The sequence below is a fragment of the Benincasa hispida genome, chromosome 10 (assembly GCF_027475165.1).
Source record: "Benincasa hispida cultivar pf3 chromosome 10, pf3_genome.v1.1, whole genome shotgun sequence".
Classification (NCBI taxonomy): domain Eukaryota; kingdom Viridiplantae; phylum Streptophyta; class Magnoliopsida; order Cucurbitales; family Cucurbitaceae; genus Benincasa; species Benincasa hispida.
The window spans coordinates 50,405,323-50,477,411 of NC_143487.1; the positions used below are offsets into that span (position 1 = coordinate 50,405,323).

Consider the following 72,089-nt stretch of genomic DNA (forward strand, 5'->3'; position numbering starts at 1 on the left):
TGTAATGCTGTTGACTGTATACAAATATTAATTGGGTGGCAGAAGAACATTGGAAGAAAAATAAAAAGCGATTGGAAGAGAGAAGGAAAAATAAAGGTTGACTGACAAATTTGGTATATTTTTAACAAAGTTAGAATCTATAGCAAGATTCAACATCCATATTAAAGATAAATCGATATCTCTAGTATCTTTATAAATATTTCAAAAAATAAAATATATATATCATCAATTAATTTCAATAAGAAGATATATACTACTAGCAAAATATTTATAACGACTTTGTTTGGAAGTAAAAAAAATAAAAATAAAAAAAAGAATAGTTGTTGGTTGAAATTCTCTTTTAGTCTCGAAACTTTTATAGAAGTAACAATTTAGTTACTAAATTTTGATTTGTAACGATTTAGCCTATGTATTTTTAATTTTGTAGTAATTTAGTCCCTAGATTTTACTATGTATAACAATTTAGTCCATGTATTTTAAGAATTGTAACGATTTAGTCTTTAGTATATGAATTAGAATTGAGATTTAATGAGATTTTTTTGCATAAATAAATCAATAAATAATTAGAGATCCAATATTATTATAAAATATAACATATATATCTTAAAATAATAAAAATACGCATCTATTTTAAAAAAAAAAAGTTGTGTTAGGTACTAAATTCTCAAAAATTTGAAAATACAAAAACTAAATTATTACATACTAAAGTTCAGAGACTAAATTGTTATAAAATTGAAAGTATAAGAACTAAATCATTACAGACCAAAGTTCATAAACTAAATTGTTACCTTTCTGAAAGTTTAGAGACCAAATGTATTTTTTAACCTATAAATTTATAATTTTTCAATTTATATAAGTATTCATCGATATCGATATTTTATCGATATATATTATGTAAAATTGAAATCTCAATTTCGAAATCTTCATCAATATTTTAATTCTTCGTTAGAATTTAATCTCAATGATTTAAAAGCTATAAATTTGTCACTATGATTTTATAAAAACCTATCCTAAATAGTCCCTACAGTAAGGGCATTTTATGAAATATTTATGATCGTTTATCAAACTATAAAAACTATATTTGTAATGACTTAACCATTTGAGTACTCTGACGAGGGTCGCTACTCATGACTACACATTTTCATTCATACAACCAATAAAGTATAAATTTAGTGAAACAGAGCTGACTATTTCAAACCAAACTTTTAAATTAATAAATAAATCAAATAAACAAAACATTTAATCGGGGTCCCCTAAAAGTATAAATTTAAAACTGGAAAACATTGAAGAACTTGGAAGTTTAACATAAAGAATTTCAAATACCAAGATTCATTTCAAACATGAAAAACATAAGCGAAAGCTTCTGTCTGGTCGCAATTGCACGATTACGGATTTTTTTTTTCATTCGCAAGTCTATCCTTACCCTCACCTGAAAAACATATCATAAGAAAGGGAGAGTGTGAAATACTCAGTAAGTGACCCACTATTGGGCCCTCTAGGTAACATGTTAAACATTTTATCTAGGCAACAGTGCACACCCATATCATATCAGTCGTAATGAACCCGAAGGTCACATATCAGTCATAAACGTGATCCTAAGGGAACAGACATCAGTCATAGGTGTATACCCAAAGGTACACATGTCATTTGTAGATGTGTCCCGAGGGAGCACACATCAGTCATAGGTGTATACTTGAAGGTACACATATCAGGCGTAGATATATCTCAAGGGAGCACACGTCAGTCATAGGTGTATACCTGAAGGTACAAAAATAATTCGTAGGTGTGTTCCAAGGGAGCACATGTCGGTCATAGATGTATACCCAAAGGTACACAAATCAGTCGTAAATGTGTCCAGGGGGAGTACATGTCAGTCATAGGTGTATACTCGAATGTCTCCAAACAACGATCCAACCGTTCAAAATGAGACCCTATATGTCCCAAATAGACTGACCAAATTTCAGCACAATCCAACGGTTCAAACTCTAGCAATCGATAATTTTGTGGAAGTTATCGCTGAAAAACTAAACTGTTGTCTTTCTCTCCGATTTTCTGCCTCTTTTCATTCTTCTTAAATTTCAAATATCCCCAACTCTTTCATTTTTTTCAAAATTTTAAAGATAATCAAATCTTTTATCACAATATCTCCAAAATCTCCAAAGATTCTATAAAATTAATAAATCAATTAACTTCTCAAATTATCTGAATTTAGACTTTAAAGACCAAAATTAAAGGGCATAAAATCCATTAATTTGATACAAATCAAATCCTTCTAAATATTTAAATTAACTTAAAACCATATAAACCTCAATTGTTTTAACTTGGCTCCAAAGTCCAAAAACTAAAGGAAATTAAAACCCAACAATTTAAGATGATGAACCTAATTTATTCGGAACTCGGATGTTACAATATTTATGAAATTTTATCCAATCATTAAGGATAAAATTCTAATTCTTAAAATCACGGAGACTAAGTGTTAACTTTTTCTTATCCATAGGGACTAAATTATAATTTATATTAAAAAAGGAAAAAAAAAAGTTTGGATTTGGGTTTTGTTTGATGTTTGATGATTTTATCCGACAATAAGCTCACCTTAGCCTTTGTCGTGTCGATTAGATTTCTAAATATAAACCATTCATCAAAAACTAAATCTTATATATGATTTTGTTGTGAACTTGGAGAGCACAATGGGAACACGGATATCAGTAAAATATAATATTAGAATAAATATGATATAATAAAATAATAAAATAAATTAAACATAATATATAAATAAACAAAATAAAATAAATTAGCAAAATATATAATAAGAAATTTATCTAAATTCTCCACTTTCTCCAATTTTCATGGAATTTGCCCAATGTGTGTGTCTTCCAAAACCCACCAAATGTCACTATTTGTAAGCAATTTGGCAAGTAAAAGGTGGATTACATGGACACTAATAATGTGTAATGTTGAGACACATGGACAACACTTTAGGAAATAGGGGCATGACACTTAGTCAATGGACACTAAGCATAAGCATCTAATGGGCATCTATTATCATAATATTTATAATATTCCCCTTCGCTGACATTGTATATATGAAATATGTCTCGTTAAAACCTTACTAGGAAAAAACCCAATGGAAAAAAATTCTAGTGAAGGAAAAAAATTACATATTTCATATAATTTATACTCCTAAACGTATATTTACTCTCCCTCATAGAAACGTCACTTGAGCACTCTAAGTCGCTACATTCCAATATTGCTCATCAGTTTTTCAAAGATTTCGGTAGGTAATGTCTTTGTAAATAAGTCTGTCAGGTTATCTTTCAAACAAATTTGTTGTATAGTGATATCGTCATTTTCTTTAAGATCATGAATGTAGAAAAGCTTTGATGAAATATGATTTGTTCTATCTTCTTTAATATATCCTCCTTTGATTTGGGATATGCATGTTGTGTTGTCTTCGTATAATATTGTTGGAAGATTTTTATTAGTAGACAAGTCACATATTTCACGAATGCGCTAAGTCATTGATCTTAGCCACACACATTCTCGACTAGCCTTGTGAATTACAAGAATGTCAGCATGATTTAAGGAAGTAGCCGTTATGGTCTGTTTCACTAACTGCCACAATATAGCAGTTCCTCCACATGTGAATAGATAACTTGTTTGAGATGTAGCTTTGTATGGATTAGATATATTCAGAATCTGCATAACCAACTAGATCAAAATTTGATTTATTTGAATAAAACAAACTCATATCAATTGTTCCTCGGAGATAACGAAGTATATGCTTAACTTCGTTCCAATGTTTTTTTTTTGTTGGAAAAGAATTATATCTTGCTAATAAATTTACTGAAAATGCAATATCTAGTCTTCTACTATTAGTAAGATACATAAGTGTGCCAATTTCCCTAACATATGGTATTTCAAGACCAAAAAGTTCTTCATTATCATCTCGAGGTCAAAATATATCTTTCTTCACATCTAGTGAACGAACTTCCATTGGAATGCTCAATGGATGTACTTTATCCATATAAAATCTTTTCAAAATTTTTCCTTTATAAGTTGACTGATGAACAAATATCCCATCTGCTAAATGCTCTTTGTAAGCCAAGATAAAATTTTGTTTTTCTAAAATCTTTCATCTCAAATTCTTTCTTAAGATACTCTACTACCTTTGAAAGCTCCCGAGAATTTGATTTATATGTTTCAGGTACCCAAAATCCTTCTGGAATTCTCATATAAATATCATTATCAAGAGACCATATAAATACGTTGTGACTACATCCATAAGATGCATGTCCAGATTTTCATACACAGTCAGACCAATTAAATATCTTAATGTAAGTGCATCTACCATCGGAGAATACTTCTCCTCATAATCAATACCAAGTATTTGAGAAAAAATCTTGTGCAACTAGTCTTGCTTTATATCTTGTGGCCTCATTATTTTCATTTCTTTTCCTCAGAGATACTTATTTGTATCCCACAGGTTTGACACCTTCTAGTGTTTGAACTATTGGTCAAAAAATCGGACGTTTTGAAAGAGAGTTTAATTCTGCCTTAATTGCTTCCTCCACTAAAGCCAATCATTTCTATGTCGACATTCTTCAACAGGTTTTGGTTCAGAATCCTCATTTTCAAATATAATATCAAGAGCAACATTATATGCAAAAATGTTGTTAATAACTACATGAGTTCGGTACCTTATCATGACATAGTTTATTGAAATCTCATTATTATCTTTAGGTATTTCACCTTCCTCACTAGTCATGTCAAAAATTTCTTCATGGGTATTTACATCCTCAACTAAGTCTTCTTGACTATTTATTATTTTTCTTTTTAAAGGATTTTTTATCTTTGGAACCCACTTGTCTACCACGGTTCTGGTGTTGGGGTTGATGCCATAAATCTCGTGGGTTCTGTAGTTTGTAATTGAATTGTACAAACAGTTTATTTATTTGATAAAATCTGATGTATTTTATTCAACATTTAAGAGAATTAACACACAAAACCAACAAACAAGCATCCAAGGTTATCTTCTATGGCTTAAACATGTATGTAGAGACATACAGGTAGATTGTGTTTAAGTGATAACATGAACGGTCTATAGTAGATGGATAAAATTGGGTACCTTATCCTGGTGACACTATAAATACAGCTTGCTTTGTAGATGTTACAATTGTTATAAAGTTCTACAAATGATTTGATCCTGATCTTTTATATAGAGACATGTGAGCGGGAGTGTTCTATACAAAAGGATTTGTATTAGACCGGACCACTGAATAGTCTCATTATATAACACCGTTAATAGTAAAGACTTACATTTCACTTGGATGATCATAGGTGACATGACTTGAATCCTGATTAAGTTGTGAATTCTTGCCTATGAAGATGACCCTTTGATTTCCATGGATAAGAGTGGCCAGTTTACTGACTCAATATGCCTACCATTTTGGGGATTCGTCTAATTGAGGTGCTGGGAACACAGCTACACAAAACGAAATTCACTTCTTCCCTAATGTCGGGGTAAGTAGATAAACTGCTCTCTTAAGAGCTGATTCTAAGGCTTGAACAATGTGGCGTTACACTCTTTCTTGGCCCAATAGGGGTTTGGTCATAGTTAAACTATGACTTATTGTTCATTTAGAGGGATTAGTGGTACTTAAGGAGTTAGATGTAACTACATGGGCAAAATGGTAATTTTAACCCAACTGTACTTATGAGTATTTTGTTAAAGGTCGTTGAACTGTTAACTGGTTATATCCAATGGACACAAAAATATATCTACAGTGCAAAGAGTGCACATGTCGGTCTTTAGTGGAGTAACCGATAGTTAATGGAAGTTGGATAATTTAACTAAAGAAGTTTAATTAATTATCCAAATACTATTGAAGCTTTAATCTACAGGTTCATATGGTCCCCTCTGTAGCTCAACCGGAATTATTGAGAATTAAATTAGTTTTAGATTAATTTGAATTGTTCAAATTAATTGAGGAAATTAGTTATATATGATATAATTAATCTAAATTAATTATATGTGATATAATTAACATAATGTATTTGATACATTATAATTTAAAGTTTATTGAGAGGATATAAATATTTGAATATGATTCAAATATTAATAATATGAATTGGATTCATATAATTGTATTTATATAAATTTGATTATATTAAATGCTATAAATTATTGAAAAAATTCCAAACCATAGGTTATATAATATTTGATAAAATATAAACTATAGATTATATGTTATATTCGATATAACATATAGTATAATGTATAATAGATGATAAGTTGGTTATCATATATTATATATTAAATTAAATCTTTTTTTTTTAATTAAATGAGGGAGTTATGAAACCCTATTTTCTCTCATTAACAATCGTGGAGTGGGAAGTTTTGGGAGGCAATTCGTCTTCTTCCCTGTAAAATGCATAGAATCTATAAGTTTTCTTTCTCCAACGTACAATTTCCCAAGAACTTCTTCCTCTCAAATTCTTTTTCCCTCTCCCAAAAGTTTATCAGAGAAGCCCACAACTCTCTCTGTAGTTCTTAACCCCTAAGAAGAATACATAAGGTTCTTTTGTGGTGCCATTTTTAGGTGTTGTTGTTTTTGTTCGTGACCCAAGGAGATATGAAGTGTTCATGGATGGATCGAGAAGGAACTTCTTGAAGAATAGGTTCTTTAAGAGGTTAGTAATCTAAACCCCAAATTCCTTCTTTTCATTTTTTTTAGCATGCTATAAAATTTGGTTTTAGAATGCATACTTAGGATTCTGTATTTTTACGATTCTGTGAAATTGAAAATTGGGACCGATTTTCGCTTCCACATCAGACCTCACAGTCCTTCAATTGGTATCAGAGTGGAGTTTTAGTTACCAATTTTTAAATTTTCAGAATTAAAATACAAATTGATGGTGGGTTTTGTACATTTTATGTATTTATGTTGATGAATGTATGTGGAATGGGTGTTGTTGCAATTTTGGATGTTTTCGGGATTGAACTATAGGTTTTATTGCTTTTATTTACAAATTGGTTTGTAAGTGTTGGGTTGTATGTCCTAAAACTCACAGTTTTTAATGTTAAACGTATTTTATTATCAATAAAGATATTGTTTATGTGTATTCAATAAAACTGTTATTGAATATGTGAATTGAACTTGAAAGTCTAAATCCAATAAATTAAAGATCTATGGCTATTATATGAATACATGAACTTTATGTGGAGACATAAGAGTGGGTCAAGTTCAGTAAATAGCCAAAATGGTTTATAGTATACAAATAAGGCTGGGTACCTTATTTTAGTAACACTATCGAATGCGGCTCACTCTATAGTTGTTACAATTTGTTGTATAGTGCTACAAACAAAGTGATCCTGATTCGTTCATGTATTGACATGAGGAGTGGGGTCATGCTATGCAATGAGTTCGCATAAGATCGAACCAAGAATTAAGTCACTCTTACTTTATAATATTGTTTACTATTTAAGACTGACTATTTCGAAGCGATGACCTAGGTAACTTGACCTTAATCCTGAGCTAACTATAAACTCCTGTTTATTCGGGATTATCCTTAGATTTGCATGGGTGAGGGTTGGCTCAACAGCGCCGGCTCAATAAGCCTCTCATTTCAAGAGTAAGACCGGGTAGATAACTGGGGATATAGGGTGCAAGACGGAATTCACTCCTACCCACTTTTAGGGATAGTAGAAAGGTTGTTCCCTTTAGTGTTGACTTCAGGTCTTGAACAAGGGGCCTCAACCTCTCATTGGCTCGAGAGAGACTCGGTTTAGTGATTGGATCACAAACCAATTATTCATTAGAGGATCAACGGGACTTAAGGAGCTAGATGTAATCTCGTAGGTAAAACAACTTTTGACCCAGCCGTGAACAACCTGTGAAAGGTTAACTTACTAATCATGGTTATATCGAGTGAAAATAATATATCTACAGTGAGAGGAGTGCAACTACTGGGCTTTAGTGGAGTGACCCAGTAGTTAACGAATGGTGGTTAATTAGGTTAAAGAGTTTACCTGGTTAATCGCGAATCGTTCGAGCCCATGATTTGTAGGTCCATAAGGTCCTCATACTAGCTCATACCCGACTAAACCTTAAAACAGTGTGACAAACGAATTTGAAGTGTTCAAATTCGATTTTTGGAGCAAAGCATTAAATATATACGATATATTTGATCTAATGTTTAACTGTGAATTAAACATAAAAAGAGAAAAAATAAGAGATATTTAAATAAGATTTAAATATCAACATTATGGATAGAGATTCAGACAAATTGGGATTAATGCTGGATTTTATACTAAATTAAATTGATTAATTAATTATTTAATATTAATTTAATTTTAAGATTGATTATTAGGATTAATTTTTGAAATTAAATGGATTTGGTCAAAATTGCATTAAAAGTCAATTTGTTGACTAGGTCAAAAATGCAATGGAAGTCAAATTGTTGACTTTTGATTTTTGACAGTCAAAAAGACAAATTGTTAACTTTGGACTTTAAGAGTCAAAGTTTGACCAAGTTAGTGGAAAGATCCAATATTTGTGAGTGGGAATTGTCAACTTTTGCATAGCTAAGTGTTGCCTTCATTTGAAGACACTTGTCCCACTAAATCCCACATTTTGAGTTAGTGGAATTTTGAGTGTCAAATGCTCATCAAACTCAAAGTTGCATGTTTGCATGTGGTAGTCTTTAAAAGGAGTGTTTAATGCTTTTAAAGACTTCTTAGCCATAGTGGGTTTAGATGAGATTATGTGATGATCTCATCCCTTTTTCTCTCAAAACTTTAGCTTTTTCCTCTTCAAATTAGTCACTCATTGAATTCCACAATCCCATTCTAAGGTCGGAAAATAGTTGGGAAGACTCTCGTGGTGGTCTACGAACTGTTCGTGAGGAGATTGGAGCTGATTTGGAGAAGATTCAAAGACTACAAAAGTTGTATTTTTTTTCCTCTTTTACTTTTTTGATTGCATGCATGCTTATCTTTATAATTAATCTAATTAAAGTACTTTAGATCTGTTTTTCTTCCATTGCGCATGTGTTCGTTCCATCAGTAAAGGCCCATTGTTTTGGGCATTTAATTACAGTAGAGTCTGTAATTTATGTTGTCGGTGTCGTTCGTGCTAATTTCGATGATTTTCTCGAGAAAATGAGGCCAAAATTGGAGAAGAATCGAAGGAAATCGCCACTGTACAATAGACAACTGTGCAGCAGCGTTGCAACTTTATGCTCTAGCATTGCAATGCTGCGAAGAGACAAACATAAGAAATTTTTCGTAGTGTCGCAACGCTAAGGCACAGCGTTGCGACGCTCCGAGATGGAAGTTTCACGCAGTTCAGTTGCTGGTTTGGCCAGTTCGCGTGTAGTTCGAGCATTTCGCGCAGTTCAAAGGGTTAGTCACCTATTTTGCTCCAGTTCAACTATTATTTTAATGTAATAGTTAATTTTCTAATTAACTAAGATAATATAAAAGTTATATTAATTTAATTAATTGCTTAGAGTCCAATCTCGATTCAATTATTGCTCTTTAAATTACGCATTTGATGTATGATTTCTTTTATTATTTTATATGTCATAATGTATGTCATATAGTAAAATCCCACCATAGATTATGTATTTTTCATGCATCATGTATATTATAAATATTATAATATAGTTGCATGATTTAATTTTATAGCATGTTCATGCATCATATAATATAAATGTTATAATATATGTTTGCATGCATTAATAACATATCGTGCATCGTTTATATTATAAGGTTATAATATATAGTTATGGATGTATGAATGTATGGATGTATGTATGTTATTAATATTTTCATTACTTTAGTATATAATCGTTATGTATTATTAAGTAATGAAAATTAAAATTGAGATTGCATGAAACATGACACTACTTTAGGTAATTTTATAAATGTTATAATTTTACTAAGTACGTCATTATATGCAATGTATGGTTTTAATTTATTTCATTTGATATTATAATTGTTATAATTAAATGAAATTAAAAATTAAAATCAATAATAAAGAATTTCATGTAAACTTAGGTTAAAATCATTTTTTAAATAGTTTAAAATATGACACATAATCTTAAGTTCACAATATTTCTAATATGATTAGAAATTAGTTTAATCTTTTTAATCAGTTTAATAGGATTAAATTGGTTTTAATAAAAGATTAAAATTGTAGCAAATGTATCTATAAGGGACCTTGTCTAAGGCTAATTCTATCTAGCCTGGGGTATTTAAGTTTACAGAAACGAAACATCCCTACCTGGGAACTGATCTGGAAGGTGAATTAAATAGATTTGCTACAAGTATGTAATTGTTGATTAAAGTTTATTAAAAAGTTTAATGAACATTAATCAAAATTGTTTGACTATCCAAAGTAAGTTTACTATTGGGAAAACTTAAACAATCACTTAGTAAAAATAAGTAGTCGTACTTTTTCTAACTTAATTAACCCTAGATAAAATACTTAGTGGGAGGAAAATGGGGTATATGATACGTCATTGTTCCTATCACGTTTCTCTTTTATAGTTCATACCGTGAGACCTATACTCGGCCTCGAGGCACCTTTGCTTGTGTCCCCCACAGGTTGGTATTTGTATAGGTCAATACCAAGATAAATGGAGAGAGTGTTTATAGTAAGTGGGAGCGGGACATGTGTCAACACATCCCATGGTCTCTCTCCTTAGTTTTTAGTAAATTTCCATGTTCAGCCTTGAGGCACCTTTGCTTATGTCCCTCTATGGATAACATTTGTATGACTCTTTACTCAAACTCCATAAATGGATACGGTTGCTTTAGTTTTTGCCCCAATCGGTTTTTCCCAACGGTTGACTCATTGAGGCAGAACTCTAGAATTTAAAATGAGGGGTTACCCTTACAAGAAAATGTTAAGCTAGTTAACAATTTCTAGATTGAACAATGGTGACTAATATTTACAAGAACAAAGAGTTGTTCTATATATTGGTTGAGATTGTCTCATTTTTAGTGAAAAGGTATTTGATCACCATAGGTGGCTTTTACCCTGCCTCACTAAGACATCATTGTAAAATAGATGTCACATAAAGTGTATTAAATTATTTTGCTAAATTTGATTGGTTTTGCATGGATTACTAATCTAAATAAATTGTATGTTTCAGCAATATTATCAATATGACTTCTGCAACTCTTAATATGCTCATTTCCAACAAATTAACTGCCGATAATTACATCACATGGAAAAACACAATCAATACTGATCATCAATGACTTACAATTTGTCCTTGTGGAGGAATGTCCTTCAGTCCCAGCTCAAAATGTCACTCGAAACATTCAGAAGGCATATAAGTGCTGAGTACAGGCAAATGAAAAGACCCGAACTTATATCTTGACAAGATTTTTTGAAGTCTTAGCCAAGAAGCATGAACCCATACTCACTGCCCATAAGATCATAAAGTCCTTATAGGGAATGTTTGGATAACCGTGTGCTCAACTCAAGCATGACACTCTTAAATCCACCTTCAATGCCCGTATACAAAAAGGGACCTCTGTTCGAAAACACATTCTGAACATGATGGTCCACTTTAATGTGGCTGAAATGAACAGGTATGTCATTGATGAGACCAATCAGGTTAGCTTCATTCTGGAAACTTTACCTTAAAGTTTCCTATACTTCCGTAGCAATGCTGTTATGAACAGAATTGACTACAATTTGACCACCTTGCTCAACGAGCTACAGACTTTCCAATCCTTGATGAAAGTCAATGAATAGAAAGGTGAGGCAAATGTTGTCTAATCCTCCAAAAATTTCTTAAAAGTTCGATCTCTATAACTAAGTTTGTGTCTTCTTCTTCCAACACCAAAAAGTGGAAGAAGAATAAAGGTGGAAAGGGGAAAGCTAACCCACCAACTGCTGTCCAAAAGAGTAAGAAGGCCAAGGTTAAAAAGGAAATATGTTTCCATTGCAACAAAGAGGAACATTAGAGAGGGAATTGTCCCAAGAACTTGGCGGAAAAGAAGAAGGCCAAGCAAGGTAAATGTGATTTACTTGTATTGGAGACTTGTTTAGTAGAGAATGATTATTTGAATTGGATAATAGATTTAGGTGCCACTAACCACATTTGTTCTTCATATCAGAGAATTGATTCCTAGTGACAGCTGGCACCTGGTGAGATGACGATGCGTGTAGAAACTGGGCACGTTGTCTTTGCAAGGGCAATGGGAGGACTCCGGCTTACTTTACAGAAAAATCATATTTTGTTGGAAAATGTATATATAGTTCCTAACTTGAAAATGAACTTAATTTCTATAAAGTGTTTAATTGAACAACTCTATTGTGTATATTTTTCTTTGAATAAAGCATTTATTTTTAAGAATGGTATAGAACTTTGTTGCTAAGCTGAAAGATAATCTTTATCTTTTAAGACCGTTAGCAACTAAAGCTCTCATAAATATTGAACTATTTAAAACTACGGTAACTCAGAATAAAAGATATAAAATTTTTCCTAAAGAAAATGCCCATCTTTGGCACCTAAGATTAAGACACATAAATCTCAATAGGATTGATAGACTGGTTAAGAATGGACTTCTAAGCGAGTTAGAAGAAAATTCTTTAACAGTATGTGAGTCACGTCTTGAAAGAAAAATGACTAAAAGATCTTTTACTTGAAAATATTACAGGGCTAAAGAACCCTTTGAACTTGTATATTCAGATCTCTGTGGTTCGATGAATGTTAAAGCAAGATGAGGGTTTGAATATTTCATTACTTTTACTGATGATTATTCACGATATGGGTATGGTTATTTAATGCAACATAAATCTAAAGCCCTTGAAAAGTTGAAGGAGTACAGGGATGATGTTGAAAATGCATTAAATAAAAAAATTAAAACATTTCAATCTGATCGAGGTGAAGAGTATATGGATCTGAAATTCCAAGATTATTTGATAGAACATGGAATTGTATCCCAACTATCAGCACCTAGTGCAACTCAGTAGAATGGTGTATCAGAAAGGATAAATCGAATCCTGTTGGACATGGTTCGACCTATGATGAGTTATGCTTCCTTACCTGACTCGTTTTGGGGATATGCACTGTAGACTGCAGCTTATAGTTTGAACTGCATTCCATCCAAAAGTGTTACTGCAACACCTTTGGAATTATGGAATAGTCGTAAAAGTAGTCTACGCTATTTCAGGATCTGAGGTTGCCTAACGCATGTGCTTGAAGAAAATCCTAAGAAATGGGAATCTTGTTTAAAAATTGTGTCTATTTGTGGGATACCCCAAAGGAATAATAGGTGGTTACTTCTATGATCCTAAAGATAATAAAGTGTTTGTGTCTACTTTTTAGAAGAGGACCACATAAAGGAGCATAAGCCTCGCAATAAGATAATGTTAAATGAATTTTCCAGTAAAACTACTGAACCTTCAACAAGAGTTGTTGAAGAGTCCAATACCTCAACAAGAGTTGTTGAAGTTGGCTCACTAGTAGGTCACATCCATCTGAAACGTTGAGGAAGCCTCGATGTAGTGAAAGGGTTGCGAACCCGTCTATTCATTACATGGGTTTAATAGAAATCCTAGTTATCGTAGCTAACAATGATGTTGACGATCCTATGTCTTACAAGAAGGAAATGCAAGATATTGACAAAGATGAGTGGATCAAGGCTATAGATCTCGAAATGGAGTCTATGTATTTCGATTCAATTTGGGATCTTGTAGATCAACCTGATGGGGTCAAATCTATAGGTTGAAAATGGATCTACAAGAGAAAACGGGTTGTTGATGGGAAGATGCAAACCTTCAAAGCTAGACTTATGGTAAAGGGTTATACTTAAGCTGTGGGAGTCGAGTATGGGGAGACTTTCTCACCTGTTGCCATGTTGAAATCTATCTATATACTCCTGCCCATTACCTTATATTATAACTATGAGATTTGACAAATGGACGTTAAGACTGCTTTTCTAAATGGCAATCTTGAGAAGACCATTTATATGGAACAACCTGGGGGATTCATAACCTAAGGTCAAGAGCAAAAGATTTATAGGCTTAATTGATCCATTTATAGATTAAAACAAGCTTCTCGATCTTGGAATAAGATTTGATACTATGATAAAATCTTATGGCTTTAATCAGAATGTTGATAAGCCTTGTGTTTACAAGAGAATCATCAACACTTCAGTAGCTTTTCTTGTCTTGTATGTAGACGATATCCTACTCATTGGGAATGATGTAGGTCTACTAACTGAAATTAAAAATTGGTTAGCGATCCAATTTCAAAGGAAAGACTTAGGAGTGGCATAGTTTGTTTTGGGTATTCAGATATTTAGAGATCGAACGAACAAAACGTTGGCCCTGTCTCAGGTGTTGTACATTAACAAGATGTTTGTCAAGTTTTCGATGCAGAACCTCAAGAGAGGATTGCTCCCCTCAAGCATGGAGTTATTTTATCTAAGGAATAGTGTCCTAAGACACCTTAAGAGGTTGAAGAAATGAGAAGAATTTCTTATGAATTGGTTGTTAGTAGCCTGATGTATGCAATATTATGTACTAGACCTGACATCTTCTATTTGGTGGGGATAGTCAATAGATATCAGTCTAATCTAGGATATGATCACTGGAACATTGTTAAGAACATCCTGAAGTATCTTCGAAGAACGAGGGACTACATGCTCGTGTATGGTTATAAGGATTTGATCCTTACAAGATACACGGACTCTGGTTTTCAGACTGATAAGGATTCTAGGAAATTCACTTCAGGATCAGTGTTCACTCTTAATAGAGGGGTAATAGTCTGAAGGAGCACCAAGCAGGGGTGCATTGCTGATCCACTATGGAGACTAAATATGTAGCAGCTTGTGAAGCTGCTAAGGAAGCTGTGTAGCTCACAAAGTTCTTGACTGATCTAGAAGTGATTTATTTATTTAATAAGATCTGAGGTATTTTATTTGACATTTAGTAGTATTAACCCACAAAACCAATAAACTAACATCCAATGTTATCTTTTATAGCTTAAACATGTATGTAGAGACATACAAGTAGATCATGTTTAAGTGATAATCTAAATGGTCTGTAGTAGATAGCTCACATAGGCAAGAGACTTACATATCACCGGGATGACCATAGGTGACATGACTTGAATCCTAAGTGAGTTATGAACTCCTATATGAAAGCGATCCTTTGATTTGTATGGGTGAGAGTGGCTTGATCGCCGACTCAATAAGCCTACCATTTTGAGGATTCGTCTGATTGGGGAATTGGGAACACAGCTACACAAGATGAAATTTACTTCTTCCCTAATGTTGAGGTAAGTAGATAGATTGCTCCCTTAAGGGATGATTCCAGGACTTGAACAATGTGGCGCCACACCCTCTCTTTGCCCTATAAGGATTTGGTTATAGTTGGACTATGACTTATTATTCATTAGAGAGATCAATGGTACTTAAGAAGTTAGATATAACTATGGGACAAAATAGTAATTTTGGCTCAACTATACTTACAAGCAATTTGTGGAGGGTCATCGCACTGTTGACTGGTTATATCCAAGAGACAAAAAAATATATCTATAGTGCGAAGAGTGCAGTTTTCGGTCTTTAGTAGAGTAACTGAAAATTAATGGATGTTGATTAATTTAATTAAAGGAGTTTAATTAATTATACAAGTGCCATTGGAGCTTCAATCTACATGTCCATAAGGTCCCCTTTATAGTTCAATAGGGATTATTGAGAATTAATTTTGGATTAATTTGAATTGTTCAAATTAATTGACGAAATTAATTAATATAGTATGTCATTTAAATTAATTACATGTTATATAATTAATATAATGTATTTGATACATTATAATATAATGTTTATTTTGAGAGGAATTAAATATTTGAATATGATTCAAATACTAACTATATGGATTAGATTCATATAATTAAATTTAATATAAATTTGATTTATATTAAATACCATGATTGATTGAGTGAATTCAAACTATAGGTTATATTATATTTGATACAATATAAAAACTGTAGGTTATTTGTTATATTTGATATAACATATAGTTTAATATATAGTATATGATAAGTTGGTTATCATATATATATAATTTAAATGGAGTTATAACTCCCTCCCCTATTTTTCTCTTTGATCAGACGTGTGGAGTGAGGGGAACTTACAGATCTTCTTCTTTGTTTATGACGTAGAGACTGCTCCCTGGCTTTTTCCAAGAACAACACAGTAATTCATCTCTCAGAAAACTCCTTCCTCTCAATTCTTCTCTCCATCTTCCCAAAATATATAGAGCTCACACCTCCTGTAATTCTCACCTTTAAGGAGAATACAGAGGATTACCTCTTGGTGGTGTCCAAAGTTGGGTTGTCGTTTTTGTTTGTGACCATTTGGAGAGGAAATACGTGAAGACTTCTTTGGCTTAAATGATAAGCTATCTTCTAACCCTAATTTCTCCTTCTAGATGCATGTTCTAAATTCTATTTGAATTGCATCATTTTTCTCTGAATTTTGTATTCTGTGTAAATTGAAAATTAGGAATAATCCGTGCTACAAGTGGACCTCACAGTTCCTTCAATTGAAACAAATACTGCACATGAAAGACAAAAAACGAAATACTTTCCAAATGATAGGTGATAGTTTTTAGTTTTTTTTTTTTCTTCTTTTTTTAATTATGTATAACTTCTTTTAATTTCTACATAGTATGTTTTTCACAATTCTTGCAACATAACTTTGTGAATTTCTAGCCAGATTTTTTTAAAAAATAATATTTAATTTTTTTTTTTAGTATTTACATTTTAGCTAACTTTCTGAAAATGTTTTCAAACACAAAAAAAAACCTAACAAAGTAAAGAACCAAGCTAAAATTTCAAAAGCAGATGACAGAAAAATAAAATTATTATCAAATAGACTATTAATAATCTATTTGATATTTTTAAAGTTCAAGAATATATTAGACACAAAATTTTAGGAAAAGTTGTGATATGTAACTAAAAAAATTAGTATGAAAAATACTAAAAATGTTGGAGTATTTGTAATTTAACATTTATTTTTCACTCTATAGGATAGAACTTATTCAAAAGTTAATGGACTTATTATTACACATTTCTTACCTTTTATGGAGCTATTAAACACAAAAATAAAAACATTTAAGATGATGGAAATTAATAAATAAATATATTAACTAGTTGGATAAATAATTCTTGATCAACAATTTTATTTCCTAAACTTTTATAGTTGCATCTAAAAGACTTTAAACTTCAAAATGTATTTAAAAAGTTTCTTGAACTTTCAGTTCCATATAATAAGTCTTTTAATTTTGAATATAACCTCAAATCTCGAAATTTATAATACGAAATCATGTTACTTGAGTTACCTTCATGTTGATTTTTTAAAGGAATACACTACGAAGATTTTTCAAGTAGTCACCCAACTTAGTACTACTCTTCCGAACATTAGATGTTTGGTTTAACTTTTTAAGTGTGTAATTTTAAAAATTATTTTTTTTTAAAAAAAAAATTGAAGTGTTTGACACACATTCAAGATAGCTTTTAAAACATTTTTAAAGTGTATTTTAAACCTTTTAAAAAAAGTTTAAATAAAATTATTCTTTAAAAAAATATATTTTTTTTCTAATCAATTCAAATCAGTCATAAATAATCTACTGTAATATATTGATAAGTGGTTATGAGATTTGATTAGATTACACAATATGGGTTGTTTCACTTTTTGAAGAAAGTGATTCTGGAAAATGGGCCTGTTGTGTTTGAGAAAGATGGGCCTGAGAATATGTATGGGCCGAATTACACTAAATCTTCAAGGCCCATAATTGGATCTGAATTCAATGTTTTCCAAGCCCAATTATAAATTGTATCGCTTTTATTTTTTCTTTTTGCCAAATGGCAAAAGCCGCCCTTGAAATATGATGGTGGCTGCAATTATATCTCTAAAATTTTAATTATAAAAATTGGACTCTCGAACTTTTATATGTGTTAAAACTAGATCTCAAACTTACAATAGTTGTAGAAATTAAACCTCAAATGATAAAAAAATGAACCCACAAACTTATATAAATGTTACAATTTCTATAATTATGTAAATTTGAGGATCAAATTTTAACACTTATATAAGTTTCAGAATTCAATTTTTGCAATTATAAACTTGAGGGTAATTGCAACTATCACAATACTTTATGAGTAGTTTTGTAATTAGCCCCATTCTTTAATATTTATATACAAGTAACCTGTATTTAAATAATTACATCAGTTCAAAAAAATATATATAATTATCCCTCTTTTTTGGTTTTTTCTTTTTTTTCAAGAGGGGGGGTAGCTATTATCCCAGTAGAATCTTCTAACTAAATTTGTGCTTTTAAAAAAATATATAATTTGCCAAATATAATTTATAATAGCCAAAGTCAAATTGATTTGAGATATTTATTATAAATTTAAATCTTTTCAATTTATACCTATTCTTGTAAAAGAAAATTTCAGTACACCTAATTATTAGTTTTTTGTCCTTTTCTATTATAGTTTATTACATTATTATTTTTATTATTATTTTTTGAATGGTTGGAAGTTTTTTATTAAAAATAAATAAATAAATAAGAGAAAAATGTTGACATTGAGAGGCACCCTTGAGATTGTTCGCTCCGCTGGAAGGTTGACCTAACCTTCCTAAACTTTTTCATTTAGAAAAAATAATTATGATTATTATTAAATTGACCTTCTAATGCTAAATTAGTACAATATAGAGAGAGTTTAGGACAAGTAGAGGTGTAGTGATTCCGACCTCTAACATCTTGACACGAGTTAATACCCCTAAACAATTTTAGTTGTATTTACTGTAGCGAATTATTAGACTACAAAAGGGTGTTTGAGGTACTGAATTAATTATTATAGTTAGAGGTCATTATAGTCTATAGATTATAATAGTCTGTGTGTTAAAATAATTTGTATTGGGGGTGCAGACTAGTTTAGTTTGGATAGAAAATAGTAGACACGGTAATAAGTAGATATTTGAAATATTAAAAATGTAGTTAATTGTCGGTTATAGTAATTAAAAACATCAACTATTATAATTGGAAACTAAAATATGGAGTGAATATAATCCATACCACTCACTTGAAGTCGAGGGCCCAAACACCCTCTAAAATAAGATTAAGAGTTATGAAATCTAGGAAGTTGTTAATTTCTGGGACCTATTGTGTAAGAAGTTGATAAAATATAAAATTGATACTTTATAGTAGTGGGACCCACCGATTCCTCGGGAGAAAGAAGGTGTATAGAGTTCACAACTCCTACTTCTTATCTCCTACTTTACAACTCATTGCATATAGCAAAAATAATAGCATAGAAAAAAAAGAAAAAAAAAGAAAAGAAAAGAAAAGAAAAGAAGAAAAATAAGGTTTGATAGATTTCAATTTTGAATTAGAAAAAATTGGGTGTTAGGGCAAATTAATACCAAACTTGTGTAATCTAGTTATATGAACCAAAGTATATATATTATTATTTCAATTATATTTCTATTAGTTAATTTATAAATTTATTATAATATATAATTATTTAAAAATGATTAAACTATTGATAAAAGTTTTTAAACATAATTATGATAAAAAAAATGAATTAGATAAATTTTGGAAATAGATGTGACAAAATATATTAAAATAGAATGATAAATTTGAGATCAATAAACGGTTAGAAAATGTAGCAAATTTTGAGTAAAGCAAAAACTTGTATATGATAGTTTTTGCATGCTAGAACTAGATATAAATTGAAAAGTGAATAATTAGTAGACTAATAAATAATTTGTTTTACCTAACAATCTAAGCGTTTAATATTTTTCTATAATCACATTTGCAAAAACAATCTGAAAATAGGCTTAAATATATGTCAACTTTAAGCTTAGGTCAATGAATATAACATATACACTCTTAATTGAATCATCCACCCAAAATTGTTGCACTAAAAAAATAGATTAATTATACATTATAGTCTTAATATTTGTATATTTTTTTGTCATTTGGATCATGTTATTTAGAAAAGTTTCAATCAAGTCCTTTATATTTTTGCTCTTTTTCTATTTTTATTGGTCAATGTTAAAATTGGTTGACAATGAACTTATATAACAACATTTAGATTTGACAAACATTTGAGAACTAGCACACTTAAATAAAAGATTAATGTTTCTAATTGCTCCTTTCAATATTTTAAGCATGAAAAAAAAATCAACTTATGTGGCATAACCTTCCATTTATCAAACCCTTTATATTTATAAGGGGTTAGAGCAAATATTGAAGTTGTTTAGTGATAATTCACAATATAATAATTTTTTTTAGTACTATAATTGTAGGAGAATTGAACCTTTGACTTCTTAAATTGGAATGTATGTCAATACCATTGAGCTAAGCTCACAATATAAGAAATTAATAAGTCATGAAATTGATGTTTTTTAGTTGTGAAGTCTACAAACTCCTTAGCTCGAACATACCATTTTAATATACTTAGTTTTTTCTACGTTTAGCATATCAAATCATTGTCAAAATATTTCCTAAAATACTTAGGTTCTCTAAAATACCTATATAGACTATAAATGAAAAATAATAACTAATATGATCAATTTTCATGTAACTAAAAAATGTTCAACAAAAACCAACTCGCTAATTATGCGAAACTTTAGAACTTACACATCAATTTTTCTTTTATAGAATGTCTTTAAACAAAATTAACAAATACAAGATAAAATAATACAAAGTTAAAAATCATTGTGAGAAGTGATTAGAAAAATCTACCTAATATTAAACATAGTCATGAAAACATGACAAAACAAGTTTTTGAGCTCTCCATTATGGAATCAAAATTGAGGACATTTCATGACACTTTCTCCTTTCTTGTCCAATAATGTTTGTTAGAATTTCAAATGTGGGATATAGGTAAGCAATGGGATGGGTAATCACATGCCCTATGTCTCATGTCTCTACCAATATATATTATTATTATTACAAAACCAAAATCATTGCACACATTTCCATAGTTTTGATCATGTCTATTATTATTATCCTTATTTATGGGGTGTCAAATAATCCTTTTATTTATCTTTGATTTATGGAAATTTTACCCTAAATTGTATGTTTTGTATTTATAGTTTATTTATTCATCTATTGAGTTAACAATACAATGGAATGGTATATATCAAATCGACCTCAAAACTTTTAGGTTAATTAAAAGTCAGAGCAAATATAGCGATTAAAATATAATTTTTGTTCCTGTACTTTGAGTTTCATTTCACGTTAATCACTGTATTTTTAATAAGATAAGTTTTTTTTTTTTTTTTCTTTACAAACACGTCTCATCTTGTTTTATTTTGTTCATTGCTTTCAAAAATATAAAAATTAACATGTAAACTCAACCTAAAAGTCAAAAAGTTAATCTCACACCTCACATATGAACTCAAAAGAGAAAAAGCTAATTGTAAATAGTATGAGTGTTCGTGAGTTCATTTGGCACTTTTCAGATCCAACTCAATTGTTCAAAGTGTAAATTTCTTAAACCCAAATAACTGATATTAAATAATGCACCTGACCCACCTCAACCATGAAACATTTGGGTTTTGTTGATTTGGGTTGCTCGGTTCATTATTTAAATTTTTGTTCTAAAAATAAGTAAAATGTTAATATGTAAAAAATTTATTTAATTATTTTCATATATTGAATTAAGATTGACAACTCAACTTCGATGTATATATGAAAAAAAAATTTCCGAAGTGTTAAAAAATTGTTTTTAGAAGTTGTTGGAGAATAAATTATCCAATAAATAATTTTAAAAAATAGAATTAGAATTTATATATGCATGTATAATTATATATGAGTAAAAATTTTATTTTTAAAAATTAATAATAAGTTTGAGTTGGTTTGAGTTTCTTTGAGTTATTTTGAGCGAATTCACGAATCAACCTAACCCATTAAATTTTCATCTTTTTTTAACCTAAGCCAAAAATTCAAATGAGCTATAATTCAACCCAAAACATAAAGGTTGGATTGGGTTGATCATATTTTCAGGTCATCATATTTTTTTAAATACCCCTAGTAATAAATAGATTCTAAATAAATTAATTTGCCTAAAAAAGTTTATAAAATCTAATCCAACTAATAACCTATTCAAACATATCTAACTCATTTAATTCAACTATTCTCTCGTATGAGTATAGCTCAATAAGTTTTTCTTTGTTACAATATATGAGATGAAAAGTTGAACCTCCAACCTCAGGTTCTATAGTACATAATAAGTTAAAACATCGTTGAATTAAAAGAAAAAAAATCACTTTTTAGAAATAAGACAATAAATTTGTCGAATAATTATTTTAATAAAAAATACATGTTAGAATAAATACATGCTGAAAACACGAGTGCATGCTAAATACATATATTCTCAAGTGTGGTGAGAAGATTTTGTCGATTGGATCTCTCGACTTGTTGAGGCAAATTATAGTCCTTTTAGTTCTCGTTAAGTTTCCATTTATGCTTAAAAATAAAAAAAAATAAAAAAAAAAAAAGAAAAAAAAGTGTGCATGCCAAGTACATATATATACAATGTAACCAAACTTTTATTGGCATCAAGTTTTGAATCCCTTTACATTACAATTTTTTTTCCTTTTTCATTTGTTGAATATTTTATTAAAAAGGAGAAATAAAAAGAAACTAAAGAGTGGAATCAGCCACTCTTTATATGGCTGGCCTGCAAATGCAACCTTTCATACCCAAACTTTTTTTTTTTTCTATTTTTTTTTAATTTATTATTATTTTTTTTTTATTTTTTTTTTTTGTGGAGAAGTCATGCCTAAACTTAAGATGCACCTTTCTAGTTTTCCAATATACCTATAACCTTTTATTTTTCCCAAGATAATAATGAATAACTTATTCCAATGCTAGTATTTATTTATTAACAAAAAAAAAAAAAAAACCACTCTTTCTAATTTTTATGTTATAAATCAATTTATATGATTAAGATCTTAAAATCAATTGTTATTTTAAAGTCGTATGTATAATTTTTATACATATATAAGACTTTTTTCAATGCAATGATTTACTTAATATTAATGGGAAATGAGGAAAATAAAATGGATAGTAACCAATTTACATTAATATGAGTGGTTTTTGTAATTCTTGAGTGTTTATATTATTTTGACGTAATTAATTTAAGAAGAATTATGTGATAATTTGGTAGAATTTTGGAAAAGAGTAATTTTATTTGAGTGGTTTTGAGTTTGATTTTATTATTTAAATTGATATGATTTTAGTTTAGGATTTAAATTGATACAATTACTAAAATTTAAAGTATAAATTAAAATTTTTGTCCTACTATTCATTACCAATATAAGGTTAAATACCAAGTTTGCCCATGTGATATATTTGCTTACAATTATTAATTTGACTATGAATTCCTTTATTTAGTTATCTGAAAAGTAATAGAACATTGAAAACCTTATAGAAACAGGGTTTAATATTTCATTTCATGATTTTAAATGTAATATTTTTATACTATTAAAATTGGCTTGGAATGATTAAAAATATATTTAGAAATGATTTTTAAAAAGCTAAAAGTGGTTTTATCCATCTCACAAAACATGACCTTAATAGATTCTAAGCTTCAAAATGTATCTAACATAATACTTGGTCATCAATTTCATGTTCAATAAATTCATAGTTTTTTAGGCCTTTTTTTTATTTAAAGTTTAATGGTTAATTTCTAGTTGTAAGCTTGACGATAGAAACTTTCTCTTTTTGTCCTAGATTGGCAGGCTTTTTTATTTAATTTTAAGTTATTTAATGTAAAAATATATATTTATTGAATATAAAATTAATAATCGAGAAACCTTTCCACTAGTTTAAAATTTTAGAAAGTTATTAGATACAAAATTAGAACCTTAAAACTGAATTTCTTTGAGAGAGAAAATATATGTAATAACAAAACACGACGTAACACTCAACGTACCGACAAAAACAAGTATATAAAAAGAATTTCACCTTCCCACAAGAAAAAATAGTTGAGTCAGTAAATACAAACTTCTTGGTATTTTTCTAGGTTGACAAGTAACAACTCGATATGGAAAAAAAGAAACAAACATCGGATATATATTGGTTCATTCCAAATTCGAAATTACGTGTCCAATCTTTTACAAAAGCAAGTTCAACTATCATTAAGATTACAATGCTTCTTAGACTCAAGAAGCCAAAAAGAAAAAGACTATTTAACCTTTTTATTTTTCTTAGTTAAACTCGTGAACATTACTTCCATCTCCAAATTTATGTATTGTTATCTACTTTTCACCACTAGTTTAAAAAATAAGTCAAAGTTTGAGAACTAAAAAAAATAACTTTCAAAATGTTGTTTTTGTTTTTGGAATTTGGTTAAGAACTCAACCATTGTAGTTAAGAAAGATGTAAATCATTGTAAAAAATATAGATGAAAAATGCTTAATTTTCAAAAACCAAAACAAAAAATCAAATAGTTACCGAATGAGACCTTAGTTTTTTGTTTTGAAAATTAAGTCTAGTTATCTATTTTTTATCAATGAATTTAAAAAACCAAGTCAAATTCTGAAAACTAAAAAAATTAGTTTTAAATTTTTTTTTAATTAGATTAAGAATTCAATTATTGTATTTAATAAAGATGCAAATAATTATAAAAAGAAAATGGAGAATAAATAGACTTAATTTTTTAAAAAAAATTAAAAATAAAATAAAATAAAATAATTTTCAAACGGAACTTTGATTTAATTTATCAAAACCAATTTAAAATTAATAGTAGTCGATCACAAAACTAAACAAACAATATTGTACACATTTAAAACATAAAATCATCCCGAAAGTCATAAGTAAATGACAAAATAAAAAATTCTTTTTTCTTTTCCTAGAAAACCCCTTTTTACCAAATCTACCTATTCTGAAAATGTCATAATTATTTTTTCAATACTCAACTAACAAAATATCACTTTCAAAAAAATATAAAAGGATCAAATAGAACTCATCTAATCCTTTGGATGAAAAGACACATAGCTTCTTATTCATTATTCTTGATGATTTATTTAAAATATAACTTAATATAGAAAAACATTTATTTAAATAAAAAATTGTAGCTTTCAAACTTTTATTTTGTTTTTTTTTAAAAAAAAAAATTGTTGCAATAATTTAAGTTTTTTTAGATACGAAGATCAAACTATTAAAACTAACTAATCGAGTTGAGTATAGAGTCGTTAAAGTGTATAGTTTATAGTCTTTTAATAAAAAACAAAAATGTTTTTTTTAAAAAAAATCTTATATGTCTGACGACATATTTTTGTTTTTCAGAAAACAAAAAACCAACTTATTTTACAACTATTTTTTGTTTTAAAGTTTATAAGAAAAAATTAGAGAGAATAAAATATGTTTTAGAAAGACAAAATGTATGGAGAGATGAAAATAAATATTTAGAGACATAAGTATAAATATTTTAGAGTGAAAATTTAAACAAAGTAAAATTAGGGACGTGAAAGAAAAATATTTAGAGAAAGAAAAATTAGAAATATATATATTGGAGAAGGATATTAGTTCAACTTCATAAAAAAATTATTGGTTAAAAAAAAGCTAGAGAGAGAGATAAATCTTGAGGGGGAAAAAAAGTTAAATACAAAGAGAAATTTTGGTAAAAGAGATTAAAGGTTTTTTTTTTTTTTTTTTTTTTTGTGTAAAGAGTAATAGGGTATAAAGTTATGTTAAAAGAAAGAAGTATAAGTGGAGAAAAATAAAGAAAATCTAAATAGAGAATTTTTTTTTTAAGAGAAAAGTTCAACATATATTTATTAAAGAAATAAAATTTACTTAGAAATTTGAAAAATAGACATGCAAAGAAATGTCTAGAGAGAGAAAAGTTTAGAGAAATATTTAAATTTTAGTAAGAAAAATTAGAGAGGCATGCCAAAAGAAAAAAACAAATGAAGTAAATAAAGAAATTTTAGAGAGATTAAAAAAAGTCAGGTAGAAAAATTTGAGAGAAAAGTTGGAAAAAAAATTATGTTAGAAAGATTTGTCAAAGTGGAAAAGAAAAGAGTTCTTGAAAAACAAAAATATGTTTTATGAACTATCTTTTCTATTTTTTTCAAATAAATAAAATGATTATCAAATAATATTATTAATTATTGAAAAAATCGATTGGATGGAACTAAAATTTGTAAGTCCTAATTAGTTTATTTTTTATTATTTGACAATAAATATAAGCATACATACGTACTTTTTATAAGTCAATATTGATCCTTAAGAAAGAAGTAAGACATGATAAATAAGAAATTCGGGTGAAAAATAAACACGCAGTTCGAGTCCCATTATCCTTAACTATTGTACTAAAAAGATTACAAATCAATTTTCTAATGCACATGTTGTTAAATATAGATACATAAATATATCATTTCAAAAATTCTACAAATAGCTTTGTTTTAAAAAAAATTATCAAACAGAAATGTGAGGTCGTCATTTCATGAAATTGATATAGACAATTATGAGATGGTTAGGTGAACATTTAAATCTCTAACATTTTTTTTAATCAATATGTTGATGTTATAATCAATTATATTTTTTTAAAGTTCAACAAATGTATAAAATACGAGAAATGAATTATCATTTTTTTTTTAATCTTTTATTCATAAATTGTGCTCTAATAAATAGAATTATTAGAGTATTAACTAGGTAGGGTGAAATATATAATGATGTTTTATCAAAATATATATATATATATATATATAACACAAGCATAATAGTTGTATATTTCCAAAAAAAAAAAAAAAAGAGAAAAATATATAGTTTTATCCCTTTGGAAAATATTTCATATTGTTTTATTATTGTTGTTGTTATTATTATTATTATTATATTTTAATAATATTATTTAGGTAATAAATTAGGTGAAGTGGGTGCTAATTGTTTATCATTTTCAAATGTGAAAAAAAAAAAAAAAAAAAAAAAAAAAAAAGAGGCAACAAAGATATAGAGAAATGAATGTGAAATAAATGCAACAGCTATATTTCCCTCTTTTCTGTTTTCATTATTATTATTGAGAAATAATTTTTATATTTTTTAATTAAAATTTGAGAAACAGCTAACTTAGCTTTGAATTTGAGTCCTTTGGGTAACGTGATTTCCAATCAATCTTTAGCTATCATACGTTTTTATCCCCACAATTCAAATTATCTAATTCCATACTTTCCATTCATACAATATGAATGTAAGGTTTCAACCATCGATCATAATAATTTGGTATTTACACACAATAACAATACTTTTCCAAATAATAATAATAATAATAATAAATATTGATTTTGTTGGTTTAAAAACACAACAAAAGAAAACAAAATCATTAAGCATTTTAATTCCTTAATTTGGTATCAAGAGGGTTTCATTACATACGTTTGAAGATCATCTTCTTCAAGAAGATTTAGTTGCAATCTTGTCGAAATCTTGTTGTGGACCACCAATAAAGCTTCCCTACTATTCTCTAGAACATAAGTTTGAGTTGTGAGACTCGAAACAAGCTTGAATTTAGGAAAATTGGAGGAGAGGTACAGGTTTATTAGCTGTGAAGAACCTTTTCTTCGACTTGAAAATTCAGCAAAATTTCATTAATTTTTGCATGGCCTGTTTACTTGAAGTTTAGTGTATATTTATGTAGATTCAACATGCAATCACATTACATTTTAAAGCTCCACCACTTACTTGAATTTTGATGAAAAACCATAAATGGAAAGGTGACTAACCTACTTAGAATGAAAGTGAGAAAATCCCACATTTGGGATTTTCCATTTTCATTTTCCTTTTATTTATTTTTTCTAATTTTGAAACTTTTCCAAAATCTAAAAATTACTTTTCAATTTTAATTCTTTTAATTAAAACTGAAATTTTATTAATCTTAAAAAATTAATTCAATAATTATTTTTTTCAATAATTAATAATTAATTAAACAATTTAATTAATCTTATTAATTTAATATCAAATATTAAATTAATTTGTCACAGATTTCATGATCGTGAATCAGGGATTCATGAATTAATATTTAAATTATATTTAAATATTAATCGATTCTCCAATTTCGTTTAATTTCAAAATTAACGTGTAATTATATCACATGTAATTACTAATTCCCTTAATTCAAATATGAACATTTCAACTTAATTTGTCACGCTATTCTAAAGCTTATTCCGTTTTGAGTTAGCAGGGGACGTAATGGATCTACAGATCATGGACTCCAACGATCCGAGATTAATTGACTAAACTCATTACACCGAATTAAGCAATTCAAATTCAATAATAACTTTATTGGATTTCAAAAATAAATTTATTGTTTAACAAATCACGAGTTTTAGGACATAAAACTCAACAGATTTCAACCCTTAAACTTTCGTCAATGTATCAATTTACATCATCCTCTAAATATCGTTCGACTATTGTCGTGGGGATTTTATATTGTGAATCAATTAAACCACTAAATTTTCATAAGTCAATTCATTTAGACTATTCATTACGATTGTTTTTTAAATTATTCATAGAATAATTCTTAAACGTGTGTAGAATTAGATCTAAATCTTAGATCTGAACTCTAACGTCTAATTTACTATAAATGACTTCAAATACACATCCTTGTAGGACATGTATTGATGAGATAAATGAATAAAAAGAAATACAACCCTTTATCTAGTTTAGTTTAACCTAAACTGTTTGTTAATAAATAAATAAAATATAAAACTAAATTTACAGTACAATAAATTTATAAATGAAAGTTCAAATATTCAATCTAAACAAGGAATAGTAAAATTATATATTTTTTAAATGAAGTTTAGGAGTAGATGTTGATGTAACCTATATTGTTTATTGATTGAATTAATCTTTACATTGCATAGTATAAACATATACGTTAAGCTTATAGAAGCATAAGATAAAATTTTAGATTTGGAAAGCCTAAATGTAGCTCTACATACGTGGTAACTATATATATGGTAACACTCTCCCTCAAACTTGAAGTGGTAATGTAGAAACCAACTTGAGTTTTGTGAAGCAGTTGAGTAAAGAGACCAAGTGACAATACCTTTGTGCAGATGTCAGTTAGTTTCTTTATAGTGGAGATAGATCGTAAGAGAACATTGTGCTCTGGAGAAGATGACGAATAAAGTGACAATAATTTTCAATGTTTTGGTACATTAATGGAAAGGATCATTGTGAGCAATATGAATAGCATTGCAATTGTCACAATATAGTGTAGCAGATTATTGAGGAATACCTATATGAACAAGGAGCCAATGAAGCCATAGTAACTCAAAAGTAGCATATGCAAAAGCATGATATTTAGATTCTGTGCTTGAATGAGAAATAACAGTTTGTTTCCTATTTCACCAAGAGATGAGAGAATCACCTAGGTAGAAGCAATATCCATTGGTGAAACGTCAACTAATGGGATTGCATAGTGTAGAATGTGTGGTACAACAATATAATATATAGACTGAGGAGCATCCATAAATCGACTGACAATATAAACAACATATTCCATATTTTGTCTGTTCATAGTGAGATAAATAAGTTGCATCTTTGGAAGAACACCATCAAAATGAGTGAACTGAACATTCGAATCTAGTGTTGTTAATGATATGGCAGAGTTAGTAATACCATAATGAGTCAGAAGATTAGAATCATATTTTGCTTAAGATAAATAGTACCAATGAGAGTAGGATGAAACTTCAATAGACAAGAAAATAGTCGAGCGATCCTAACTCTTTCATCTCAAAATGTTTCCCGAGGTATCATTGTTGGTTCAGTATAGCCTGAGGATCATCATCTGTAATAATCATATCATCAACATATAGGAGGAAAAGAACAATACCTTGAGGAGTCTGATGTGTAAAAAACATTGTATCGTGTGAACTATAAGTAAATCCAAGTGAGGGTGATGGTGGAATTGAATGTGGTAAACCAAGCTTGCGACATTTGTTTAAGACCATATTAGATGCATCAGAGAAGACACACTTTTTGAGGAAGGGAGAAATATCAAATGATGATACACCTCTTTAGATAGAGTGTCATTAATAAAAGCATTTTTAACGTCCATATGAAGAAGGGGTAACTATTTGGCAGCTGCAAAAGCTAGAAGGCTACGAATAGATGTCATTCGAACAACTAGAACAAATGTTTCTTTGTAATCAATGTCATATTTATGAGAATAACCTATTGTAACAAGACGAGTTTTATATCACTTGATGTTGTGAGTCCACTTACAACCAAGATCTATACGTAGTCTCAAATACCGAGTCTTTTCTAAACCTCGTAACTTTTCATTCATTGCTTGTTGTCAAAGAAGGTTAGTACCGGTCTCATGATAATGTAAATTGTTAATTGTGTGGTTGAATTAATCTTTACATTGTATAGTACAAATATACATACTAAGATTATAGAAACAAACAAGAAAATTAAATATGGAAAATCTAAATTGTAGCTCTATATACTTGGTAACAATGGTAACAAATGTCTTGCTTTGGTAGCTACACTTCTACCAACACAATGATTTTTTTATAAATATGATGTTGAAATAGTAGAAAAGGAATATGAGAAAAGTGTAGAGACAAGAGAAAAAGAATTAAACTTAAAAGTGATTAAAGAGAAGAAAAAAAATATACTACATAGTACGGAAAAACAATGAAAATAACAACGTGGGAGGGAATAATAATTCTTAAAGGGGAATAAGATAATTCATAATTATGATTATGATTTATTAGAAGAATTAAGATACAAAGTCAAAATCTCCCAAAGAATTGTGAATTATATATATATAATCTCCATTATCTTTTTCTCATTTAAAAAAAAAAGGAAAAAGAAAAAGAAAAGGAAAAAGTAAAAGACGGGGGCCACTCTCGCCTCGGCCTGCGCGGCGGTGCGACCAAATCATTGCCGAATGAATTCAAAGCATTCCTCCTTCATCAACGCCGCCACGTGGTCTTTGCGGGCCCTCCTTCTCACTTGATATTAAATGCATTTTTTTTAATGGTTTGACATTTGTTTATAAAAAATAAGTAAATAAATACATATGTACATATATGAACTATAATAAGAAAATGAAAATAAATGAATCATATTCTAGGACACAAATGTTTTAATAAAGTTGTACGTTTATAGTTAAATGTGTTAATAGTTAAATATGATTTTTTTTATTATATCTTTTTTTTAAAAAGTATTATAATTAAAATGTAACGTGGAGGAATTGAACCTTATATCTCAAGGTCAATATTATAAACACCATGTTGGTTGAACTACGTTATGTTTTAATTGGAAATTTTGACTGGGAAATTTTGTGTTTTAACTTTAACATTTTAGTTGATGAGAAAATTGGTCGAAGTTAAGAATTGGAGAATTAGGATAAAAATAAAATTATCTATATGAAAAAAATTGAGGATATCTATATAATTTGTTTTCAGATTAGATTTTTCGAAGTTAAGAAAACTTCATATTAAATGTAGGAGCATTTTTAACATTTTTTTTACTTTAAAAATATTTTTGTAATGAGATATGAACGTTTTTTGTTCATGTACTGATGGTGAACGTATTTTTTTTACGTTTCTTAAGTTAAGGGTATTTTGAAACATTTGAAAGTTTATGTTGTTTTTTAAACAATTAACGGTTTCCATCTAAAACTGGATAAGGACATTCTGAATTTTTTGAAACTTCTTAAAGTTTATGAATATTTTTTGACACAAAACACAAAGTTCAAGGATATTTTTTATAATTTAGCCAAATCAAAATATCAACGTACTTATTGATATTAAAACTTTAATTCTATCGATATATCGATAAAATATCGATATTGTAAATATTTTGGTAAATCAAACAATTTAGAAAATTATTTAAATTGATAATGAATGTAACACCCAAGTTTAGGAGAGGTAAATAATAAACTGATATCACATTCGAATGATAGATTCTTAAGATATGAAAGTATGATTAAGAAATATTAAAAATAATTGATAACTAATGCCTATTATAACATGATGTACCTTCTTTTTTATGACTCAATTATAGGAATTCCAATAAAAAGTCTTTAACTTAGAGCGGTTTGCAGGGATGATCTTCACTCTTAGAAATTGTTTAAAACGAAAAATGATAACGATTAGGGCGCAGGAAAATACCAAATTTAATTATATATTTTTAAAGATTAATTAACAAAAATCAATACAAACGATTAAACGTATATTAAAAAAAATTCAAAGATAAAATTATACTCTCAGACCAAACGAAAACTAAATTCAAAATTTAATAAAAAAAATGGTATCATCTTAAAATTTATAGACAATTTTTTTTTTAAAAAAAAATTGAAGCAATTCTCGTAAATTAAGACCTTTTCACCTTCTCTCTCATCCCCTACATCTTCCCTGTTATTATCGCCGTTCTTTTTTTACTAATCGGCGCTTTTTTCAAACGTAAAATGGGAATTAATTAATATTATTAATTTTGGGTGGGTTTTATTTGTCTTATTATTTTTATTATTTAATTACTGATTCATTACTGCAGCTGGATCCTTCGTCATCTTCTTCCTCTTCTTCTTCCTCTTCTGCCGACGGATTCTTGGCCGCTTGAAATCTTCCTTCCTCCTTCTCTTCTTCTAATTTCCCGACGAGGGTTCATCCGAAACGCAAACCCTAGCTCTCACATTTTTTTGTTTCTTTCAACGGAGCGGCTGTTGGGATCGTTTTTTTAGGGTTTTGTTTCTGGACCTGAATGTAAGGGGGGTTTTGATCCTTTCAAAGCTTGCGTGTTTTCATTTTGAGGTTTGAGATAAGATCCATTGGTGGGAGATTCTGTTTGCGTTCTTGATTTTTTGTCTCTGGTAAGCCGAGAATGTCTGGACCATTGGATCGATTCGCTAGACCATGTGAGTTTCTTTTTAATTCCTTTGATTTTTCCTACTTTTCGTCTTGTGGGTTTTTTGTTTTCTTTGCAATTTGGAGGGTTTTTTGTCCTCGCATTTTGAAGATATGTTGGTCTGGTTTTCGTGTTTGCTCTTAAATTGGGTGAAAAGGAAATAGAAGGGTGTTAATTGAGGAAGAGGTCTTTCTTTGGGGGTTGTTCATGAAAAATTCGTACATACACCGGTTGGGAGTGTTTTCTGTTGTCTAATTTTACTTTGTGGTTTTGTTCTTGAAGTGAGATAGCCTTACGGATTATCATATTACCTCCTTCCTAAGATCGTCATTGTTTCGTCAATATCTTTTATTTTGATCTCAGATCAAAGGTAATTTTGCTAGAAAGATAAATTTTTCATGAGCAGGTTTGGTTCATGTGAAATTTGACTTTTTTAAGTCGCAAACATTTTTTTTGTCTACTGCCTTCATTGTGATTTAGAAAATTCCAGACAGATTACATAACAATCTTTCTTGGCTGTTCAGTTTAGAGGGCCGGATTTGATGGTAATTATGTCATCTTGATTGTGGTTTTAACTTCAGTGTGTATATAACTTCGAGGTGATTTTACCATGCTTTTCTCAAATTCTGGAAAGGATCTGGTCATCACCTGCTTGTACCATGCATTTTGGATCATCTTGCAAAGATAATGCTGCTCGCCGCCCCTTCCACTATTGTGCTAATAGAAAAGAACATGTTGAGGGGAGTGACGGAGACAGAGAGGATACTGATATTTTGTGCTCTTGTTTTTGTTTTTGTTTTGTCAATGTTCTAGACAAATGCTTGGTTATATATTACTATTATTGAGTCAATCATCCTTTGGAAAAAAATTATTTTAGGTGTTAGGTTATGTAGTAAGGTCATAGTTGGCATTTGAAGTAGTAAATTGTTCGGAGGTCTTCTTGCTGCATTTCTTCTTGTTTAGTCTTATAATTTTTTTGGTGTTTGTACACGCTCTTATTTATGCATTCTTGTACATGGTAGGTTTTGAAGGGTTCTCTGGTAGTGATGAAAGAAAAGAAAGAAAATCTGATTTTGAAAATTCGGAGGATGAAAGGAGGACTAGAATTGGGTCTATAAAGAAGAAAGCTCTAAATGCATCTTCCAAATTTAAACATTCCCTCAAGAAGAAGAGCAGCAGGAGAAAAAGTGATGGTCGGGTCAGTTCTGTTTCTATTGAGGATGTTAGGGATGTTGAGGAGCTGCAGGCTGTTGATGCATTTCGTCAGGCACTAATAATGGACGAATTACTGCCAGAAAAACATGATGATTATCATATGATGTTGAGGTCTGTTACCTTTCTTTTGTCCTAGTGCATATCATTGTGCTTCATAATTTTACTGGTCCTTTCTTTTCCTTCCTTCACTTTATCACTAATGTATGGTTAGAAAAGAATCCATTACCACTTTAATTGCTTGGAGTTTGGTTTTATTCATATTGGATTATGTATCATTCAATAACTGAAGCAGAAAGCATATGCCCTTCTCAAAGAAAGATTGATATAGTTCAGTTTGACCGTCTAGCCTGATTGAATCTGCTTTCTTCTAGCATAAAACAGCTTCAATCATGCTAGATTATTGGCACCTTTCATTTGCAGTTGAGGCTTTCTATGCATCTTTCAACTCCGTGTTGTGCCACAATTTCTATCAGTTGGCTATTTTTCCACACCTGCTGTAAAAGGTTCATGGAGGCCTATAATGCCCAGACTCGAGCACGGGTCTTACATCCCCTGCACTGCAGTGAAGTCTGTAGTTTCTTTAATCATCCCAGTACTTCTGTTTTTCTTTATTTTCACACAGAAAGTATCATTCCCTCTGTCACTTAGGCTTGCAAGAGCCTTGTACTTAGTATCATCAATGGAGCTTTTGTGCCTTAAGAAAGCACTTTTCCAACTTCACTATAACCCTGACTTGACGAAGTTTAATTCCTCTAGCAAGCTGCACAATTTTATCATATTGTTTCTAGATGACACGACTGTAATATTCCAATTACCAGTTCAGGTTTTTAAAAGCTCGGAAATTTGATATTGAAAAAGCTAAGCATATGTGGGCTGATATGCTTCAGTGGAGGAAGGAGTTTGGTGTTGACACAATAGGTGAAGTAAGTACAGGTTCAACCTTTTCTTAAAAAATATATGTGAAAAATCTTTATCCTTAGACCTTAATATGCCGGCAATTTTCCAACAGGACTTTGAATTCAAAGAGAAAAATGAAGTTCTGAGGTACTATCCTCATGGTTATCATGGGGTGGATAAAGAAGGAAGACCTGTTTACATTGAAAGGTTGGGGAAAGTGGATCCAAACAAACTTATGCAAGTGACGACTATGGATCGATATATAAAGTACCACATTCAGGAGTTCGAGAAAAGTTTTGCCATCAAGTTTCCAGCTTGTTCTATTGCTGCAAAGAGGCACATAGATTCAAGCACCACAATCCTGGATGTCCAAGGCGTGGTATGTTGGTTTTAGATGTTTTTTGTTATTACTCGATTGGTTCATGATCAAGCCATTCAAATTAATTTTAGCTTGTACTTTTTTGTCTTTTCTTTAGGGCCTCAAGAATTTCACAAAGTCTGCTAGGGAACTCATCTTGCGGCTGCAGAAAGTTGATGGTGACAATTACCCAGAAGTAAGCAACTTCACAATTTTGTAATGACAACACGAAAAATTATAAAAATTATATATTATATCTTCAAATACTTCAGCATTGCTGCATTACTCTTGGAAAACACGTACATTATTGCTGGAACATAACTATTAGATAAGCGAAATGATAATATGAATTAATATCATCTAAATTTCTTCGCTTTCTTTATGCATATATATATGCTAATATGCATATTTGACTTTGAGCTTCTTGTTTATAAGAGACTATACAAAGAATTCAATGTCACAAGAGATGTTGGACTTTTGAAGGGCGTAATATACAAAATGATCGTGTTGTAGACATTGGATAACGTATCTATACCTCTTTACACAGTCCTAAGAAGTTATTTACTTTTGTGATTGCTTTTCTTGGGTTTTTAATCCCATTTCCTTTCCTCTTTTTAACATTCTTATTCTGATCTTTATCAAGTAAATGTATGTTTTCTTTAATAATATCAGGTTGTTTATACTTTTTCTATGCTTTTTTTTTTTGTTTGTATGTCGAGTTCAATATAGCTATGTAGGTTGAACATGATATTTATTTATTTACTATTGTACAGACTCTCAGCCAAATGTACATTATCAATGCTGGTCCTGGATTCCGGATGCTCTGGAACACCGTGAAGTCTTTCCTTGACCCCCGAACGACATCTAAAATCCACGTATGTAGTAAATTTCCTTTCTTCTATTCTGTAGCCATTATTCTAGAATTCATTTATGTTGTCAGATTATGACATCTTTTGTTTCTCTATTTATATTTGTGTTAGGTTCTCGGGAACAAGTACCAAAATAAATTACTTGAAATTATTGATTCCAGGTACATGGTGATGATTGATTTTCCAGATACCATCTATTATGTCCTCACTTTTTTCTTTTGTAAATAAAACACACAGTTCACTTATTAAGCGCATGTGTCATGTAGTGAGTTGCCGGAATTCCTTGGTGGAAGTTGTAACTGTGCAGATTTGGGTGGATGTCTTCGTTCAGACAAGGGGCCATGGAGAAACCCGGAAATTTTGAAGGTTGATTGTGCCATTCTAACATGTGATCTTTTATCATTAGTTTTAATTTGGGCGATGGTAGTTGAATGTGCATTTTTGGCAGATGATTCTTAATGGCGAAGCACGACGTGCCCGACAGGTTGTAAAAGTTCTAAATAGTGAAGGGAAGGTTGTTGCGTATGCTAAGCCACATTACCCAATGGTAACCTTCTATTTTTTGAAAAAACTATTCTGATTTGGGGATATTCCTATTCTCTCATTCCTAATCCTATAACAAAGCATTAAAATGTTGCTCTCTTTTTTACTGTCTTATAAAGGTGAAAGGCAGCGATACATCAACTGCTGAATCGGGATCTGAAGCTGAAGACATCGCTTCTCCGAAAGCAATGAAGAGCTATTCTCATCTTCGGCTGACTCCTGTTCGAGAAGAAGTAAGTTTTCACTTGTTCATAAATGTATGTGGTTGCCTGGGAATAAATGTTGTTTTGAGTTGTTTTGGGAGACTATGAGAAGCCTGCTGTGCTATCTCATCTCTTTCTACTTATCAACTCTTTTAAATAAAAAAAAGAGTAGCACTTGTGTTCAAGTTAGTCATCTACGTTTGAACCTCACAATGTTGGAAAGCTTCTTGAGTGCTATCCACTACATTCTAGTTTATGTGACGAGTTATAAGATGGGGTTTTATGTGGACTTGAGGTTATATTATAAGAAATTTTTCTTTGGTTGTCGCAGGCAAGAGTTGGTGGGAAAGGAGGTTTTGCCGCTAGCTTCTCTGGGTATGATGAATATGTTCCCATGGTCGACAAAGCTGTTGATGCTGGATGGAAGAAGCAAGTTTCACTCCAACGACCTAGTGCCTCTAAAGGTTAGCATTAGCAAGGCCATCTGGATCAATCTCAACTCCTGTGGACCATATTTTGGGCCAATAACTTTGGACATATTTTAAGATATTGATTAAATCATGTCGGAGTAGTCAGTTTGTAAAAAGCAATGCTGATGGTTGGATATACTTTACTGGTTAGGACCATGGGATAGTGAAAAAGGGTCTTATGCCAAAGATGACCAATCCCTTTCTTTTTTACTATAAAATGGATGTCAATTTCTGGAATTCGTTTCAGATGTTCTTTTGTAATTTTAGGATTTAGACAATAGTTCCCAGTGAATTTAAAATTTCTTTATTTATTGTAGGGGTTCTTCCACCACCCAACACTCAAAAAGCGCCTGAAGCACTTCATTCTCGAATGTTGGTAGTATTCATGGGCTTCTTCATAGCCATTTATGCTCTTCTCCGTTCACTGGCATTCCAGATAAGTGGGAAGAAATTGTCTGTTGGTAGTCAAAACACTGCAGGATTGTCATCCCTTGATAAAACAGCCACCGAAGAGAATCGCTCCCCTTCGCCAATTGCTAAATTTACAGAAGCAGAACTCCTCTCTAATCTAATGAAGAGGCTGGGTGAGCTGGAGGAGAAGGTTGATACGCTCCAATCAAAACCATCTGAAATGCCATATGAGAAAGAGGAACTGTTGAATGCTGCTGTTTGCCGTGTTGATGCCTTGGAAGCAGAGCTGATTGCTACCAAGAAGGTATACTCCTCTACTCTTTTATCTTTCAGTTTTGGAAGCCTGAACTCTTGAAATGTGAATGTTTTACTTATGGCTTATTTAGTCACTCCTTTGTAAAGTATTGCTCCATTCGCTTCTTTTTATATTCACATATGGGTTGCTTGTTATATTGTATCAATGTGTACTCTAAGTCGCAATTTTACCAAGCAGGCTCTGCACGAAGCTTTGATGAGGCAAGAAGAACTGCTAGCTTACATCGATAGCCAAGAGGAAGCAAAGTTGCGGGTAAGTTGATATATATATATTTCTGCTCATTCTTCCTCCATGTTAGCAATGAAACCTAGTTTCCTGATTGATGTATGTTCCTTTCATTCATTAGAAAAAGAAATTTTGCTGGTAATATGCATCTTGGTCTTGGGAAAGAGAGGAGGATTCGCTAAGCGCAGCTGGCTTGTCGTGTATCGGCTATGACTCGGAGTTGAAAGGTCTGCTGCTCGCCGTTGATCTGACTGACTTTATATTTGAATGATGTGATTATGTCTCCGATGAGGAGGAAAAACGCATGCGCATAGTTTGTGTGAAGAAATTACAATGTGAAGCTTTGAATATATATATGATGTTTATGCAGTAAGAGATTTTCTGTGTTTTTCACCTTCATCGAAATGAATTGGAATGCCACAGTTGATTTAAAGGGTCTCTAAGATTATAAGCATAATAGCAGTCATGGAACTTATAATTAAAACTGTATCTTTATCTATAGGTCCAATAAAACTAATCAGTGTGTTTCTTTTTTGGGTGTGGTAACTCAGCGCCTCTACTATAGTAGACACAAAAAATGAAATAATAATGTAATCAATTTGAGGCAGTTTTATTTATGAGTATTTCCTGTAACAGTAAGCAAATCAAATCAAAAAGCAAGTGTTTTATTACAAAGTCTATGTTGGGAAAATGTCTCAATTTAAATTCTAAATTAATAATTATATTAATCTATCACACATGGGATTTTTACTTTTTTCAATTAAACTCCTAAGAATAAGTAATCAATAATATAAACTCTCAATTAAATTGGCATATAAGAATGTTTTTCAAATTTACTCTTATGACAGATTTAGGGGAGTGATTCTAAGTTTAAAAGTAGTCTAAATCACTTGGAAAATTATTTTAATCATTTAAAATCTGTTTCAAATGATCATAAATATGAATAAATATGAAAAAAAAGTGATTTTAACCACCTAATAAAGGATTTTAATCGATTTACCTATAACAATTTAAAAGTTTAACTGAAATAGTTTTATGTTTTACATGATATTTTTGAATTAAGTTTAACTAGACTTTGCATTCAATTGATTCACTTATAATAATTGGGTTGGTTAGTTCGAATTGGTTGGGTTCTCGAATTTTTTGAACACTCCTAATTATATAACTTACTGCACTTTGAAAAAACTTGAATGTTTTTTTTGGTATTGATTGATGTCCCTTTTCATAAGGTACATAAAATCCAACTAGATTTTAAAAACCATACTTTTTAAATCTTTTGCTTGTATCATCACAAAGTGAATTTACAGAATCAACCACATTATTAATACTCAATTCTTGCTCTCGAGAATAATCGCTCCTTTTTTAAAAAGAAAAATCCCTCCTTTTGTAATTCATTAATATAATTTTTTTTTCATTACTCGTTACTTGGTGCATTGAGAGGAAAAGAAACTAAAAAAATGTAAAGAAAAAGATAGGAAATAAAATTAAGTAGAGCAAGAGTCAAGTATTAGTACACATAGACAATGATTTGATTATAAGTTTTAATACAATAGGTCGATTTTAATTTCTCTTGTGAAATGGGTCATCCTTACACTTCTCTTATTTTTTTTAAAAAAAAAACGAAGAAGAAGATAGAAATGGACCATATGAGTTTTTTTTTTGGGAGTATTAAATTATTAAATTATTTTCTATTTCTTTAATAATTATTTTTAGAAGAGTATTTTTTTAGTACAGTTGGCTTTGTTAGTTAATTCATGGAAAATAATATTTTATTTTGATGATAAAATTTTAAAATTGAAACTTTCTAAACATAAAATGATTAGAATAATTTAAGTGTTATTTTTAAATATAGGAAAATGAATCAAAATATTTATAAATATAATAAAATTTCACTGTTTATTTGCAATATCTGTATGTATTTGTGTCATGATAAACATAGATTGTAGTATATTACATTTTATCGTGGTCCATTATAAATAGACTGTAATATTTTGTTATTATTTGTAAATATTTTCAGTAGTTTTGTTATTTAAAATAATTTTAATTTGGAAACAGAAGGATATCCTTTACCTTGTATTTATATATTTTTAACTCGAAATTCAACATTAGTTGCATGCAAATATATATATACTTTTAATTTTCATGAATTGAGTTCAACAATAATATAGAATAAATAGATATCAAACATTCAATCTTACAGAAGATAATAAATGTCTGATCCACTGAGCATACGCCCGGGATTGACATCATATATAACTTCTTATAAGTCCAAAACAAAAAAAAATAAAAATAAAAATAAAAATTTAATATACAAAAACACATTGATTCATGTGATAATACCAAGTAATCAATGTCTCAAATTACATTCCAAAGATACAACCAATTGGACAGAGAGAAAAGGGGAGAGAGAGAGTAATAGAGATAGAGAGAGAAAGAGGAGGGAGAAACCCTTTCTCTCATTTTATATCTTCCTTTCTTTTTTTTTTTTTTTCTTTTTTTATTATCTTTTTTTGGAGTTATTTCTCCAAGCTCCTATTATATAATGTAACACCAATAATAATAATCACATTCACCAGCGGAAGGGGTTCTGCAAAATCATAATCCAAAAAAAACACAAATTAAATCAGAAAATTAAAAAAAAAAATTAAAAAAAAAAATTAAAAAAAATAAAAAACCATAAAGTTTTTGAAAAGATTAGATGATTAGATAGCTTCATTACCACCATCTTCTTCTTCTTCTTCTTCTTTTCGATGTAGTCGGTCAGTTCTGCCTCTCGAGAAAGAGACTCTTCGAGTGCCTGTAGAAGAATTTCAATAAAGACCATGCGTTTCATCATAATGAAAGGCTTTGTATTGTAATTTATGGTTAGTAGATATCAAAGTATGAGATGTTGTATTCACCTTCTTGGTTGCTTCTAATTCTTGTTCCAAAGTTTCAACTTTGCCCAAAGCAACATTGAGCATTTCCTCCTTATCGGCGGGCATGGCGGCGGGCTTCATGTTGAGGACGTTGACCCTCTCTTCGAGCTCGGCCATGCGTTTCATCATGGTCATGTAGTCGCTTAGAGGCACGGCAGCGGGGGACGGTAGCGCCGGATGTTTCACCATCGAACCGTCGTAGTAGACGGTGCTGCTATAGATGGCTGCCTCAGTGAGCTTCTTTGGCATGGTTCTAGTTAGCCGGACCATAGTCACTATTCCCATTACCAAAGCCATTATTCCTCCAACTATTTGGTTGCTGAACCCTTCTGGGACTTTGTAGTTTTCATGCACTGCAAATGGGTCTGTTCAACCCCATAGAACATTCTATCAATTTACCGTCATTTTGATCGGGTTCGTGTTTCAGGAGTTCCAATTATATTTAAATCATCAACATATATAACTACAATAACAAATCCTAACTGTAATTTTTTAATGAAAACACGTACACAAATTGAATTGTTTTGATAACCTTTTTTCAATAAATATTCACTTGAATTCTTGTACTATATTCGTCCTAATCGTTTCAATCCATATAATGATTTTTTAATTTGATTGCCTATAATTCTCTCGAATTTGAATGATATTTCATTTGCTAAAGATACATATAGAAATGTTATGACTAAATGGATATAATGCATGTCAAACTTTTTATATATACTAAGAACTAATTAAATATCCTACTGTAATTATATCCATCACAGAAACATAAGTTTCCTCATAATTAATGTTTGATCTTCGAGAAAATCTTAGTGCAAGAAGTCGTGATTTACATCTTGTGATCTAATTATGATCGTATTCGTATTTATTGTCCTACATATTTATAAAGCATCTTTTGTATCGTATATCCACTTGTGAAAACAAGAAACGAGAAATAAGAAACAGGGATAGAATTTATATTATATACCTTTGGACAAAGTGTATTTCTCAGTTGAAAGTGCCCAACTTGGATCCACAGCTTTATCCACTACAGGAATGAACTTGTCATATTGATACCCACAACCAAACTTTTGAGCCACATGCATCTGCAAAATATACAATCAAAAACAGCAAAAAGAAACTCAAAAAGCTTTCATTTTTCCATTGAAAAATCTCTTTTTTCTTAAATGGGGTTGTTTTAAATTGTGAAGGAAACTTACTTCTTCCATAACAGGGGACAGTTTTGCTTGCTTTGGTGACATGTTAGACTCTGCTGCAGCTGCTGCCGCCGCCTCAGGAGCTGCTTCTGAGTTGAATGAACCACTTCTCTGCAAATTTTTATTTGACTTAGAGAAAAAAAAAAAATGAAAAAGATGAAGACAAATTTAAAGGATTCAAAGAAGAACAAGAAGAAGAGTTGTATTGCCTTGGTGCTTGCTGTGTTGTCGTCTTCAGAAATGGTCTTCTCTCCAACATTGGACAATGACCTTCTCCTGCATTTCCCTTCCCCATTTTGAACCATCTGTAATTATTTCATCATTTAGTCCTTGCCTCTAAATAAAAAAATTCCGCGAATTGTAAAACCACCCCTAAGATATGGTGGTAGTTGCAATTGCACTTCGAAACTTATAATTGTTGTAGAAATTGGACCTCCGAATAATAAGCTTATACGATTGTTACAATTTCTACAATTATGTAAGTTTGAGAGTCCATTTTAACACTTGCATAAGTATAAAGACTCAATTTTTACAATGGAAAGTTTGAAGGGTGTAATTGCAATTACCGCCATAATTTATTGACAGTTTTTACAATTTACATCTAGTTAATTCCTTTTATTTATTGCCTATGTGATGTACGATGTGATTGAGAGTTTTATACTCTTGAATGTACAAAAGAGAAACTACAAAAGTACTTCGAATGGTTACCTTGGCAATTTCCGGGTCGTTCCATGGTCCCTTGTCGGATCTCATGCAACCACCCTTGTCAGTGCAGGTGCAAGAACCTCCTAAGAACTCTGGAAGTTCACTGATAATAAACAAGAAAACAAAAACAAAATCACAATACAAAACAGAACACACCCATAATTCTTAGTTCTGTCTGTTCATTAATGAGAAAAAATATCTTTTTTCTTTCATTTGACCCCCCCCCAAAAAAAAAAGCAAAAAGAGAAAACCCCACGTGGCATCAATGATCTCAAGCAACTTGCTCTGATACTTATTGCCAAGAACATGGATTTTGGCTGTGGTTTTTGGGTCAAGGAATGATTTTACAGTGTTCCACAGAAGCCTGAATCCAGATCCAGCATTGATGATGAACATTCTGTTCAAAGTCTTTTATAACCAAAACAAAACAAAACAAAGCCCCATTTAGCAAATCAACCTTTCAAAAGGGTATATAGCAAATTTATATCAAATAAGTTGTAAAAGTTTGAAACTTTTTCAAAAGGATACCTCTGGATAGTTGTCACCATCAATCTTTTGTAGTCTCTGGATGAGTTCCCTAGCAGATTTGTTGAAGTTTTTGAGTCCCTGCAAGGAAATTCCACCATTACCATTAAAGCTTTTCAAGAAAAACAAGAAACTGAAATGTTACCAAACACTTTGAAGACATACCACTCCTTGGACATCCAAGATGGTTGTGCTCTGATCAATGTGCTTCTTTGCAGCAATGGAGCAAGCAGGGAACTTCAAAACAAAGGTCCTCTCAAACTCTCTGACATGATATTTGACATATCTATCCATAGTTGTCACTTCTAAGAGCTTGGTGGAATCGACTTGTCCAAGTCTTTCAATGTACACTGGTCGTCCATCTTTGTCAACTCCGTGGTGCCCTTGTGGATAGTACTTCAACACTTCGTCTATCTCCTTGAATTCGAACTCCTGTAATCATTACAAAAAGAAAATTACATTTACCGTAACTTATTTGTTTAACAATATCGACTATAATTAGTACTTAATTTGTTTGATATCCTAGCAAAAAGTTTGGAATCCGAATCTACGAACGGTGTTATTTCCTATCATGTTTCATACCATAGTTCACTTACTTGATTTCGTATCAATTTTCAAGTGCACAAGTGAGGAGGGAAAATTGAATTTACTTAATAGCTTTTTTAAGATTTTGAGTTTAGTTTATAATAAGAGAAAGAGGCATAAAATGTAGATTTTGAGTTGTTAACCTCCATTATTGTGTCAGATCCAAAGTCTTTCCTCCATTGAAGCATGTCAGACCACATCTGCTTAGACTTGTCAACGTCGAACTTCCTAGCTCTCAAGAACCTGAGCATCATGTGATGGTCGTCATGTTTTGAAGGCAGAAGTTCTTCTAATATCAGAGCTTGGCGGAAGGCATCAACTGCCTGTAATTCCTCGGCGTCGATGTCGTCTTCGATAGAAATCGACATCACTCTGCTGCTATTTCTCCTACCTCTCTTCTTCATTGAATGCCTGAATTTGTTCGAGGCATTGATTGCTCTCTGCTTAAGAGACGCAAGTCTTGTCTTCCTCTCTTCCTCCGACATCTCAACTTCGTTGGCACCTATAACGATAACAAAAAAAACTTACACCATAAGTCATAGTAAAATAACGATAGTGCAATGATTAGGTGCAGTTTGTATCCCACTGGTAGATTTTTATTATTGTAGGCTGCATCCAAGTTTTTTCCGTTATGATATATATAGCAAACTGGGATTCATTTTTGTTTCTCTCCTTCCTCGCTTCGGCCTTGATATGGTATTGAAGCATACCTTTGTTCGGTCGGTCGAGAGGGCCGGATGACATGGTGTCAGACATGGTTTGCTATCCTAAGCGAGGTAGCTATCGGTCGAGACAAGGATCAAAAGGGTGGGAGAATCCAGCACGTGTGTATGGCTATATAACTCCAAAAAATAGAGCCCTCTCTCTTTGTGCCTACACCTTCCATGTTAAAACACATTAAGACCACATTAGAAATCTCAAACACAAGCACACACATATGTGGTTTACAATGACAAGAAAGCAGATGGTGCAAGAAGAAAGAAAGACTCATAACTCTAAAAAATCAAAGATGACAAATTAAAAAGAAATCTATAAAATGAGATGATTAGTTGTGTCCTCTCTTCGCTCTATCTTCCCAAAGAAAACTAGGAAGAGAAGCAAAAAGGAAGATATTGTCTCCCTCTCTCTAGTTCTCGCTTTGGCCTCGTCCAGAATGAGATCCAAAAGAGGATGCAAAAGAAGAAGACTACGATGACAACAACGACGATATTGCTCCCTCTCTTCCATTCTCGCTTCGACCTCATCTAGAACGAGACTCGGAAGAGGACAACGTCGATAACGACGAAGTTGCAAAGGGAGGAAGAAAGAAGAAGAAAAGAATAAGAGAGGGGTAGAGAAAATACCTTTTGACAAGAGTGCATGAGGGAATTAGAGGAAGATAAAAGGAAGAAATGTTTACTCAAAATAGGCCTCCAAAAGAGACAGCTAAGATTGGGAGAATCAAGAGAGAGATTTTTGGTTCATCAACCATTGACAAAGTCTTACAAGAAAAATAAACAAAAGTTCCCATTTTTACATCCTCTTTCTGTTGGAGCCAATGGCTAAATCTAATCCAATCCACCCATTTTTTTTCCTTTTCTTTTTCATGGCACCTTATTATTAACTAACTTACCCAACACTTCCCCAAAAAACATATTATTTCAGGAAAGAAAAACATTTTATGTTTATGTTCTTTTAGTTTAAACTTAATAAAGTCAATTGGTTTCAATGTCATCATGGTGCTCCATAAATTCAGCTATGAGCTGTGAGTCCATAAAGAGAGAGAGAAAAAGGTGGAAGATTTGTATTAAACAATATTGTTTATGACAACCATCCCATGATTATTTGAAATACAGAACTACCCTTTATTCTTAAGTATATGATTGTTTTAAAAAATAGTTTCTTTTATTAAGATTGTGGAAGGCAACAACACATGATTGATGATTAGTTCAAACAGAACCAAAAGCTTGAGACATTTGTTTATGACAACCATCCCATGATTATTTTTGTGTCCAAATCTGAATGTGCATGTTCTGTTTGGCATTTTTTTTAGGGGTTTAGATTTTTAAGTAGACTGACAATTATTAGTTAAATTATAAAAATATCTTTGATTGATGTTCCAATTATCACCTAAACTTTTAAAAGGTTTCATTTTGGCATAATAGTTAGATCTGTCAACTATATAGAAGGTTAAGTTCTTGTCACCGTTTATTCATCTTAAAATATATCATTTAAATCATTTTTGTGATAATGTCTTTATAGAGAGAATGACTCGAGTTTACTTTTTTTTTTTTAATCTAAGGATTAGGATGAAATGATTTTTTTTTTTACCCTACACAAGTTAGGATTAAACCTGATTCACTCAATGATTAGTTAGTCCCAGACTTATTTGAGCTTTCATCTTAGACATATTTTCCTAGGTTTTGGCATATTCTGTAACATGCAATTATTTCACCTAAAGAACTCTTCAAGGATATTTTTTTTGGGACAAATGTAACAACATTCAAGAGTAAAATTGTTAGATAAAATTTCTTATAATCTATATTAAAAAGATTTATTCTTATAATCATTCATGCAAAACTGTCAAGAATAAATAATAAACCGGATTCTATTGTAAGAATGATGGTAACTACAAGGTAATTATTGTCTCTTCAACCACAGCTCTGTATGTCTTAAGTGGGATCTCACCTTAGATGAGATTATAAAGAGACTGAGTGTGCATTGTTTTGGTATATTGGAACTATAACCCTAAGGTCGCTTTATATACTAGTTTAATGTTCCCACTAAACCCTAAGACTTCTATCCATTAAATCTATACTCAATTAGGAATCTAGGGTCTTAATTAAGTAGATCACATAATATAGCCCAAAATAAAATAACTCAATATAATAAAATACTAACCTGTATACATAATCCATGTTTTAATTATACGTGTTAAAATAAAACATGTCTAATAAAAATAAAAGTGTACTAAAAAAATATATATATATAATAATAAAACTTTTCAAATTTTAAGGTATATTTGAATCATGCCCTAAGTTTAGGGGTAATTTGTATAAATTAATCCTAATTATTATGTGTTACATATATCCATTACTAGTCCTAAAAGTTGAGACATTCTCATTTCCAGAGTTGTATGTTTGAATTTTACCTTCTATCTTGTGGTGGGATATTAAAAAAGTGGATTGAATTTTGATTTTCATTTCAATTTAATTAATTTCAACTATCAAATAATCAAATATCAATGAATAACAATCATATATCTTATTCATTTATGTTTTTCTTGCATTTTGATGAGAATGAAAATGACAATAATAATGGGAAGGAAAAATAAAATCAAATATGATTTACTTTTCCTTTCTTTATTGCTAATTTGATTCAATTGATTTTGTTTTTGAATTTAAAATAAAAAATTAAAAAAAAATCAATTATGATGAGTAAATAGTTAAACTAATTAAAGATATTGCATTTTGATAAAAATATGTCTTGAAGTTCCTAATCTAGCTCACCCATGTTAAACTCGAATTATTATATATAATATATATATTAAATGTAGAATCTATAATAATAATCATCATCATGATAAAAAAAAAAAAAAAAAGCAATACTAACAAATTCAAGTTATTGAGCATATGAACTTGGTAATGGGTGTTACGAGTGAATTCTAGAATCAAGGCAAAAGCATCATAACAAGGAAAGTGTCAAGAGAACTATAACAAATAGACAAACAACTCGGTTGAGAGGATAAAATAAGTTTGGAAAAGAGCTAATTGGACTTTGAGCCAAAATAGCCTATTGGCCTCGCCTTGGCCAAGGATGAGGGGGAAGTCAACCTTCTATGTTTGATGATCGGAGCACACAATGGCCTATCTGGGTCTTGGGAAGATGATGGTTTGGATCGAAAGCCCAAACCAACCTCCTCGGTCTCAGCCTTGACCATGATAATGTTGAGGGACCTTTTCCAGAGCTTACTATGGCCTGTTTGGGCCTTGAAAAAAATAATGTTTTGGATCAAAATGCCAAACCAACCTCCTCGGCCCATCCTTGTGTTGGACTGGTATGACAACCTTAGAAGGATAAATAGTGTTAATTTAATCTAATGAATTTTTTTTACTAATGTAGGCCCAATTAAATAAATCAATAAACTTTTTGTTAACAATTAATTTAAACAAGAATTTCAACCATCTAATATCCCAAAATAATCAAGAGGTTGACATAAATAAATTCAAGAACGAATTGTACCAATTAACTTTATGCAATGAAATATATTAACAAATTAATTGAAAAAATAAATAGGAGAGAGATAGAGAAATTGACACCAATAATTTTTATAATGGTTCGACACAACTCGGCCTATATCTACTTTCCAAGCTCTTCTTGGATATGTCACTACGAATTTGATTCTTTCTATGACTTAGATTCAAACTGCTACAACATTCTTTTTCCAGGTGTAAGAACAAACTCCGATCATTTTCATGGTTGAGGATTAAACCGTTATAACTTCTCCTTTTCCAGGATCAAGAGCAACCCTTACAATGAATTTAAAAATGAAGAATAAAATGAGAAAAACTCTCTCAAAGAGTATATCAACAAATTTGTAGTACTCAACAAATCAATCCTCATAATGCAATAAATCTTTCTCAAGAATTAAATGAAAAGAGTAAAATTGAAGCTCGGAGAGAGCAACAATGGTGGCTTGCTGAATTATGGAGGATTAAAAAGTAATGAAAGTTATCGTCAAAATTTGGAGAAGAAGATGAGTTTAAAAAGAGAGAAGTAGGTGAAAATTAAATTCAATTTGGATCTTTAAATCTTTGTAAAAGAAAATTGAATGGTTGAGATTAAAAATAAAAATAAACATAACCTTTTTAAAGTTAATTAGCCGTTAGACACAAACATATATAATATTACATTCATTTAATTTAAAGTCAACTAGATGTTAGACATAAACATATATAATATTAAATTCGTTTTATTTTAAAATTCATTTTGTTTTAAAAACCAATCAAAAAATCAAAAGTCTATCATGTGTACTCCTCCATTACTCCAAGTGACACTTTTCAGTTGGTTCACTTTGACGAGAAAAATTTATCCACTTCATCAACTCGGGATTTTCCATTAAGTTTGGTTCGACCATATTTTCTTTGTTTGAACTCCGATTTAAATGATCTAAATTGCTTTGTTGTTCCAAGTTCTACACAATGGACACTTCAAAACACTCAAATTGTTAATAAATAAAAGCAGATTTGCTATCATCAAAATATTAATTAATTAATTAATTAATTAAAATTATTTAAATTTGAAATTAAGGACAAAAAAGCCAACACCTTGGTCGAGGTCGAGTCTCGAAATTTGATGAACAAGGCATACCAAATGCACACCCTGACCCGTTTAGTTTGAAAGACAACCTATCTTATTTAGGATTATGTCCTAATACTAGTTGGTTATATTAAATCCCTTATATAAATACACCATTATGGTTCCATAAGAGGTATCTAAAAACTTGTGACTTCTTCTCTATTATTCAATTCTCTTAGTGACTTAGGCATCAAAATCATTTTTCTTCGTTTTGCAGGTCCTCTCTTCCCCAAATTATAAATTTACCGTTGATGTCACGTGAAAGTCAAATGCATTTTTCCTTTGCCAAAATTTGGCATCAACAATGGGTATGGAATTCTTATTCTTTATTTATTTATTTTTATTGAGTATCGCATAATATATATCAATTTTTTATTATGAAGTTTCAATTTCATCGGATAGCAAATTAAAAAATTTAGAAAAGCAATACAATCTTTACATTAAACTCGAATAATTATGATATGCTTTACTTTTTTTTTTTTTTTTTTTCCCTTTGAAGATTTCATTTGAAATTGTTAAGAAGATATTTGGACGTGTATTTAATGAATTTTAAAAACACATGTTAAAGAGGACATTGACGACTTTAAAGAACAATGGCCGTTACATCTACTTAAGTGAGTTAGCGAACATTGAATATTAAGTGAAAATTTGTGTAAGTTTGTACTTTCGTGAGGTGAAATTAATACATTGTCAAATTCATTAGTAAATTTTGAATTATGTGATGAAATAAGAATAATATGAAAAATAAAATAACAATGAATACAAGATAAGAGAGGAAAGTAAAAGTGAAGAAGCAGAAAGTTAATATCAGACTCAAATGTGGTGTACTCTATAAAGGCATCTTACAACCCTATTTATAGGACATAATGGAGTGTTACAAGGTAAAAGTTAATGAGGGAGGTTATGGGATTGGATAACCTATGAAAGTTACGGGTTTGTTGTAATATAAGTAAGTTATGGATATCTACAATACTACATTTATAATACTCTCCATTAGATATCCATAGTATGTAAAATAAATGTCTCATTAAAACCTTACTAGAAAAAATCCAATAGGATAAAAACATAATGAAGGAAAGAGTATATCATTCATACTTCAATAACTACCTCATTAAAAACCTTGCTAGGTAAACCCAATGGGACAAAACCATAGTCAAGGGAAAAAGAGTACAACACACATTTACTCCCCCTCATGAAAACATCACTTGATACCGTTGGTTGTCATATACAAATGTCATGTGTTAACTTTTCAAATGTTGTTGTAGGTAGCACCTTCGTCAATAAGTTTTCCAAGTTGTCTTTTGAAAAAATTCGTTGAATAGTGATATCGATACTTTATGCTTTAGCATCTTCATATATGAACACTATTGGCTAGCCTCTTACATCATTAAGATTTTAACATGATTTAAGTAATTGTTATGATATGTTTCATAACTGCCATAATATAAAAATTTTACTCTATGTATTAAGTAATCTGTTTAAGATCTAGTTCTTATGGGTTTGATAAGAACTTGCATCTTCACAATCAATTAGACCACAGTTAGATTTATGAGAATAAAATAAATCCATGTAAACTAATTCTAAAATAAAAATATAACATATGTTTAATATATATATATATATATATATATATATATATATATATATAAATAAATGAATTTGGTATTTGTAATCCTTCAGGGATATAATTATTAAGAGATTCATATAAATGTATAATGACTACATCCATAAGATGTATGTTAAGCTTTTCATTCACAACCAAATAAATTAGATATCTTATAATATTGTATCCACCATAGGAGAATATGTCTCATTATAATCAATACCATTTCTTTACAATAATTATTGTGAAACTTGTCTCGCGTTATATAATGTGACCCCATTCTATTTGTTTTTCTTATAAATATTCACTTATATCCCACATGTTTGACATTATCTAATGTTTGAGCTATTAGTTCTCACGATTTAAAAAATAAATTTATTTCTGTTAGATCGTTTCTTTCCACATAAGTCAATCATTTCTACGTCTCGATATTTTTTTTTCAATACCATTTCTTTACAATAATTATTGTGAAACTTGTCTCGCGTTATATAATGTGACCCCATTCTATTTGTTTTTCTTATAAATATTCACTTATATCCCACATGTTTGACATTATCTAATGTTTGAGCTATTAGTTCTCACGATTTAAAAAATAAATTTATTTCTGTTAGATCGTTTCTTTCCACATAAGTCAATCATTTCTACGTCTCGATATTTTTTTTTCAATATATATGAGTATATAATACTCATTTTCATAAATAATATCACGAGCAACATTGTATGTAAAAATGTACAGATTCATCTTTTCTTGTCATGACATATAATTAATTTATCTAGATCTATTTATTATCCTCTTTTACTTCAAGATTCTCACGAGTACTCATATTTAGGATTTCTTCTGGAATATCCATATTCTTAACTATTGACTATTTTTTACTATTTTTTTTTTCTAAGGATCTTTATCTTTGGAACCCATTTGTCTATCATGCTTCAGGCGTGTTGCAGACTCATTATTATTAACAACTTGTTACATTGGGATATCAATTTTAGATGAGATATATTCTGTAATGCATCTAACATTTGATTTGCAATATTTTGCAAATGAATTATCTTTTGAACTTCTAGTTCAAATTTATCTATATGATCAAAATGAGACAATACATATACATTTCATTCAACTTATTTTTCCAACTTCTTCTTAATTCCTTCCCCTAATGTTGGAAATTTTGTCTCATTAATAACAAATAACAAATTGTGTAGTAAATATAACATTTGTCAGAAGTTCAAAGTATTTATTAATTGATGTGAAATCAATTTCAACATAGATTCATAACCGCTTTTGAGAACTAATTTTAGTTGTTCCATCATCTTAGTTGATGTTGTGGATCAATTTAAACACATGAAATATATAAACATTTACTGAACATAAAATATATTTGGCTTCTGGTCATAAGCTTATAGGCCATTGACTTAGAGCATATACAATAACATGATCTCATATAGATTTAAAAGCTTTGCTATTTGAACATAAATGATAGGATATTCAACATTTATCCCAATTAATTATCAAATATTTGGGATGCAAACTCACTAGCAATATCAAAACAAAATAATAAGCATATATATGTGACTATTAACTAAATGCGCTAACAAAAATCATAAAATATTGAAATAGTTCACTTAGTGGATCAATAAATCCAGATGTATAACCATAAATCTGTTTCAAAAGTAGAAGAGGTTCAATTTCAATTTTAACCAGTGAGAGTTTGATAATTAATCTTTTGAGAACAAGTCGCATGTGACAATTTATAAGAATCTTTTAATTCTTCAATAGATGTCAATGTATATTTTCAATAATTATTTTGATTATTGACCTAAAATGACTCATAATGTCAAAGAAAACGTATATTTGGATCGATGAACTTTAGATTCATTGTTGTATATATTTCAACTACACAAATATGTGTGAGTACAATTTAAAAAGAAAAACATAACTTTTTCATATGCATTGCCCATTGAAGTCAATAGATATAGTATATAAATACCATATATTATTTTTATTATCAATCTTTTTAAGTGATATCTATTACAACATATACCTTCCAAATTTACTAAATTAAAGAAAAATAAAGTATATCAATTGTAAATTTTGCTCATGCGGCAAAATATTATTTTCTTTTCCAAAATCTTTTATTATCATATTTGATTTTTCGCATCAAGCATTGAATTTTTTGGAAAACATGTCTACTTTTAAGTATAATATACATAGATGTACTATATACAATACATAAATATTATTTATTCTTATTCCCTTTAGAAAATTTAAAAGAAATCCAAATGTCTCATATACAAGTGAGTAAAAAACAATAATCATCTCTTTAGTAGATTCAAATAAATTCTCAAAATTTACTTCCACACATCGTTTTTTTTTTTCCATTAATAAGGGTTTTAATTTTTTAAAGAGACTGGTATTGTACAACAGATACAAGATTATTGTCTATTTTGTATCATATTTGAAAAGTGAATTTTTCCTTCAAAACATTATATGTGTGGTTTAAATAGAATAATTATTTTCCTTTACTAACATGATTCTGACCCCAATGATTAAACATTGGAATGTTAATTTCAGGGACTGATATATTATTTGGACGAAAATCATTAATTTTCATAGAAACATCTGCTTGTATGTTTTATTCAACCTCAAAAGATATTAGATAAATATTCATCACAATATTTCAAACTTTCTTTCTCAAATTGCTAATACAAGAGCATAACATGTTTGATATATGCTTATTAGTTTATAAGCATTTATTAATTTAAAATATGTGCAACTAGAGGTGCAAGACAAAAGCAATGACCACTAATTGATTTAAGCAACTTTAGGTGTATTAAACCAAAACTAGTTTTAGGAAGAGTAATTAGCTATTATGCATAACTTTCAAACTTTGCCATAAAGGAACTCGATCAATTATATATATATATATAATCAATATATATAAATTTCAAAAACTCAAAATTTATCAATATGAGAATAATTTAAATATTCAACAATCAAATAAATTTCAATTCTAGTATAGCAAACAAAATAGACTAATTCATCTCCCAGGCTAGTTCCTAGGTAAAGCTGATAACGTGTTATAAAACAGAGAGGAGAAGAGAACAAACATAAGAACATAAGACAGAAACGGTGAGAGGTAGATAACATATTAACATATGTATTATGCTCAATTGAGATGTTTCCTTACGGCTTAAATACTTCAGCCTAACAAAAACAATCATTCCCTTAGTCAATTTTTATTTTTGATTCATTAATCTTTTAGTTAGGAGTTAATTTCTAGGTGAATTTTTAATATTATTAAAACAAATTCACTTTAAGAAATAATCTTTAATATCTTAAATCTTAAACCTTCCAAATTAAATTTAAAGATAATCATGCATATTTATTCTCATATTTCAAAAATAAAAGACAATATTATCTTAAGATAATTTTAACATATAAAAGTTAATATCAATATGAGAGAATCTTATCTTTATTTAAAGAAACTCAATCTTATTAAGAAATATGCAATCCAATTAAAGAAACAAATATCTTAACTTATTTTTTTTCATAAATAACAATTATATTTCAAGATATAGAAAATATAAACTAATTAGAAAAATATCACAAACAAATATTTCAAATATAAGAAAAATAAGATGCATGATTTGCAATCTATGGTAGATTTTACATACATTACAAAAAAATTGGTGAATGCATGATTTATAACCTCTATTGCGGCGTCTATGATATCATAAACATGATAAGAACAAAAAAAAAAAGAATCTACCTTCTAGCAAAGGAATAAAGTTATAATAAATTACACACATTGAATGTTACCCCAACAAAAGCATTGATAAAATATTGATATACACTCAATCGATAAAATTATGACATCAAATGCCTAACAAAAACCCTACAAATGCCTCTTGGAGTATTTATTAAAAATCAAATTGAATCTGAAAAGACGGAGATTAAAAATACTATGAGAACGTCAATAATTATATGTATACAAACAGTTGGCAAAGTAACAAATTGAATTGAGGATAAAATTCAGTGTACTTCGGAATGCATTGTATGCATGTGATAGAGACTAGAGAGAGATTTGTACAATAACTCAAAAGTTTTGTTTAATCTCTTACCCATAAAATCAAATCTCCTTTAATTTCCTAATTCAATTGCATAACAAGCAACCAAAGATTAATTATAATCTCAAAGTGGAAATAAGGCTGAAAAACTCACAAGTACTTTAAGACACTAGTTGGACTCATGCCTAAATATTTTAATTTTAATGTTCACATAATATTTAAATCAAGTTTACAATTTGATCTAATTAAATGTAAAATATAATATCAGATATATCTTAACAATCAATTCACAAACACATAAATCACATATGGTTTAAATAGAGTATTCACCTTATTTGAACATTAGTTTTAAATACCTCAATGATATGTAGACCTTTATTGTTCTTGGTATTTCGATGAATCAACTTTATTCTCAACAAATCTCCAAAGTGGTAGAGACTCGGGTTGATAACGTGTGATGAAAAAAGAACAATATGAACAACAAAATAACAATGAAAGCAAGACAAGAGAGAAAAGTAGAAGAGAAGAAGTGGAAGCTAATATCAAACTCAATTGTGATGTCTTCTACAAAGGCACCTTACAACCCTATTTATTAGGCATGGTGGAGGGTATATTATAAGGTAAAAGTCAATCAGGTAAAACTCAATTGTTGGTTGTCATATTACAAGGTTATGAGATTGGGTAACCTATAAAGGTTACGGGTTGTAACATAAGTAAATTATGGATATCTACATTTAAAATAAATTCACTTTTTTTCTCTATCAGTCATGTTCTCTTAAAACTAGGTAGTCAACTAGTGTCAATGTTTGCTCCAGGCAAGGCTCAAAGCCCACGGACAGGTTCAAGCCTAAAAGAAACTGGGAGTCAACATGGAAAAATGAGCGTCCCAAAAGGAAAAAGTCAAAACCTTGGGTTGTGAGTCGACCATCCGAGTCGGTAAATATATACCAATTGAGAAATAACCGAGTTGTGCTTGGTTTGGCGCCCTGTCACCTCGAGCGATGTAAATTATCTGATACTGCTAGAGTTACACGTAACCATAAGTGACTATCAAAGAAATGATATTATAAATAGTCTCATTCGACGACGCCTACAAAGAAGGGTAAGTAATTTATGCACTCCCTATACTAAATTAGGCATCAGAATGTTGTAGGTTGGACATCACACCAGTGTAAGGATCTTTCATGCAAATCAGTTTGGAAAGTGAGATCAGACTAGGAGAAACGAGCTGGAGGCAAGCTTAGAGGGGTCCATATTCAACGACTCCAGCAACTAGCAAATAAAAATTTATCTTATAGCAACTATTTGTTTTTTGGTACAATGTGAAGATAAATTTGAATATCTAATATTTAAAACAAATGTATAATATATTAGTTACTTTTAATGTCATTTCAAGACATGACTTTTGAGTAGAGATATCTTTGGGACCCACCTCTAATAGGGGTGGAGAATCTCCATTTAGATGAAGAAAAAAATTTTCCTACTAGCTAAGTGAAGACGGATAATTTAGATAGATAATTAACCATTTAAAGAGTTTTTTTTTATAAATAATTTAATATGAACTTTTATTTTATTTTATTTAAGAGGTTTTTGAATTTTTCTTAAAAGAATTAACTATTTAAAGAATAGATTCATAAGGAATTAACAATTTAAAATAAGGTTCCTAGTGGAAACTAACTATTTAATTGATTTTTTTTCTTGAAATTTCATTTAATTGATTTTCAGATGTGAAATTTATGTGGAAACCCGATTCTACAAATTCTCCATGATGAATCTCCATTTCGATCCTCACAAAAGTAATTGAATTTTTTTCGAGAATAGAGAATGAAATGAGAGGTAGAGACGAGGACGAAGAAGCCATCTTCGTCCCTTTCCCACCATGTAACATTTAAGATTTCCCAAACTGTTGGTAGGAAGAAGGAATGCTTGCACAACCACCATATCATCCAATTTATTATTTTTCTCATAGATTTTCTTTATTCAACCATATTTATATAAAATAGTTTGAAAACTATAGTCTCCTATGGTAATCATTTGATTTTTAATTTTTCAAAATTAACTATTTGGTTTCTATAATTTTTAATTTATACTTTAGGAATATTTTCAAAATCAAATTCAAAATTTGAAAACTAAAAATTATAATTTTAAAAACTTGTTTTATTTTAAAAAATTGACTAATAAATCAAATGTTTACATTGGAAAACTATGAGCAATAAAATGCTTAGAAAAAAAAAAAAACATAGTTTTCAAAAATAAAAAATAAAAAACAAAATGGTAACCAACACTCTTTTAGTTTTTATAATAAATTTTAAAAACTAACATATTAGAAAGAAAAAAAGGTCCCAATTTTGATTGGACAGCATTCTCACCTTTTTGGCTTGGCGTTTGTCAATGGCATTGGTTAGAGCATTGTTTTTGGAGTAATTCAGGCGTGCGACATTCAAGTTTCCCCTCCATAAACCTAAAATTCAATGCTTACAAATCACTCTCAACAGTGAATCACCGAGAAGAGTCTTAGCTATGGCGGCCGCAAATCTCTACTCTCCTTCACCTTCCCTTCCTAGCACCCTCAAACTCAAACACTCTCTTAATTCAAACCCATTTCCCCGTATTCCATTTCGTCGTCACAAGCCCTTCTCCAAAACTCCTCTCTCCCTAAAAGCTGTTCTTTCTCAAAACCCATCTAAAACCCAGACCCAATTTCACCATTGTTTCTCCAAATCCTCAGATGGGTTTCTTTATTGCGAGGGAGTTAAGGTGCAGGACATCATGGAATCTGTTGATAAGCGCCCTTTCTATCTTTACAGTAAATCCCAGATAACTAGAAATGTTGAAGCTTATAACGAGGCTTTGGAAGGACTGAATTCGATCATTGGTTATGCGATTAAGGCCAATAATAATTTGAAAGTGTTGGAGCATTTGAGGAAGTTGGGTTGTGGAGCTGTGCTTGTTAGTGGAAATGAGCTTCGCTTGGCTCTTCATGCTGGTTATGACCCCACCAGGTGAAACTTCCCTAGTCCTTCAATTTGTTATTCCGTATTCAATTGTTTGTGAACTTTTTTCATTTAAAAAATGAGCTTCCGGCCCATGGTTTTCAATTTTCTTGGACTGATTTTACTTTGATGATCGATTAACAGATGTATTTTTAATGGGAATGGTAAACTTTTGGAGGATTTGGTTCTAGCTGCGGAACAAGGTGTTTTTGTTAATGTGGATAGTGAGTTTGACTTGGATAATATTGTAGCTGCTGCAAGAATCGCTGGAAAAAAAGTCAATGTTTTGCTTCGTATTAATCCGGATGTGGACCCTCAGGTATGGGTTTATAACTCTTTATTTTGGATGTTTGTTGCTTCTTTTACCCTTGAACTTGTCATATCATTTGAAAAATTCAGTATGAAATGAGTTATCTTGCAATACACAAATCTTAGGGAAGGAGAAAGTTAACTTTAGTAAATGTAAGCAAGCATCCTACAATGACAAAAAAAACTCAACATGCTGAGATTTCTCCTAAAGAGTGTATCTCTCACTTCGTCTTGGATTAGGTATTCAATTAGATAAAGGATAAGCCTGCTGGGAGAAAGGGGTTAATATCTCATATTTGACTTCCACATAACTTACCTTTCTACCAAGCACCAAGCATCCTTCATCAATACAAACAGTGTTATCAAGGCGACCCCAGGTTCATGCCTTTAGCAAGAGGCGAGACGACCTGGGTCCACGCACCTTGAAGCCCACCAGAGTGAGCTTCTTCAATCAAGCGCTTGCCTGGTAGCGCCTTGTGTCACCTTCACCATGGGCAATGAGGCTCGCCTGATACATCTACCTTTTTTTTCTTTGGCTTCTTCAACGTCTTCTTCGATAAAAAGGGCAGAGAAGAAAGTATAAATAAGAAGGGTAGGAACTAGATGGGAAAAGAGAAGAACATGAAAAAGGAGATGAGTCAGGAGGAGAAGAAAAAATGGATAGGAGAGTAAAGAAAAAATTGAAGAAGAAGAAAAAATGTATGAAAAGAAGAAGTAAAGAAGGGACGTATGTATAATACAAGTGCTACCTCAACCCCCCTACTCAATAAATTATCCCCCCTGCTATGTTTAAGCAATTGTGTAGGGAAATTGGTCCTGCTACTTAGTCATTTAACTCCTTGCTCTTCTTCTGTGAGTACGTACAGCAGGAAGGCCTAGTCTTATCATTTATCAAGTTTAACCTTCTAACTCAACTCTACTATTTGGATCATCAAAATCGTATTTGATAGATTCCTTGTGAATCACTGTAGGTGCAAGTGCAAGCAAGTTGGTTCAAACACCATAGACTAGTTGTTGGATTGAAAAAAAGCTTTAATATGAACCAGTAGGTCTGTTTATAATTGTTGGAATGCCTTGAATTTGTTTGTTGATGCTTCAAACAATCAAGTACAGCTATATAAACTCTTTAACCCTAGAGGTGCCGTTTGTGTATTCAGAAAAAATTTTCTCTAATAATACTGTTTTCCCTCTGCCCCATGGACGTAGTTAGCACACTGTTAATGAACCACTTATATCTGTGTGTTGGTTCTTTTATGTTTTTTTTTTGTATTCTTTAATTGCCGATTACGTAACAATAAAGCTGGAAATGAGCAAGAACACCTATTGGTGAAGTTAACTAACCAAAAAACTTGTATTTTATCATTTAATTACTGTCAGAGTTCCCTCAAACAATTATCTGTTGTTTTACTCTGACCATTCCCTTTATGAGATTAAAAAAAATAGGATGTTGGTTCCATGTTAAGTTTATGGTTTTTCTTTGGTCTTATAACCAAAGACCATTAAGCACTTGCATCTTTATAATGAAATTTATGCCTTGTGGTTAGAAATGCTTCCTAATCCTCCCTTCCCCTTACCCTCAGTACCCAATGTTTTTTTATCTCTACTGTAAAAAGATTGCTTACTCAATTTTTGCATTAACCAATGATAATGTTCCTTAATTCAGTTTTCACCAGTCAACGGTTTACTCTCTGCACCCAGTAGTTAGAACCTAAACGACAACATCTTGATGATAATGTTTTCTAACCTTCAAAAGGAAAACTAATGCACATCTAATTGCAACTGAAAGCATATATGAAGCTACCTATTTTTGCTAATCGTGGTTATAATTTGCAGCAAGTTAATTGTTATCATTCCATAATTTGATGGTTGTGCATTATGTTTACTTAGGTACATCCTTACGTTGCCACGGGTAATAAAAACTCCAAATTTGGTATTAGGAATGAAAAGTTGCAATGGTTTCTGGATGCTGTTAAGGCACATCCTGACGAGCTTAAGCTTGTTGGGGCCCATTGCCATCTTGGTTCCACCATCACCAAGGTAAGCAATCAACTATTGTGTTCCAACTTCCTCGGTTAGTATAGCTCAAAATCTTACATTTTGAAATAAACTTGTATATGATGTGAGTGTGACTATAACTTTTTAGGTTAAATTGCAGATTTGGTCCTTGGGTTCAAGAAAGTTAGAATTTAGTCCCTATAATTTGATGGACTATTTATGAGGTTTTATCAATTCATAAGGATGAAGTTCTAACTCTTAAAACTACAAGGAATAAATTCTAACTTTCTCCAAATCATAGGGACCAAATTTATAATTTAACTAACCTTTTAACATCTGTACTGTACAGTAACTGCTTAAGTTTATGAATCATGAGATGTTTTAACTGTTTGTGGTTGTCATTTTATGAAGTTAATTATGTTATCTCAATTTATCTCTGGTCATGTACTTTTATCCTAGATTATGCTTGTGCTCATCCGTTTTTGTTTGTAACTTTGTTCTTTTTTTTTTTTAAGACCGATACCATTTTTCTATTTTTATCTATAGTTTATTTGTTTTTATGAATAACCGAACTTTTATTGGGAAGATTGATATCATTTGTCTATATGATAGGTGGACATATTCAGAGATGCTGCTGTACTAATGGTCAACTACATTGACCAGATCAGAGATCAAGGTTTTGAAGTTAATTACCTAAACATTGGAGGTGGATTGGGGATAGATTATTATCATGCCGGTGCCATTCTTCCTACTCCTAGAGATCTCATTAATACGGTAGGTGTTCTTTTCCTTATAATTTATTGCTCTTGGGTTGAGAACAAATAAATTTTCTAGGGGCCATAACTTGCCTGTCGTGGATGGTAATTTGAATGGAATTATTTGCTTTTTTCAAATAAAAGTTTTTGAACATTCTCAATTGTGGCTGCCAATGCAGGTACGGGAGCTGGTCCTTTCACGAGATCTTAATCTAATCATTGAACCCGGGAGATCACTTATTGCCAATACTTGCTGTTTGGTTAATCGAGTGACAGGGGTCAAAACTAATGGAACTAAAAACTTTATCGTAATCGATGGAAGCATGGCTGAACTTATCCGCCCTAGTCTTTATGATGCTTATCAAGTAAGTATTCCACTAGATGATCGTATCTTGTTGTAGACATTGACATACTCATCACATTTGGAGATGAGCAAAGTCTTTTCTACGACCATATGTTTTAATCTTTCCAATAGGATCTTCACTTTATGATCAGTATAACTCTTTCCTAAGTGCGCTCCATCAGAATCTGGGACGCAATGTTGGACATCTTGGCTGTTAAATATATCATAAAGTACTTGTTTGTCGCGATAATTAGATCGACTTGGTGATAAATGCAGCACATAGAGTTGATTGCTCCTTCAGCACCAGATGCCGAGGTCTCGACATTTGATGTGGTTGGCCCTGTCTGTGAGTCTGCAGATTTCTTAGGGAAGCAAAGGGAACTCCCAACTCCAACCAAGGTAGTATCTTATCCTGTTTGGGACTTGTCATGACCATGGTGATACCTTGTAATATCCCAAGAAAATATAAAAATGCGATTAATATTTGCCGTTGGTAAATTTTCTTTGCAGGGGGCTGGCTTGGTTGTCCATGATGCTGGTGCTTACTGCATGAGTATGGCATCTACTTACAATCTCAAGATGCGTCCTCCCGAGTACTGGGTAATTCGCTCCTTCCTTGTTTCTTTTCTGCCATCTTAGCAAATCTTTAGCTATTTCTTCTTTTATTGCATTTGACTCCCTCTTTTGCATTGGAAAAATGCAAATTATTTTTTATTGCTCTTTATGTTGCTGATTTGTTGAGGTTGTCTGATCTTAAACGAACTTGAAAGAAACTGCTTCTTTGAATTTAGGTTGAAGAAGATGGATCAGTGTCCAAAATCAGGCATGGTGAGACGTTTGACGATCACCTCCGGTTCTTCAAAAATCTTTGATTGGAAATTTGAGTCCATTCCTGTTGTCGGAATTATATCTGGTACGGCCTTTCTCCCCATGTATGTTTGGGTGTTCCAACTGATCAGTCAAGATGTTGGCCAATGTTGACTATAGAGTCTTTTAGAAAGACAGTTCTTGAACTTTTGTAAACTTGAAAAGCAAATAAATATGATCATGTTTCTTATCTTATGTTGTGTGAGTAAAGATGAAAAAGAGACATGAGAACTTATTATCTAATTTTGGAGGGATAGCTGTCTCATTGAGGGTAAAGGTAACAGAAAGCAAATGTGAAGTGGATTTGGAGTAATACTCAAAAGTAGAGGGAAAATGGGTTTCTGTCAAATCCATGGTGGTGTTCTCTATTTGCAGATGCAAATAAAGAAACACACATGAAAAGTTGCCAAAGCTAAGGCTTCAAGTTAGAAGCCCTAATTGGATTTTTAAGATGAATACACTATTGGGGGAGGGCAATGACACATATTATTATTATTAATACTTATACAGAACTAAGAGATCATAGGTTCAATTTATAGTGACCACCTATCTATGAATTAATATCTTTTGAGTTTTTTTGACACCTAAATATTGTAGGATTAGGCAGATTGTCATACAAGATTAGTTGATGTGCGCTTAAGCTGGTCGAGACACTCATGTATATGTATATAAAAAGAAAAATGTGCTTGGGTGAATGTCATTTTAATCTTTGAGATTTGATTAATGATTCTGTTTGGTTTCTAATGATAAGTTTAACGACAAGTACCATGGAAACCTACTTTTGAAAATTCAGAATATAAATATATATATATATATATATATATATATATATTTTGGATAGATATAAAACCTTTGATGTGTTTGCATAAAATTATTATTTTAGGTTAAAAACTACTTTTGATCTATAACTTTTATCGGAGTAATAATTTAGTCTTTGAACTTTAATTTGTATTAATTTAGTTTATGTACTTTTAAATTTGTAATAAGTTAGTTTTTGTACTTTAATACGTAACGATTTAGTCTATGTATTTTACAATCTGTAATGATTTAGTTTCTGTCGTAAAAATTTTATCAAACCTAAGAGTCAACTTTTATTATGTAACGACTTAATCATTATAGTTTTTAAATAAATTTGATTATTGACTAATTTATCATTTTGCATGTGTAAGAAATCTTATTAAATCATACTAATGTTTTTTTTACGATAGGGGTTGTTACAGATTGGAAAGTACAAAGACTAAATTGTTACTTATTAAAGCTTAGGACTAAATTGTAACGAATTTGCAAGTATAGGGACTAAATCGTTTATTGATTAAAGTTTATAGACTAAATTGTTATTTTTATAAAAGTTAAGAGACCAAAAGTGTATTTTAATCCATTGTAATGTCTTAGTCATGCTTATATTGAATAGTTATCAAAATTTTTGTTGTATTTTGGAATGGTTTGTTAAACATTTGGGATCAAAATGTTATTTATCCTAGAAAAGGAAATTTGATCCAACTATAAACTTTGTTTATTTTTAGAGTAATTTATTGTTGTACCTTTTGAAATTGACAGTAGAACTTTATGTGGATAAAGTATATATATATATATATTAGAAAGTTGCTTGTATTGGTTTAAATAAAGTCAATCCACCTTCTATAAGGTATAGATAATTTGGTTTGGATTTAAAATCAAATCAAATTCAATATTCTTATTGAGTTTCTTCAACAATTGGGATCAATATTATCTTTCTAATACTCTTTTAACTTTAACCAAATTTTAATAAAGTTGAAAGAGAGAAGGCAAAACACTCCAACTTCCTTTATTTTCAAGGCATCAATGATTAGGACTTTCATGCAAATTTTGGCACTCAATCTGTTCAATTGCGATGCAATCGCATTCTTGGAACCAATCCGTAAATGAACTAGTTGTTGTTGCTGTTATTAGCCTTGCTAACATAATCTAAATAGTAGCAGTAATATTTTTTTTTGAAAGCATTCCTATTTGAATGATTTTTTTTCAAAAGCCTTTTTTAATTGATCAATTTCGATGGAAGATGCCACTCAAATGAGTATAAATTTCATCAACCAAACTCTTATCACATATAATTTACCACTCATGTATTATCTAAAAAAAAATTATAAGATTATTCTAAGGGTATTCTGAGAATAAATCGAAGGATAAATTTAGGAAAAATGTGTTCTTATGATTTTTTTTTTTTTTTTTTGTGGGGTTAACTTTTTCATTTCTTTATTGAAGTTAATAGTTTATACTTTGGAAAATTGTACTGATGAAGGGTCCAATTGAAAAATGGCCATCTGCATGAAAATCAATGAAAAATGACCTTCTAGTGTTAACACCATGTGAATTTATCGTTTCGCCCCTGAAATCCACCGCGTGCCTGCGATTACCAAAGAAACTTGATGCTCGATACCCCCTCACATGCTTCTTGCTCCTCACTATTCTAATGCCCTATGATTGCTTCGCTGAGAGGCCACTCGATGCATGATACGCTTCTTACTCGATGTTTGCCATACCAGGCTCGATCCTTGATACACATTCCTTGACACCCTTATGACTTTTTGAATTCTTAAGTGCCCATTTAAAACTCGTTGTCTCACTTCATCACCATCATTTTGAATACTTTCACTAGTTCTCTCTCGTGTATCGAGTAACATGTGTCATGTATCGAGGAACATGAATCGAGCGTCATGGAACAAGTATTGAGTAGTATGTATATTGAAATGAGGAACAAACAAATAGAGGAACAAGGAACGAGGAACGAGTGATATGTATATTGTAACCTGGTTAACATACACCGAGTATACAAAATAGTAGTTCATTAGCATCGAACTTATGGAGAAACGAGGAACGAGGATCAATTAACATGCATCTTGTAACCTGGTTAACATACATCGAGTACACACAAAATAGTACTTCATTAGCATCAAACACATAAAGGAACAAGGAACGAATATCGTGTAACATGCATTGTGTATAGAGTAACGAAGAATTTACAGAATTACACTTCAATTTACAAAAAATTGTGATTCTGTGTACCTGTGGTATGTGGGCGTGGCTCTATGTCTGTGGTCTGTGGCTGTGGCTCTGTATTTGTGGTTTGTGACTGTATATCTGTTTTCTGTGTTCATGCCCATATTTGATTGCGTTTAGACATGTCAAACGGTTCATTGCACCGTTTTCTATTATGTCTTGGATTGCCAACCAGTCGCATTTCTTGCCTGAAGGATGTTCTTTGGTAGAGGTATCCTATTTATCCTTCGTCTGCCACCCTGTACAACTCTTCTTGATGGGAGTATTTTAACCTCAACATACCCCGATGGCGTTTCCCAATCGAATACATGATCAAGTGGATTTATGATGGAGTTGACATTCACCAAACGAAAGCTATTAAGGATTTAAGCACTCTAACTGCATCAATTTTAAAGAAAAAGAATGCATATTCAAGGAAAAACCAAAAATAAGGTTTATTGTATAAAACCTCTATAGATTCCACCAATTTGCTTGATTTTTCTCTAATTTCTTTTTCCCACCCAACAGTAGACCACTACCAAAGTCTTCTATACTATCCTCAGGCCTTAGATTAAGTGGTGGAACACAAATTGAAAGCAATTTTATTTGAGATTTGAGAGTTTGAAGAAGTGAAGAAAAATTTGATTTTTCTGGTTTTTTTATTCTTAGAATTCTAGTTACATGAATGATAAATTGAGTTAAAAACTTCAATTTATAAGAGTTTATCATGCATATCATGTTGGGATTGGTATCCTAATTCTCCCGGAGTCTCGTAGTTTGTAATTTGTACACATTGTTGTGAATAAAATAAGAGTTATTTTATTTGACATTTACTCATATCCAATAAACAAAGTTCCATGGTTATTGTATGTAAACTTAAGTATGTATACGAGATATACAAGTAGATCATACCTTAAGTAATAACTTAAAAAGGTTTGTAGTATAAGGATTAAGGAGGGATACCTGATCCTGGTGACACTTTGTAGAGGTTTACAAGTGTTGTGAACTACTACATATGGTAGATCCTGACCATTCATGTGGAGACATGCGAGTAGGGGTGTCCTATACAAAGAGTTTGTATAAGACCGGACCACGAGATGACTAGTCTCTTTATATAACGCCGTTGATACTTGAGACTTACATCTCACCTAAACGACCATAAGTGACATGACCTCAATCCTGAGTGTTTTGGGAATTCCTGCCTTTGAGGGTAGTCATTTGATTAGTATGGGTGAGAGTGGCCACATTGACAACTTAACATGCCTACCTTTTTGGGAATTTGTCTGATCTGGGAGCTGGGAACTCAGTTACACAAGATGGAATTCACTCCTTCCTCGAAGCAGGGGTAAGTAGATAGATTGCTCCCTTAAGGGTTGATTCCGGGTCTTGAACATAGTGGCTACAGCTTCTCTTTGGAAGAGAGGACTCATTCATAGTAGGACTATGACTTATGTTCATTAGAGGGATCAGTGGTACTTAAGGAGTTAGATGTAACTACAGGGGTATAATGATTATTGGCCTAGCTGTACTTATGAGCGAACTGTGAAGGGTTATCACATTGTTGATTGGTTGATATGGACACAAAATATATTTGTAGTAATGAGAATGCAGCTGTCGATTTTTAGTGGAGCGTTTAGCAGTTAATGGATGGTGGATCCCGTGACTAAAGAGTTTAGTCAGTTATTCACGTACCGTTGGAGCTTCAAGCTATAGGTCCATAAGGTCCCCTTGGTAGCTCAATGGATTCAAGTTGAGAATTAGTTCTTAGTTTTGATTTGAAATGTTCAAATTGACAAGAGGAAATTCGATTATATATTATATGATCGGTGTCATGTATGAGATACATCAAGTGGAAGATTAATGTAAATGAGATTTCATTAAGTACCATGAAATAGAAAAATAACTATGGTTTATATATTTCATGAGATGAAATATTAAAACTATAGGTTATAAATATAATATGGTAAGTTGGTTATCATATATATACATAATAATATTAATTATTGGATAATTATATATTTTTCTCTAATAATCAATTGATGAGAGGTTATTGGTAGTTTCATGGTAATCGTGAGATAAAAAGGAAAAATATTTTCCTAAATTTAGTAGATTTGCAAGAGTTGCTATTCTCGAAAAGTACTCACGGATCGCTGTCAAGTGAATTAGATTTACTAAACAATAGTTGAAAAGAGACTAAATGATCATGGAGCGACACTACACGATAGTTCACTCAACTGGTCATCTTCTAAACGATCTCGGGGCTTTTTCTATACGATAGTTTGTCGTCTTCTAAACGATTGAGCATTCGTCTATACGATAGACTACTGTCATCTCCCACTTGCTCAATTGTTTACACGATTGTTATTCCTCCGGTATCTTCCTCTAACCAAGTCCACATGGAGCCCACACTTATGGATTCTCACACCGAGAATACCAAGATAGCCATTATGGTGGTGTCTTACTCAACTCAACTGGGTTCGAGGTTTTGGAGGCTGTTCGTTGGGTTCATGTTCTTGGAGATTGTTGAGTTTGTGATTGCTGTTGATCGTACTATGTTGCGGTCATAGTGTTCGAGCGTTCATATGTTGCTGTCTTGGAGACTAAACGAGCATTCGTGATCGAGGGAGGTTGAACACGAATCTTCAAAGGTATGATACTTTATCCCTTGATCTCTTATGTAAGCATGCTGTAATTTCGTATTGTGCATGATCTGTAAGTTTTCGTTTCTTGATTGTAATTGTGTATATTCAAATATGAATGGAATTTGGAGCGATCATTCCCCTGCTCATGGAAATCCTCATGTCTAATTTCCTTCAATTAGTATCAAAGCCAAATTGTTCTGATATTCCAAATTTTATTTCTGTTTTAAACTTTTTTTACAGTTGTGGTGGGTTTTCTGCATTTGTGTTAAGTGGTAAATGCATTTGTGGATGGCGTTAATGAATGTCTACGGGTTTCTTTTGATTACAAAGTGTTAATTTGTGAGGGCCCTTGTGTTTTTAGGCATAATTAACCAACAATTGAGTTTGTAATTCAAAGTGTTTGAGTTTTTCGAGTCGTTCGTGATGAAGTTTCGAAGCATGGAGATGCGGTTCTCAGCAAAGAAGAAGACCAAGAGTTGGTCGTATCGTGTAGCCTCAGGTAAACGATCGTTGGGATTTGGCTAAACGATCGTGTAGATTTTTCTGCGTGATCGTGTAGTATTTACTAAACGATGGTTTAGCTAATGCTAAACGATGGGGTAATGGGGTAAAGTGTTTGCTCTGTCGTGTAGCGTTGGTTGCCCGATCGCATAGACGTTGGAGGTAAAAGATCGAATGGGAGCATATGATGCTCATCGTTTAATAAAAGACGCGCGCATTAAAGGATCATATAGTTAGCATGCCTTATCGCATAGTCACTGACTACACGATCACGCGAGATCCATGTTTGGCCTCGTGGTGCCCTAGGAGCATCCCCCTTCAGATTGTGTTTGCATGAGTCAATATCATGGTGGACGGAAAGAGTGTTTATAGTAAGTGGGTGAATGGTGTGTGTCAACACGTCCTACGATCTCTATCATTGGTTCGCACCGTGAGATCATTCTTGCACTCCCTTGTAGTACCCTGGGAGCGTCCCCCTTCAGATGGGTTTTGTGTAGTTGGTCAATATCAAGGTGAAGTCCATAAATGGATAGGATCACATTAGTTTTTGTCCCAATCAGATTTTTTCCCTTTGGATTGGTTGCTTGGGGTGGAACTCTAGGGCCTAAAATGGTGGGTCACACTTACGGGAAATTTTTAAGTAAGTTAATGATTTCTTGACCAAATCAATGATGGCTAGTCGTTATAGAAGCAAGAATTATTCTGGTATTAATGACTAGTTGAGAAAGTCTTAATTTAGAGTAGAGATAAATTGACCTCCCATCTGTGGTTTTTGTCTTAAACCTTTGAAGCGTCATTGCGAAACTAGATGTCACACGGGGTTTATGTTAGTTTTTCTAAACCGTATTGGATATTGTTTATTTTTTCAACGGGTATTTGCTTAAAACCTAATGTAGGTCAATGTGTTTTTGTTTTCAGTAACATGTTTGATTTTCCGTTTAATGCCTCTAGTTTGACCGATTACATACAGTAGAAAGAGTCTTGTAAAACACATTTCATGGTAAATGACCTCGAGTTTGCCATGGTTGAGAAGTATCCTCAAGTCTCGACCCTTGATGCACTGCGAAGTGTTCATAATGCATATGAGGTGTGGATGACAACTAATTCATTGGCTCGACTTCACATATTGGCTAGCATACTTAATGCTTTGGCCAAAAAAAGTTGAGAACATGGTCATTGCACGTGAGATCATGAACTCATTGCAAGAATTGTTTGAACGTTAGTTCTTACTTTTCGAGCACAGAGGGATGGATGACAAAACCAGTAGTGTCAGTTCCCAAGTTAAACTCCAGTAAGAGAAAGTAAGTGTTGCTGACTCTATTAAAGTTCATAGAAGAGAAGTGTTCTTTGAAATGGAACTTAGAGCTTATTTAGGTTATGATACTGATCCCCTACTCTCCAAGAGAGGAGGATGTCTAAAGATAGTAAATATGATTTATTAATATTGGAGACGTGTTTAGTAGAGAATGATGATTCTTCTTGGATCCTTGATTCGGGTGCTACTAATCACGTCAGTTCCTCTTACCAAGGATTTAATTCCTGGAAAAATTTGTCACAAGGAGAGTTGACTCTTCGAGTTGGTACCGGTGAGGTTGTTTCAACTGTTGCTATAGGCAGACTGAAGTTATTTTTAGATAAGAAACATTATCTGTTACTGAATAATGTTTTTGTAGTTCCTCATATCAAGAGGAACTTAATCTCGGTTTCTTGTCTTATTGAACAAGGTTATACTGTCTCTTTCTCTGAGAGTAAAGTGTTTATTTTCAAGAATGGAATGAAGATTGATTTTGGTTCAATGGAAAATAACTTATATGTACTAAGGCCATTAATCATAAAAGCCTTATTTAATACTGAAATGTTTAGTACAATGACAACAACTAAAAGACCAAAGGTTTCTCTTAAAGAAAACGCCCATCTTTGGCATATAAGGTTAGGTCACATCAACCTCAAAGGATTAAGCATTTGGTGAAATGTGGACTTCTAAAGAGTTTAAAAGAAAACTCCTTGCTGGTGTGTGAATCATGCCTTGAAGGCAAGATGACCAAACGACCTTTTACTAGAAAAGGTTATAGAGCCAAGGAAGCCTTGGAGCTTGTACACTAAGACCTCTATGGTCCTATGGGTGTTAGAGCTCGAGGTGGGTATGAATATTTCATCTCTTTCATTCAGACATCTTGCTCCTTAAGTCTCCACTGAACCTCTATTAAACAATTGGTTTATGGTCCAACCAATAAACTGAATCCTTCTCTGCCATAAGAGGGCGAGACCCCATTGTTCAAAACCAAGAGACAATACTTAAGGGAACAACCTATCTGTTGACCCTAAGATGGGTATGGGTGAATTTCATCTTATAAAATTATGTCTCCAACTATCTATCCAGTTTTACCCCTAAAATGGGAGGCTTATTGAGCGGTGATGTTGAATCACTCTCACCTATGTAAATTAAAGAATAATCTTGAATAGAAGAAGCTCATAGTTAGTTCAGGATTAAGATTGAGTTACCTTACGTCATCGAATTTGAAATAGTCAGTTTTAATAGTAAACGGTTGTTATAAAGAAAAGTGACTATTTCGTGGTCCAGTCTTATGCAAACGTCTTTTGCATAGAATGCTCCCATTTGCATGTCTCTACATGAACGATTTTGGGATCACATCGTTGTTGGGATTGGTGTCTTAAATCTCTTGTATTCTCGTAGTTTGTAAACATTGTATAAACAAATTGTTATTAATAAAATAATAATTATTTTATGAGTTTACACTAAATCCAATAAACTAAGATCCTAGGTTATTTTATGTAGTTTAAACATGTAGAGACATACAGGTGATTCTTGTTTAAATAATAACCTAAACGATCTGTAGTAGATGGATAAGACTAGGTACCTTATCCTAGTGACACTACGAATTGAACCCGCTTGGTAGATGTTACAAGTATTGTAAAGTGCTACAAATGATCTGATCCTGATCACTCATGTGGAGACATGTGAGCGGAAGTATTCTATACAAAGAGTTTGTATAAAACCGGACCACGAAATGATTAGTCTCATTATATAACACCGTTAACATAGAGACTCACCGTTAACATAGAGACTTACATTTCACCATGATAACCATAGATGACATGATCTGAATCCTGAGTGAGTTGTGAACTCCTGCTCATGAAGGTGGTTCTTTGATTTGTATGGATGAGAGTGGCCAGATTGCCAACTCAATAAGCCTATCATTTTGGGGATTCGTCTGATTGGGGATAAGTTGGGAACACAACTACACAAGACAGAATTCACTCATTCCCTGATGTCGAGACAAGTAGATAAATTGCT

General features: G+C 31.1%; 3 protein-coding genes across 4 annotated transcripts; 2 read left to right on the plus strand and 1 right to left on the minus strand.

The window, feature by feature from the left end:
* The first annotated feature begins 32,363 nt into the window (after positions 1-32,363).
* On the plus strand, positions 32,364-38,852 carry LOC120088164 (phosphatidylinositol/phosphatidylcholine transfer protein SFH8). Its single transcript, XM_039045275.2, has 14 exons — positions 32,364-32,922; positions 33,935-34,238; positions 34,951-35,050; positions 35,137-35,403; positions 35,501-35,578; positions 36,156-36,257; positions 36,363-36,412; positions 36,518-36,617; positions 36,700-36,798; positions 36,914-37,027; positions 37,329-37,461; positions 37,785-38,182; positions 38,372-38,446; positions 38,541-38,852. The coding sequence occupies exons 1-14, from the start codon at positions 32,889-32,891 to the stop codon at positions 38,559-38,561; spliced, it is 1,875 nt and encodes a 624-aa protein (XP_038901203.1). The 5' UTR covers positions 32,364-32,888; the 3' UTR covers positions 38,562-38,852.
* A 1,833-nt stretch (positions 38,853-40,685) lies between these two features.
* LOC120088165 (phosphatidylinositol/phosphatidylcholine transfer protein SFH3-like) lies at positions 40,686-45,817 on the minus strand. Of its 2 annotated transcripts, XM_039045276.2 has the most exons (13): positions 45,692-45,817; positions 45,059-45,227; positions 44,492-44,850; positions 43,929-44,195; positions 43,767-43,844; positions 43,495-43,646; positions 43,242-43,341; positions 42,743-42,838; positions 42,537-42,644; positions 42,305-42,422; positions 41,320-41,702; positions 41,139-41,216; positions 40,686-41,006 (listed from the first exon to the last, which is right to left on the minus strand). In XM_039045276.2, exons 2-13 carry the CDS (start codon positions 45,102-45,104, stop codon positions 40,989-40,991), a joined length of 1,803 nt encoding a protein of 600 aa, XP_038901204.1. In that variant the 5' UTR covers positions 45,105-45,227; positions 45,692-45,817; the 3' UTR covers positions 40,686-40,988. The 2 variants fall into 2 exon arrangements, with proteins under 2 accessions (XP_038901204.1, XP_090162331.1); XM_090306205.1 differs by lacking the exon at positions 45,692-45,817 and having other exon boundaries at positions 45,059-45,229.
* An 11,861-nt stretch (positions 45,818-57,678) lies between these two features.
* On the plus strand, positions 57,679-62,810 carry LOC120089388 (diaminopimelate decarboxylase 1, chloroplastic-like). The gene is made up of 8 exons (XM_039046840.2): positions 57,679-58,355; positions 58,491-58,665; positions 60,543-60,692; positions 61,263-61,424; positions 61,585-61,770; positions 62,025-62,147; positions 62,259-62,348; positions 62,540-62,810. Exons 1-8 carry the CDS (start codon positions 57,874-57,876, stop codon positions 62,618-62,620), a joined length of 1,449 nt encoding a protein of 482 aa, XP_038902768.1. The 5' UTR covers positions 57,679-57,873; the 3' UTR covers positions 62,621-62,810.
* Positions 62,811-72,089: the final 9,279 nt, after the last annotated feature.

Coding starts and splice junctions, on each gene's coding strand:
- LOC120088164 (XM_039045275.2), top strand. CDS start 32,889: ATGTCTGGACCATTGGATCGATTCGCTAGACCAT. Junction 36,413..36,517: donor CTTGAAATTATTGATTCCAG/GTACATGGTGAT, acceptor TGTGTCATGTAG/TGAGTTGCCGGAATTCCTTG. Junction 36,799..36,913: donor CTAAGCCACATTACCCAATG/GTAACCTTCTAT, acceptor TGTCTTATAAAG/GTGAAAGGCAGCGATACATC.
- LOC120088165 (XM_039045276.2), bottom strand. CDS start 45,104: ATGTCTGACACCATGTCATCCGGCCCTCTCGACCGACCGAACAAAG. Junction 44,851..45,058: donor TCTCGACCGACCGAACAAAG/GTATGCTTCAAT, acceptor TTATCGTTATAG/GTGCCAACGAAGTTGAGATG. Junction 41,703..42,304: donor GAAATACACTTTGTCCAAAG/GTATATAATATA, acceptor GGGGTTGAACAG/ACCCATTTGCAGTGCATGAA.
- LOC120089388 (XM_039046840.2), top strand. CDS start 57,874: ATGGCGGCCGCAAATCTCTACTCTCCTTCACCTTCCCTTCCTAGCACC. Junction 61,425..61,584: donor CTAGAGATCTCATTAATACG/GTAGGTGTTCTT, acceptor CTGCCAATGCAG/GTACGGGAGCTGGTCCTTTC. Junction 61,771..62,024: donor GTCTTTATGATGCTTATCAA/GTAAGTATTCCA, acceptor TGATAAATGCAG/CACATAGAGTTGATTGCTCC.